The sequence below is a fragment of the Berghia stephanieae genome, chromosome 6 (assembly GCF_034508935.2).
Source record: "Berghia stephanieae isolate SIO BIC M18660-M18661 chromosome 6, UCSD_Bste_1.3, whole genome shotgun sequence".
NCBI lineage: Eukaryota > Metazoa > Mollusca > Gastropoda > Nudibranchia > Aeolidiidae > Berghia > Berghia stephanieae.
This window is the reverse complement of record NC_088365.1, coordinates 18,818,879-18,874,422: the sequence shown is the minus strand read 5'-3', so window position 1 is coordinate 18,874,422 and position 55,544 is coordinate 18,818,879. Positions and strand designations below refer to the sequence as shown.

At 35.2% G+C, this 55,544-nt stretch overlaps 2 protein-coding genes and 1 pseudogene across 4 annotated transcripts; 2 read left to right on the top strand and 1 right to left on the bottom strand.

The window, feature by feature from the left end:
- Positions 1–10,836: 10,836 nt before the first annotated feature.
- Positions 10,837–52,741, bottom strand: LOC144974612 (uncharacterized). Of its 2 annotated transcripts, none has more exons than XM_078917643.1 (13): positions 52,421–52,741; positions 42,898–43,221; positions 39,961–40,061; positions 34,279–34,417; positions 24,435–24,538; positions 23,358–23,414; positions 19,399–19,566; positions 18,086–18,216; positions 17,457–17,596; positions 16,085–16,169; positions 14,855–14,913; positions 13,742–13,840; positions 10,837–12,617 (listed from the first exon to the last, which is right to left on the bottom strand). In XM_078917643.1, the coding sequence occupies exons 2-13, from the start codon at positions 43,195–43,197 to the stop codon at positions 12,537–12,539; spliced, it is 1,464 nt and encodes a 487-aa protein (XP_078773769.1). In that variant the 5' UTR covers positions 43,198–43,221; positions 52,421–52,741; the 3' UTR covers positions 10,837–12,536. The 2 variants fall into 2 exon arrangements, with proteins under 2 accessions (XP_078773769.1, XP_078773770.1); XM_078917644.1 differs by having other exon boundaries at positions 52,234–52,429.
- LOC144975531 (uncharacterized) lies at positions 28,516–32,707 on the top strand (annotated as a pseudogene). Its single transcript, XR_013645941.1, has 2 exons — positions 28,516–28,566; positions 29,383–32,707. The product of XR_013645941.1 is annotated as an uncharacterized LOC144975531 (transcript).
- Positions 45,489–50,141, top strand: LOC144974611 (uncharacterized). The gene is made up of 4 exons (XM_078917642.1): positions 45,489–45,578; positions 46,332–47,825; positions 48,314–48,478; positions 48,934–50,141. Exons 2-4 carry the CDS (start codon positions 46,345–46,347, stop codon positions 50,003–50,005), a joined length of 2,718 nt encoding a protein of 905 aa, XP_078773768.1. The 5' UTR covers positions 45,489–45,578; positions 46,332–46,344; the 3' UTR covers positions 50,006–50,141.
- Positions 52,742–55,544: the final 2,803 nt, after the last annotated feature.

Here is a 55,544-nt window from a genome sequence, read left to right as displayed (position 1 = left end):
AAACGAAAGGTTTCATAATTCTTTTTGGTCAAGATGCCATAAAACATACTTCCATTCCCTAAAAAAAAGTTGAGTTTGGTGCAGAGTATAATTTTGGTCCAACAGAAATAACATCCCTGAAAGTGTCTTTGGGCATCGGTGGACTGGGAGAACACTCCCAGATGTTGAGTCAGCAAGCAGAGTCAAAAAGACTTGACCAGAGCATAAGGGTTGCTCAACACAAAGAGAAAAAAAGACGCAAAATGAAAGCTCAGACCCGTGAAAAAGCCCAGAGGGAGGCAGAAAAAGAACAAGGGGGACCCTCATGCGGTGCTGATATGTTTTGAGCTGGTTGTACCGTTTTGTCTTATTATTTTCATTCATTGTTATCTTTGATCTCGTTTTTCTCAAAATGACATTTTTTAACACTATTTTTTATCTTATTTTGTCATTTATCAATCAATTTGTTTAAAACTTTGCATGTATAGAGCTATAGTGATTATCTAAAATCATACAGAAGGAATTTTAAATATCTTTATTATTTTTTGAAAAATTGACATTTTTATGTCAAAAAACATGATTTTTATCATACCGAAAAAATATAATTTTTAAAAATTTGTAAATAAAAATCTATTTAAAATATTTAAAAAATGCTCTGTATTTTTTTTAATAATATACAAATATACAACCATGCCAAATTTCAAGAAAATTCCATGGAAACTTATTGAGAAAGTAACTTTTTAAAATAGCACCCAGAGAAGAGTAAAATCCAAGATGGCGGCCGTCACCATGGCAACCGGACACGCCCACCGAAATAAATCACATGGTTCGAATCCATTGGTCATAGGCAATGTCCCAATATAAAAATATATTGGATATAATCATTATTCTTGAAAATAGTTTCAGGTGTCGCCCCTCCCCTTAAAGTCAAATTATTTCAAAATCTAGTCCACCCCGAGATGATTTTGGATTGAGAGGTGTGTCCCAAATTCCCATTTAAACTCAATGACTCAATGTACCGTCCGTGGTATCAAGGTTATGACAATGAATTGCTTCTTTTCTTCCTTTGAAATATCCGCACTTATACGTGGACAGCACGTGGACAATGTACAATACGCCAATACGAAACAGAACAATATTCAATGTACCTTTTTCAATCGATATTCTTTGTCTTTTGTCTTTAAGGGTTTTACGGCACTTGCAACACATTAAGGTCATATCAGCGCCAGTAAAAAGGAAGAAAAAAAAAAATAGGCGGTAAGGTGAGAGGAACGAACCATAGGTAATGTCAAAATAATAGTGACATATCGATGTCTTTTATTTTTTAAAAACAACCCCTGCTTCCCATATCGACAGGTTAAGTTGACACCCAACTTGCAAAAATGTCTTAAAACTGAAACGTTTTATGAGAATTCTCAGGTTTCAGATTTTTCAAAAAAATTAAGAGTCATCTTAATGTACCCATAAATATTTAAATTTGAAGTAAATGATTTCTGGTCAAGATGAAAAAGGCGTTTTGTGGCAGCATGTGGGATGGGCATTTAATATCGCCGGAAGACACACACACACACACACACATCCTCTATAATCACTTTGCTGTTTCCTCTTCTTCTTCATATCTAAAATATAAACCGACTTGACTCAGTCAGATTGAGTATACAAAAGAAAAAGAAAAAATCACGATGCCCTAACAGTGTGTAAGAGCTCGATGGTTGGTGTCTAAAATTAAATATCTACATAATGTGTCGAAGGTTAAAGCTTTTCTTTTCAGTTTCGTAGTCTACGAATTTTTTCTACGAAATATCAATTATCCACATTGAGTTCCATTTAACCCCCTTTCATCGTTGACAGTCGTTATTTTACAGGTAACAAATAGAAATGTATAGTATTATAAAAACGTTTCTTAATCAAAGTGTAATAAAAATCTTTATAACGGGGAAGTGTTTTTGTATGGTGGAATTCCTCATGTGACCCCATACAGACAATTATTATTGTGATCCAAATGGTACGCATAATTTTATAAACTATGCGTGTGTGCGGCTATAAGGTCTGGTGGTATGACACTCGCTTTCGGATCGGAAGGTCCTGGGTTCGAGCCTCGCGCTCGGCGCATTGTTGAGTCCTTGGAGAAGACTCTTAACTCACATTCTCTCACCGTACGCGGATGTAAAATGAGTACCTGGCCGTTAACAGCGTTGTCTCTGTCCGAAAAAAAATTGTAATATCGCCTAACAGGCGTCATGTCCCGTCCTATATGTTAAATGTTTCTGTTGGCCAAGGACCCCTTGTAAAGCGTTTTGAGCACGTTTAGTGGATAATGCACTATATAAAAGCTCAATTTTTTTATTAATGCGTGTAAAATGGTGCCCTTCCTTTGTCTAATTTTTGGCGGTAGTTTACACAAGCTGTACCAGCCGCGCCTAGTCTTGTATCTTTTATTATAGATCTATGTTTGTTGGGTTTTTTTGTTTAATTTTTTTTTTTTTTGGTTTAGTTTTTGTTTGTTTTGTTTTGTTTTAAAGGATTTTACGGCGCTTGCGACACATTAAGGTCATATCAGCGCCAGTAAAAAGGAAGAAAATTGGACAGTAAAAACATTCTCGACGTACAATTAAAAGGACAAGATATTCTGGAGTAATACAATCTCAAATGAGGACCTAAGAGCTTGAGCGGAAGTGGAGTCTCTGGAGAGTATCGTTAAAAATGAGAAGAAGGCACTGATCGGGGCATGTCTGTCGTAGACTTGAAGAACCATTGACAAAGAAGGCTCTGCTATGGACACCCTAAGAAAGCAGGAATCGAGGCCGCCCCAAGGAGAAATGGAGACCTATCGTGAAGAGGAACAAAAACATAATACATAACAGAGGAAAAGATACCACCTTCCAAAACTAATACTAAACATTTGACTGTTTCCCTCTCAGCCAAGTCATATCAGCGCCAGTAATAAGGAAGAAAATTGGATAATAAAAACATTCTAGATGTACAATTAAAAGGACTTGAGGAAAAAGTAAGACAAGGAGAAATGATTCAAATAGGGAACAGGTGTAGTTTCAAAGAGCACACTATCAGTGTACTTAGTTTGAGATCGCCTAAAACTAAAAGTCTCAACCAGACACCAGCACAAGTCCCCACTAAGAGGAACACACTCAAATGTTTACATATCATATGTTTAAAATAACAGTACATAAGAGAGATGATTTACAAGGAAAACAATATCATCTTCAAAAACTATAACTATACATTCGACTGCTTCCCTCCCAGCCAAGGACTCCGGCCATGGTCACGACAAAACTAAGTAATCTCATTTCAAGACAAAGACAGAAAGCAATTGGAAAACAGATAACAGGGGGATAGAAGACACAGTAAGGACCTCCCTGCCCACTATGGGAGGTCGGAAACCCCAAAAAGGCAGCGCCTGTAAAAAGGAAGAAAATGAGATAGTCAAATATTCCAGATATACAATTGAAAGAACACGAGAATACGTGAGACATAGGGCAATGGCTCAATTAGGGAACAGATGTAGATTCCAAGAGCTTACCATAAATGTATTTACCTCGTTTGAGATCACCTAAAAGTCTCATCATTAATTAAAGGGTTTGTTGTCCTGTGATATCGACCATATTACGTGGCTAGTCTCAAACCATCTAAAAGTTCCACACTGAACGTTTGTTTGTTTGTTTCTAAGGATTTTACGACGTTTACAACACTTTAAGGTCATATCAGCGCCAGTAAAAAGGAAGAAAATGGGATAGTAAAAAGTTCTAGAATTACAATTAAAGTGGCCAAGAAAAGGGAAGAAAAAAGGGGTGTAGATTCCAAGAGCAAAATATCAAAGTACTTAGTTTGAGATCACCTAAAAGTCTCATCCAGACACAAGCACAGGTCCCGTCTAAGAGGAATACACTCAATTTTTTACAAATCATATATAATAAGTATAAAAAATAATACAGTGCATAAAAGAAAGATGATTTACAAGGGAAAAAAAATATCATCTCCCAAAACTAACTATACATTTGACTGTTTCCCTCTCAGCCAGGGTATCCGGCCAGGACCAGGACAAAACCAAGAAATCTCATTCCAAGACAATGACAGAGATACAGGGTGATAGAAGACACAGTATGTACCTCCCTGCCCGCTATGGACGGTCAGGAACCCCACCCAGCCACACTGAACGAATATACTCCAATGATTACATAAGAAATATATATAAGGACCTACGAGGATTTATAATAAAAATATCTTTATTGTCCGCGAAGGCAATCTATGAAAAATAAATAAAATCATCTCTCACAAAAAAAAAAACCCCCAATAAAATGAAAGCAAAAACAATCTGATTCACTCTCAGTAGAAAAAACTCCAGTCAGGGCCCATATGAAAGCAAATAGTTTCATTTCAGAACAAAAACACAAAACAATATTATGGAAATGACAAACAGGTTAAGCGGGATAAAAGTGATAGAAAGGCGGTGCGCTAGTGAAGAATTCATTGATCCCAGGGAGGGCCTAAGGGGAATACCATATACAGTCCACTCCGGATAATCGCAACTCGGTTAATCGCAACATTTCCCAAGAAATGGAATTAATGCTATATAAAGGTCACTGGTTAATTGCAACAAACTTCGGTTAATCGCAACAAATTTTCGTCCTAAAATAGAGGTAAATTCAATAAATCAATCAAACAAAATATCATGATTAAATTTCATCATGGAAGAAATCGTAATGGGTTGAAAAATCGAGGGTGAGCAGGATTTAATGCTACATTAGTGTTTCACCATTCTAATTGAGACAAAAGAGGGCGTGGCTTTGTAGTATGGGTTTATGATGTCATCTGTGGCCATTAAATAGGAGGCGAGGGGGCTGGGCATAGATTTTACAACAGGTAACAATGAATGACAGTTGTAAAAAGAGACTGAGCGTTATCCTTTGTTTTGGGATTGACTACTGTGCATTGTGACAAACAAGTTTGGTAAGAGCTTATTGTCTCTCATTACCGCTAATCTCTTTGACTCTTAAAAATGTTGAGAGCAAATGAGTGAAAGTTAATCCACTCTGAATAAGATGTCTACTTGCACCAAAGCTTCTTTTGCTTGTCGAAATGAACACAGGAATGCCATATGGTTTTTGTTTCATTCAAATTGCTATGTCTGTGGTGGACAAAGAACTTTGTTTACAACTACTTGTTTAAGTTTAGCATATATATGTGTAAAATGTTGCAATCGCGGACAGGAAACTCAACTTCGGTTAATTCAACTTTGGTTAATCGCAACATTATCGCTGATCCCAAGGTGTTGCGATTATCCGGATTGGACTGTAAATCTATATCATGTCTTCACACGGCTTTGACAGTCGCTGCTTCTATCTATCGATAGACAAGTTATACGTCAATAAGATGAAATTATAGAACATATGTGAACTGTGGATTGGTCCCCATACACAGGGTTACCACAGAACTGATAATGATGATGATGATGACGATGATGATAATGATGATGATGACGATGATGATGACAACTTGATGATTTCCAAACGATAAGGATTCAATGACAAAATCATAAATGTCAATAGTAGTAAGCAGATCGATATGTAAATGTAAACAACAATACAGGCAATATAGAGTGTGGTTCAGAGATGGAATGAGTGAAAATATTAGAAAACTATGTCCATGGTGTTGCCACGGAATTTCTAAGAATATAAGTAAATAGCAAGAGTTTTAGTACCTGACAGGCAACTTGTACTGTATGAAAAAGACACTTTTTTCATATAAGTGAATTAAACAAGGTCAACCATGAATAAGCAACATATATTTCTTTGTTTGTTTTGTTTTTAAGGGTTTTACGGCGCTTGCAACACATTTAGGTCATATCAGCACCAGTAAAAAGGAAGAAAATGGATAGTAAAAAGTTCTAGAATTACAATTAAAGCACCCAAGAAAAGGTAAGACAAAGGGGAACTGGGAACAAATAGGGATCAGATGTAGATTCCAAGAGCATACCACGAATGTACTTAGTTTGAGATCACCTATAAGTCTCATCCGGACACAAGCACAAAATCCAACAGAGAGGAATACACTCAAATGCTTACATTATACACTAAAAATAACAAATATAATAATACATAACAGAGAGATGATTTACAAGGAAAAAAATATCATCTCCCAAAACAATAACTATGCATTTGACTGTTTCCCTCCCAGCCAAGACTCCAACCAGGGCCAGGACAAAATCAAGTAACCTCATTTCAAGACAAAGACAGAAAGCATGTTGGAAAACAGATATAAGGGGATAGAAGACACAGTATGGACCTCCCTGCCCGCTATTAGTGCGGGGCGGTCCTTGGCAAGCTTAAGGACCACGGTCCTACGGTCCCTGGGAAATGAAAACCGCAAGGACCGGTCCTTTTCGACATTGAACATTCCTGAGAGACTGTTGGAAGTTCGAACCGTTTTGACCTTTGGGACCGTGGGATCGTTCATTCTTGAACCGTTAAAGACCGCTACACGATGAAAACCGTGGTCTACAGGAGTAAAACACACGGAGTAGTCACACTCATTTCAAATTGTAACCTAATTAGAGAAGAGGGGTGATGCCTTCTTTATTTGCTCACCGTACTTCATTGTTACTTCGATAATTTAATAAAATTTGAAATTTATCCCCATTAACGGAGATAATGGCATCGCCCAAGGCGTTGATTGAGTTGTTCGTGGCGTTGATACACACACGCAACTCCTACCCCCCCCCCCCCCACACTCACACACACATTAGAGGGCAGCGAGCATTGAAGAGTAAGAGAGAGACGTGAAGTTATAATAAGAGGGGGTGGATGCGGTAATAAGTTAATAAGTAATAAGTGGGGTCCATGGTGACTTTTCGCCAGATCTAACAAACCCAGCTACCCATTCACTGAGTAGACAGGGATTCAGAAAAAACTCGACTGCACCCGGGATCGATCTCTGGCCCTTTGCGTATAAAGAGAGTGCTCTATCAACTGAGCTATCGGGGTCCCCAAATATTCTATTGGACTTTTTTAAAATACAGACGTTATAACTGGGTTTTTTGGAAGGAAGAAACTAATGAAACTCATATTTTAATATTATTGTATTATTTTAAATGACAACAATGCGATAGAAAGGAGTGGTGACAAGAGATCTAGGTTCGACACACACACACACACACACACACACAAACACACACATCTTTAGTAGTCACATGCATTTCAAACAATAACCCATTAGAGAAGAGGGGTCATGCCTTCATCATAGATCATTGTCATTGCGATCATTATGGTGTAGTAAATTTTGAAATTTACCCCGTATAATGGAATCGTCCAAGGCGTGTGCCTCCTGTTCCCCCCATCTCACACACGAAAGGGCGGTTTGCGGAGTGGAGGGAGGTGGTCGTCTGCCTCTATGGTCGTCTGTGTCGTTTAGTGTATGGCAAAGGGGGTGGGTGCGATTAATTAAGTGGGATGGGTGGTGATTGGTGGAAGATAGGCAACCGAGGCAACGAATCGCTGGGGAGGTAGTATGGCGCGAGACCGTTGAAAGGTGATAAGAAGTGAGGACCGCCGCCGGTCTTCCACTATGGGACTGGTCCCCGGTTCACAGCTAAAAGACCGTGGGACCGGTCCAAGGACCGGTCCTCAGCGCGGCACTACCCGCTATGGGAGGTCAGGATCCCCACACAGATATAATTCTTTAATCATGTATTCAGCAGCATGATATAAATATAATGATAAAGCGTCCATGATCAGAGATGGAATATCCAAGAATATACTTTTATCAGATGAAAAAGTTTGACACGGCAAATCAGTGGAAAATTTACGAGAAAATCCTAAAATCCCAAAATTCTGCGGATCCACGGAAGATTATCATCACTGTGAATCACTAGAGAATGCTCAAAATCACTGCAAGTTAGGTAACTCATAGTCAAGACTTCCTCCTTTTAAAAACACTGTTTTGTCTGTTTCAATTTATATGATGCACCAAGATTAAGTGAACATGTGTGTTTTTATGCTTTTATGTTTTTAAGGGTTTTACGGCGCTTGCAACACATTTAAGGTCATATCAGCGCCAGTAAAAAGGAAGAAAATGGGATAGTAAAAAGTTCTAGAATTACAATTAAATCTTAAAAGAAAAGGTGAGACAAAGGGGAATTGGTTCAAATAGGGAACAGATGTAGATTCCAAGAGCATACCGTCAAAGTACTTAGTTTGAGATCACCTAAAAGTCTCTTCCAGACACAAGCACAGGTCCCGACTAAGGAATACACTCAAATGTTTACAAATCATATAGTATAATATGTAAACTAAACATAATACAATGCATAATGGAGAGATGATTTACAAGGAAAAAAATTTCATCTCCCAAAACTCTAACTATACATTTGACTGTCTCCATCCCAGCTAGAGTATCCGGCCAGGGCCTGGACAAAACCAAGTAATCTCATTCCAAGACAAAGGCAGAAAGCAAGTTGGAAAAGAGATATAGGGGGATAGAAGACACAGCAAGTACCTCCCTACCCACTATGGGAATGCACCAAGATTAAGTGGACATGTATAAAGCACCATTTAACTCTGAGGTTTCCAGCATTTTCTAATGTTACAGTAATGCAAACATTGCTGCTTGAAGCTAGAAGAAATAAATTACAATGGAATGGAAGCTTTAATTTAATTAACGAAGACTTAAATTAACGAATATGAATAATGTGAGATTCCATTCCATTCAACTATTGTTATTTAATTTTACACTATAATTAACCATGCTTACTTATAATAATTCTCCCAATTATCAATTGCCCACAAGTCATTTTATATGCAACCATGCATCTCCCATTGATACAATCAGATAACATTATCACTTCATACACTCTCTTCACCAATATGTCAGAAGTTGAATGTGGTTCAATAATAATAATAATAATAATAATAATAATAATAATAATAATAATAATAATAATAATAATAATAATAATACAATAATAATAATAATAATAATAATAATAATAATAATAATAATAATAATAATAATAATAATAATAATAATAATAATAATAATGCTGATGATGATAATAATATTATACAGTTTTTCTTAATAAATCATAAGATTTCAAAAGTATATACAATTAAGAAGAAAATCATTCATCAATTTCCATACAGAAAGATTGAATACGAGATCAAAAAGAAATGTATTGAAATAAGATTTGAATGAGTCTGTGTCGTTAACGTGTCTGATGTATGCAGCATTCTAGAGAAAAGGTGTTTTGTGTTTTTAAGGGTTTTACGGCGCTTGCAACACATTAAGGTCATAGCAGCGCCAGTAAAAAGGAAGAAAATGGGATAGTAAAAAAGTTCTAGAATTACAATTAAAGCACCCAAGAAAAACTAAGACATAGGGGAATTGGGAACAAATAGGGATCAGATGTAGATTCCACGAGCATACCATCAATGTACTTAGTCTGAGATCATCTATAAGTCTCACCCAGACACAAGCACAAGATCCAACAAAGAGGAATACACTCAAATGCTTACATTATACATTCAAAATAACAAATATAATAATACATAACAGAGAGATGATTTACAAGGAAAAAAATATCATCTCCCAAACAATAACTGTGCATTTGACTGTTTCCCTCCCAGCTAGGACTCGGGCCAGGGTCGGGACAAAACCAAGCAATCTCATACCAAGACAAAGACAGAAAGCATGTTGGAAAACAGATATAAGGGGATAGAAGACACGGTAAGTACCTCCCTGCCCACTGTGGAGGTAGGGAACCCCACCCAGGTATATGTATATGTATATGTCCATGTGTATATTTGTGTATGCACATTTGTCCATGTATGTGTATATGTGTATATATATATATATAATATATATATATATATATAAATATATATATATATATATATATATATATATATATATATATATATATATATATATATATATATGTATATATATATATAAATGTACATTTATTAATTTACTTATTATTTTTTATTGCCATTGTGAAGCCCTATTGACCGTTGTAAATGGAAAATGGCGCTATATAAATCTCCCATTACATTACATTACAGTACATAATAGCAGCACCAATTCTGAGACAAAAGTTTACATATTATGCAATCTTTTCTAACAGTGCTGATGGTGACAAAAAGGGAAAAAGGAGGAAAATTATGAATGGTTTTATATATGCCACATGTTTACTTCACTAACCCCCCACTTTTAGAGCCATTGAGATGATAAACTACTCTAGCTATCTTCTGGATAGTAGGGAAGCTGCACCAGTTTTTTCCAACACACATCAAATCTCTCGTAGCCAGAAAATTTGATTGAGGAAAATGTCATTTTTTTTAAAGAAGGAAATTCCTCCTCTGACACAAAAATCGTGGATTTCTGCGGATCCAAGGAAAAGCACCAGCACTGTTCTAATTTACCCAAGCCACTATCCACAAATAGGTTTGAGGTGAGTTTTTAAAAATTAAATTGAGTCTTAAAACATGATTGAGTAAACAAATCAACATAAAGTACATGGTGGAATATTTATCATTACACCCCTCACTTTTGGGAGAAAACAAATTCACACCAAATTGTTTACTTGCCAACATAACACCATAATACATCCTTGTCATCTCCTTGTCTACAGTGTAAACACGATAACTTGCACCTATATTTTAACCAATTTTACGATAATTTTAATCATTGTTTTGATGTAGGGAAAATCCGAAACATTAACAGTAACAGACATTTGTCTAATTTCATCAAATGAAACGGAACATTTCTTCACCTTCATTTTCATCTAGGGGGGAAACCTATTACACAATTTAAAAAAAATAACAAAAAAATTCAACATTCAGTAAATTCAATTCTGTACACAGCTGATTTATTGACTGATAGTAAAAAGAAAAAAAACAAAAAAAACCCAGTGTAAATGAATTAGAGTGCAAAATTAATAATGATGCAAAATAACATTGAGCTCATATAAATTACTTGTAAAATCAAGCAATTAAAACAAGGTAGATGACAAGCGGTATGACAACATTTTCAAAAGGAATTTATTTCGAAATAAATTGAATTATTTAAAGAAATTTTTTAAAAAAGGATTCTTGTATTCCTGAATGCCGAAATCTAAACTAGTTCCTGTAACCCGTTTGGTAGAGCATGGAATTTGTTTTGAATTCTAAATGTAAGCGTGCAAGAAACAATTTATATAGATAAAGTGTAAATCACAAAAGCAGAGATATCAGTGGTTATAAATAAAATGGAAAAGTCTTGGGACACAATCTAAAAGCTGTCACTGACGATGACTATGACTTCGACCAGCCACAATGCTGATGGAAAAAATAAATAATTAGAAAGTGTTGGTCATTACAATAATGAAAAGGAGAAAATAGAGATGGGGTGGGCACAACATTCTCTTAATCTCTAGTTAAGTTAACTTTACAAAAAGAGCTCTATAAAAAAAAAAAAAGGAATGGCTAACCCACAAATGGCACTGTAGATGGTGCTTTTTGAAGCTTGAAAAGTACCCAAAAAAAATAAATAAATAAAAATAAAAACAACAAAATAATGAAAAAACAAAGCCCTAACAATGATGAGCTTGAGGCACGTTCAAGTTTCTGTTTGTTTGTTTGTTGCTTTAGGTCTCTTCCAACACAATTGAGGTGATATGAGAGACCGCTGAAACAAAAAAACAAGCAATCTAACAAGTTTAACCAATGAAGACATAGATATGCAAAACTCTCAAGGCCTATATATTCATTCACCATGTAAATGTGAATCAAAGGGAAGCCAAAAAACGTAAAATCATTTGTCTCTCTGTTTATTCGTGTGAAGCTTAAATTCGATGTTGTTAATGCTTGTCACAAAATTAACAGGACAATGAGTTCAAGACCTCCATTAAGCATTGTATGGAAAGGCACAGAAAATAATTGACCCATCCCAAATATTAATTTATGCAAAAGCTCTTACACAACCAGGAGGGACCAAAAAGATAGAATCAAGTAAGTATAGTGCTATTAAATAAAAAGAATCATTATACATGGGAACCCTTTTATTATTTGTAAAGAAACAAGGTGTGCAATAACCATTCATGTCCACACAGGTTAGGTTTGTATTTAGTCAATTATAATTGAACTACTACGAAAGTTTGGCAATATAAGCTCAATCATGTATGAAAATGAATTTGACTCACAAAGACATTTATTCAACAAAAAATCAAAGCTTTGATCTCTTTTACAGAAAAATAAAAACCTGAAATGACAAAGAAATTCGCCAACAAGACGTTAACAAACTCCATAACTGTAAGGGAGACAAGAAAATGGAATTCCATCAAAAAAAAAAAAAAGGTTAAAAGACAAATTAGATCAATTTTAACAAATGAAATCTGTAGATCATCAAAACCAATAATGAGTTGTCTAAATTTATCAATCTTGATATGATCAATAAAAACAAAGTTTAAGACTGATTCACCAAGAAAACAATTGCATTAGATATGTATTTGATTTAACTTGGTCAAGACTGTTTGGACTGCATTGGATCCTCACAGTGAATGATCTTCATCAGCGAGTGCCAGCACGACTCTGGACTGAATTACGCACCAGCTGAATTGTCTTCCAGGGATCTATATTGACATTTCCAGCCTAATGAACAAATCAAAAGAGAAAATGAAGAAAACGTAAATGTTGAACTCAATAGATGAAATGATCGACAAATATCAATGTTTTGATCAAAATTAGAATAATTTATTAGTGTAATCTTATTAAGCTGAATCAATAAACAAGGACTTAATTCAACGTTAGCACAGGTGTGAGAGCACTCGCTTCACGCATGAAGTGACGGAGATTGATCCCGGGTAAAGTTGAGTTATTCTTCTGTCTACCCAGCAGTGATTGCGTTATATCTGGCGGAATGTACTTTGAAATAGACTAGTGTCCTATCTAAAGGGTAGCAAGCAATTGCTATTGTCCATTTCACACAATGCAAACCAGAATGAACTCCAGTTCCATGAGCTTAATGGCTATGAGGACCTGCTTTTTTTAAAATTCAGGGCTACTTAAAATACAAATCTGATAATTCAGATAATTGAAAGCATATTAACTGCCTTTAAAAAAAAAAAAAAAAAAAATATATCAAATCTGCCTTTGATTTAAGCAATCCATGGCTGGACTGAATTATTTTTTCTTATCAAGAGTTCTCTAATTATCTATCTGATGCAACTGCAGGTCAAACCATCTTCATCAAAAGGGCAGAGGCAGTGATGTGACATAAGCTTTATAAAGACCCAAGTTGAACATCTGTTACTGCTATCTTGGTGAAAAAGATATGATATGATGTCAGGATAGGGTAAAATATAACTCTGCCTTGAAAGATTTAACATCATTAGTTTGTGCTCTTTATCAGTGGATTGACATATTTCATCAAAAATAACATGATCGACAAACAGCTTGAGCTTTTTTGTTTTTAATACACACTGCAATTTCCACTAAACATGCTCAAAGTTTTTTACAATGGGTTCCTAGCCGATGAAATACTTAACGTGTAGAACAAGACAAGACGCCTGTTGGGTGACATATCATTTTTTCCCCGAAAGAGACAATGCTGTTAACAGCCAGGTACTCATTTTACACCTGAGTTAGGTGAGAGAATGTGAGTGAAGAGCCTTTTCCAAGGACTCAACTATGCACCGCTCAAAGCAGGACTCAAACTCTGGACGTTATGAACTGAAGGTGATTGTCATACAACAAGACCACATAGCCACACTTACAGTAAACAATTCCAACGAACTTATATCAGCTCTGTTATCTGTGACAGGGCCCCTGGTAATGATTCGTGCATAGGCTGGTATTTTACCCTCCATCTTGCCCTGTAAAAAAACAAAAAAAACAGAAAAACGTAGAAGTACCTTAATATTGATTTGTCCTAAATGCAAATAGTAAAAAATTGAAAGAAAAATAACAAGTAAGCAATGAATAATGAAAAAAAAAGTATGAATACATTGTTCCCATATTATAAGAAATATTTATAGAGAAGATTTGAATATTCATTTGTAACTATCATAAATTGGGAAATTGCATAAATACATGGGTAGGTGGCATAGTGGTTAACATACCCCCTTCCTAACCTGAGGCACAGAGCTGAGTTCTGCAGATCTATTATTCACCCAACAGTAAATGGGTTGCAACAAAACTGGCAAAACAAGTTAGATAGAAAGGAACTGGTCACCCATTCACATCAAGATGTTGATCCAGGACTTTGCCTTGCCTTGCTACCAAGGCATTCTCCATTATCAATTCAAACATGGGACTCACTTTACTTCACTACTATTTGATACATATTAAGTTTGTGGTTGTAACTGGCCTTGTGGACAAAAAAAAAAAAAAAAATAAATAAATTTAAAACAAAAATAAATTGTATGACAAGTGGATTACCAAGGAAGACAGAAAAACACAAAAGATTAAGATTACAAGACATGGCTGGAATCTTATTTTTCGTCTGAAATTGTGCTGATGGTGAGAAACTGTGAAAAAGGATGAAAATTGGGAAAATCTGATGAAAGTAACGCATACAATTTCTCTAGTTATTTGAACTTCTTAATTTTAATAAGTTTTAGTGTCGGTATGTTATAAAAAGGACCTTTTGTTACAGCCTGACATTCAGATTACAGTGCGCTTATTGATTTCTCCCCAAAGCATAATCACATACAGTGAGTACTGTGACACTGATAAAAAAAAACCAACAAAAAAAAAAAACCAAACCAACAAAAATAAATAAATAAACGTAAAACATTTGTCTATGTTTTGGAGCAACTTCTGAACTTGGTATGTTTTTATTATTTTTTCTCTTTCCAATATTAATATAGAAGTCCATATTAACTCACCAATGCTGGGTATCCCAAGCCCATAGAATAGCAAAACACATGCTCATCGTCAAGGAATGCTGAAATTGACGAAGAAGGAACAAAATATTGTGTTTTCGAAGTACAATAAATGTTATTCTTATAAAGCCTTTTCAAATAAAAAAACGTGCCCCACTCAGCTATTTTCATAAAAACGAAAGAAGAGAAGATAAAAATACTAATCAACACAAAATCAGAAAGGACTGAAAAATATGAATTTATGTAATAACAAAAATAAAGGGATCAACATGAAATGACATTGAAAAGAATTTGGTAACTCGAGGTGGGAAAATGGATTGGGCATTGATTATACTGTAACCAACAGGTCGTGGGTTCAACCTCCACTTCAGGCAATTTCATTATTTTCTCTGAGCAAGATTATAAACCCCCAATTCGATCATTTGGACAACATGGGTGATTATTGTTGACTTGAGACATTTTTTTTATGGATTACTCAAATCCTTTAAATTTATACCCAAAAAAAAATCAAAGATACCAACAATATTATCTGTGCATTCTCTGTTGTTTGACAGCTTATCATGCCGTCACATTTTAAATTGTTTGAATGTGAGGATACCCATCTCTTTTTTAATATGTTCATAGGACTCAATCAATAAACAGCCAAGAAAAAGAGCATAAAATCAAGTTAAATACAGACCAAAAATAAAAATAATAATTACTTTATATGGATGGAATTAAAGACAAATGGATTACCCCATGATTTTCTTACACTTTATTTTTAGAATGTCTAAGTTAAGTTTCATTTGAGCACACAACGGTCTATGTTAAGTTTCATTCAAGCACACGATGCCATTGTTTCATGTTAAACCTTTTATCAACCGCATCATCTCACCCAAAAAAATTTCTATGGAAGAATATAGGTACACCAATTTAGTGTCAAGCATTAAAGAAAAAATTGACACAGTTTCATTTTTAAAATCTGTATCACACTAAAAAGCATAATATCCATCATTCTTTATACATATTTTCTCTTTAAAATGATTCCGAATTGAGGTGGTACAGTTTAATTTTGAAAAAAATATTTCTGAGTGAAATTATCAACTTATTCACATATAATTCTAAAATTTTGATTGACATTTTTTATGTGGAAGTCAAAATTTTGATTTTGGTCAAATTTGGACGCCAAAAATTAAAATTATGCAACATAGCAGTTGTGTAAGTTGTTCAGTAGTTAATAAAAGCAATACTTACCCCTTAGAGTATAAAATAAGAGAGAGAAAAAATCTTTATCTGACTCTTTCGCCATCACCACAACCTCATGGTCTTTTTTGGGAACCTTGAGAAAACAGAAATATATATATATTTTTCTACAAGAAAAGCATGATGCAGTATTCAAAGTGGTAGACTTGTGTGAATTTTATGATTGCCACTAAAAACTAATATAGTTTGACTAGATGTATTCGATTTGCATTTTTATTGTTTTTCTCAAATAGTGTTAATAAACAAAAAAAAAGTCAATTAATTTAAACCTCTAACTAAAATTGACTTAAGTGAAAACAAATCTAAATAGATTAATGATCTTTTTTTTTTTTTTTAAATGCTCTTCTTCTATGTATAAGATACCAGTTGCTTTTTTGTTTTTGTTTTTTGGTTGTTGTTTTTTGGGGGGGGTTTTTGCCAATGATGATACTTTAGTATTTTATACTGAAGTCACGACAACATAAAGTTATTGCTATCTACATTTTGACGTGTTAAAGCAACCATTTTTCGATTTTAATTGTAAGAATCAATACAAAAATCAAATCAACAAAACTTTAATAAGCAAAGAACTTCCAGGTGGTATCCTACCTCTCTCTCTCTACATAGATTTCTTTTAATCATGTTTTCTGACAACAATGTATACCAAAAGATGGGTAAACTTTTTCATTCTACGGGAATATTATACTTATCTTTAATTTTGATTTACTTCATATCATACTGAATAATTCAAAACAGAAAAAATTTGATATCTAACATAAATAAAGCAACTTTCAATGATGTCATAACTTATTCTTTGAGAGAAAACTCTTTCAAGATTGTTACAATGTGATACTGGGGGTAAAAAAAAAAGGGGGGGATTGGGGAGAAATAAGGTGAAAGTAAAATTACACTTGTTAATAAATATAAGAGAGACTATGCTTGAATGTGTCCAAAAAATCTAAAAGTTGCATGAAACAGTGCCAGAAAAAAGCAGAAGGAAAAATACAAGAAAAAATCGTCTGAAAATATCAGCCTGCCTCAACTCCCAAGTAGAGCCAGGTTTATCTTATTTTTAATGTTTTTGTATATTATTGTTATTATTATTATTATTGGTGGTATTACGATTGTTGTATTTTTTGTGTGGTTATTAATGGTATCAGTTTATTTTTTGGTTCCATTTACCATTTTTTCCCACTTTCATGTATGTTGTCATCAAATTGTTGATTTATTGGCGAAAGCCTAAGATTGAATAAACTTTGAAACTTTGTATTTTTTCTTTCTACTTTTGCTGGCACTGTTTTACACACATATTTTTAGATTTTAATCTTACACTCATACCTGCCCTCTAATTTACCACTTTTAATGTTCTCGAAGTAAAACATACCAGATTAGCAAACACAGTGGCATTACCATAGGCCACGGACAGACCTAAAGCACTGTAAATTCCGACAAGATCAGTGTAGTAGTTGGTGCCAAAACTATTGTAGTAGTCTTGAGCTGCCTCTCGCCATGACTCCACTACACCTGCAGATAGTTTAAATCAGTATAAAATAAGAAACGTTTTATCTGTTCATGTACCTTCTTGAATTGGTATTCAATATAAATGTCAACTAAATCTAAGGGAAGAAAAAAAAATTGAACAAAAATCTCTTATTTTCACTTCACCGATAGTCAAAATGAAATACAGTCGCATCTCTAATCAAGAACTCCATAATCCAGATTTTTCCATTATAAGAACAGGTTGCCTGGGGACTGGTTTTTTTCCTCTTTATTTGTACACTTTACGGACTGATTCCACTATCCGGATGTCACTGTAATCCGGACAATATGCTGGGAGCGGAGGTGTTCGGATTGGACAGATGTGACTGTATTATTCATTATATTTAACAATTCTGTCTTTAAGTAAGATAATATCATAGAAACTAATAGCAGAACTCTGAAAAAGAGGTGTTGGGGGAGGGGGGGGGGGGGGGGGAAGAAGTAACCTTTGCTGTGAAAAAATTCTGTCCTTACCATGATAGCGACTGGGATCAAACATAACTTGGACATGAGGGTGAACCTGGCTGGCCCCGCAATGTGGCAGAATGTCCCAGATGAGGGATGGGTACAGGCCAATAGGATGGTGGGTTTTGGCCTTCTTCAGCCTGAAGATGCACGCAAACAAGCTAATAAATCAAAAGGGTGATGGTGTTGATAACAATGACATCTTTACATAGATATAAATCAGTCACCTGAATTCTCTGCTTCATTTGTCATATTGAATGTACGGAACAGAAAAATTTCAAATCCCTCTTGTCTAACAACTTCTGTGATTTCAAAATAATACTTTATATCACAGAATGTGATTTCACATCACTACGTAGGTGACACGTTTAATAAATGAGTATTGTGGCACAGGATAAATAGCTGAGTTGAACAACCAAATATTTAACAGGTTTTAATTATATGTCATATGAATATATATTGAAAAAAAAAACAACTAAATACCATCACTTAAGAACAGAAGAAAAAATAAAATAAAAATATAAAATTGTCCATGGTCTGAATAACATTGAATATGAGCTTTTTAAAAAAATTTTCTTTGATCACATTCACAGTAGGAGATAACTTTTAAGATATTTATCACCAGATGATCTACTAATATTATACGACAGAACTCATTTATCCAACATACTGTCAGGACATGGAATGCACTTGACTTTAATATAAAAATTGCTGAAACAATAAATGCTTTCAAAAATTGAGTTGAAAAAGAACTCCATACTTTGAAGTATGTATACGATGAATGAGATTTTTCTTTTTTTTTTTTCAGAAATATGCTTATGATCAACAGGTCTTAGGTGAGAAATTATTTATGATGCAGACCTGCCAACCCTTCACATTCCAATAGTGGAACCAGAACGCCTAAAAATAGGAATTTGAGACAAAAAATAGGAATTTCACCTCTTTCACCCCCCCCCCCCCCCCCCCCCCCCCCCGCTCATTATCATCACTTTTGTAAATCGGAATTTTAGAGACAATGGCGGAATAGTACAAAATGGAAGTGAAAATAGGAATGATTCCGTCAAAAGCGGATGGGTTGGCAGGTATGGATGATGTACCAACTCGACCTTCTATTTGTATATATGATTTTGTGTATTTATAATGTCCATGCATCAATTTGATCTTTTTTTTTGACTGTTTTCAACTATTATATATTTTTATTTGCAAAAACAACAGGATATTTACAAGTCTTTTGACCTATGTAACCCTTAATGACTATGATGATATAATAAACACAAAAAGCTAGAATTTTCAGTGCAATTCGTATAACGTCTAAAGCTTACCATGCATTGGTCAGCCCCATCAGGTCCATAAACTGGTCATAGTTCCACTTCAGTGGGTGGTGGGTCTTCAAGGCAATCAATGCGTGTAAAGCCTCAATTTTAAACACGTTGGAAGCAGAGAAAGCATACTTGCTTTCAATACGACCAAATAAGTGTTCTGCTGTATTCCTGTGTGATATAGTGAATTTTTTTTAATGGTATAATAATAATGAAGATGATAACAATAGTAGTAGTAATAATAATAATAATAATAGTAATAATAATAATAATAATAATAATAATAATAATAATAATATTAATAATAATAATAATAATCTATTCTTTTAAAAAAGCTAGAGTTGGGGGTCAATAATATTCTGTACAGCCCACTTAAATGTTTGCCAACAAGCACAGAATTACTGGCAAATATAAAAATAATAAAACTATAAAGCTATTTCTTCTATTCTTTTTGTCTTTCACAATTTCATCATGTGTGTGTTAATATCCAAACCAGTCACGGTGGAAAATAGCTTGCATTTTAGTTGTAGAGTACATTGCTCTCACCGACAGTCGGTCACAAGGTCATACTACCTGGTGAGCAGGGGTCAACGAGCTACTGCCAGTACCGTCAAAATTCCATCAAAATGATCAAATGTAATCATTTGTAATTCATTTGCGTTATAATCTTTAACTATTGTTATGTATTATATTATTTCTCTGACACTTCATCTTTATTCTCATATGATTTCTGTTTCTATGGGATAGATGTACGTCATCATACAATGAAAACAAAAGACCTCATATTTCAAATACTCATAAGTACACATATACTAAATTGAATCAAGAAATAACACATTTATACAAACACCACCCCCCTCTAAATCCATACATAATACAGGGATAATACTGAACTTTTCACCCTACAAAAATCTTCAGTGCGATTTTTCTGAAACTCATGCAATTTGGTTTTGATTAACAACTTGTCAGGTCAAATTCCCCACCAACCAGTAGAATAACAAGTCTCTTCACAGTGCTGACCACTGTTATCATACTACAATCTGAGAAAGTCATCAAGTAATCATCACGATACTTCACGCTGTTGGTAACAACACAAATAATACGATGCAGGCAATATTATAGCCATATTTCTGTCAAACTCTGAAAAAAATGCCATTTTAACAAATTTGGCCAGAAAACTTGTCCTTCAAATATTGATCAACTAAAATAACCCTCACGTTGTCAAAAACTCTCAAACCTGAGACTTCCTTGCGGTTTTAAGTTTGAGAGTTTTAGTTAAGATGAAGTCTCAGGTTTTAGAGTTTTTGACAAGATGAGGATCATTTTATTCGATTGATATTCATTGAAGAACGAGTTTTCTGGCCAAAATTTAATTATTTTTCACAGAGTACAGAAGAGTTGAAGAGATGCAAACATTAAGAACATCGTGGGATTGAGATCCATTTATATCGTAATACAGTATGTGTAATCACACAACCAATGACCAGTACAATGTAGTAATGATAATATAATAGTATAGTGCAGTCGAATGCTAGTACAGGGACTATAATAATATTATAGTATTATAATATTATGTGTAGCCAACTTTCATGACCAGCCCAGTTTATACAGACATTTTTCACTCTCTGATTTTAGCCAGTTTTTGTCTTAATGTGAGGATAGCTTTAATGTGGTGGATAGCGACATTTTGGTTGACGGTAGATGGTGCTGGCGGTGGTGATAGCAACAACGTATGTGATGCTGGTGGTTTAGGGACAGTAGCAGTACTGGTGCTGCTGAAAATTATGGTGATGCTGTCGTCGGGGCTAATACTTGTGACCATTATCATCTATTAGAGATGTTAATGCTTGTGACGTAGTCGGAAAAACCCCTGACACGTTTCATTTTTTAAAATTTGGCCAGAAAACTCGTCCTTTAAGTATCGATCATTTAATTAATGACCCTGTTCAATCCAACTCCAGGTTCGAGAGTTTTTGATGTGATGAGAACACGTTTTCTGGCCAAATTTTTAAAAATGTGTGTGTGTTTTTTTAATGTACGGGCTGTGTGATCGTGTTGTTGACGTATGGTGTAGTGTATTGGTTGGAGCGATAGTCACGTCAGTAGTAGTGATAGAGGCACGGGGATTGGGGGTGGTGATGGTGACGATACTAGTTGTACGGGGGATGGTGGTGCTGGTGGTGGTCATGATAAAGACGACAGTGGGCGTCAATAACACAGTGAGGTTAAATGATCGGGAACACCACATTGTGAATTTAAAGTACATTAGAACTAATGTATGTCCTTCAATCTTCATTTGATAATGACTGGTGTCAATGACTTTCTACTATATTAAAACAACTATATTCATGGCATCACCATTTAAAACCTATAATAATCGAAATCTTCAAACTTACTCATAATGAAGTTTATTATTTTTATGTAATCATACCACAATTTTTAAGCAAATAATCTTTGACGAACATTTCGCAGTATTTAAATTAAAAATTACGTATGCCAATCACTGGTACTCAGTCGAGCCACTCTACGAAACGAAACTAAAGTATGTGTTATAATAATCGCATGACCTAGCAATTTTAACAGTTAATGGAGTTGTGGTTAGAATTTACAATTCTTTTTATTCTATATCTGTGGGTATATTAGATGACGTGTAACAATGGAGAGAAAATGAGGGAAAAGAACAATCATAAGTCACTTATTACGTTTGTTCGCCGGCAGTGACTTTAACCTCGCTGACCCCTGGTCTGGCACTGTGCGGCGTGATGAATCACGCAGGTAGCATGAAAACTAAAAGGAACGATATGTGGTAAAACGAACAGCCGTGCAGTAAACACTTATGAGAACTAGATTGTTAACTCTTTCAGCCCTGGGACTGACTGAGCAGTCAGATGCTAGACCCTGGGCTTTCTAGTCTAATTTAAAACAATCATTTTATAAAAAGTATCAAGATATCACTTTCAAAGTTTTTTGGTATAACAATCAATCCTAGTATTAAACGAACTTGGAAATACAAAAAGATACATGTAAGATCAAAAGCATAGGATTATTTTGAAAAGTGTCTCTAAAATGAAGAAAACGGAAAAATTCAGGGAAAGAGATGAAACAGAGGTCTTATTGTAAAATGGCCATGAAGTTTAATATAATATATAAATTTTAAAAAAATAATAATATCATTGTTATTATGTGTAGCTCTATACTATTTGGGACGAGCATTGATCAGGACGATGCTAGGTTGTGAAAGTGAGACACGTGCGGGTAAATAGACGTTCACCATCTTGAAAACCTTACCGTGAGAGTGTGTCAAAAATGACGCATGTTTTCCCAAGCCAGGCTTGTTTGAATGAAACTATTTATAAAACTCATGGAAAACGATTGGTAATTCACTCATGAACGCTAAAATTATAGTCTGTTTCTAGAGGCGAACAGCAGTTAGAGCAGTATAGTGTGTCACAGATATATCTGTGTTCGGGGCTAGTGTGTAGTAGTGGATATCACGGATAAATCCGTGATCAGAGCTGGTTGAGTCAGAGACATTCAGATAGTGGAATCAGTCACCTAAAGAGGCATAATATGGCACATATTACAGTCTGTAGATTCAAATTCCAACCGTAGTAATCTAAGTCTATCATTGCAGCAAACAACAATAGGACTAGACGGGTTTCATAATTGGCCAATGAGTCATTTGTTAAAATCGTTTTTATTTATATATCTTTAACCATTCTTATTTGGGGGAGGGGAGTGATTCTGTAATTTACATGGAGCAGTTTTTCACGGAGCTTTATTACTAAGACAATTATTTCTTTAAAGCATGAATTGTCGTCCATTTTGACATTCTCAGATCAAATTAAATATTTAAGGATAAAATGTACAGGTTTTTCTTGTTTTAATTGTTACTGTGAAAAAAATAAATGTCCCACCTATTTGTGTATGTCATTTTTCAATTATGTTTATGTCATACTCACTCTTTAAATTTGCAGAAATCACATGTTGCTGCCGTCCTGTTTACGATGTCATCAACGCTTAAAGGAAAAGAAACAACAAAACATCTTAATGAATCATGGACAACAGTTTATTGCATGTCTCTTGCTAGTGATGTGAGGATTAAGACATTTTAATGCTATGATGTATTAACCGCAATAAAAAAAAAATTCATATTGACTGAAAAAACACATACAGCGATCTCTTTTATACTGCTGCCTACTCTATCGCCTCACTTATTATTATTATTATATTATTTTATTATTATTATCATCATTATTACCACTAATTTAATTACTTTTTTCGCAAATTACAAGAGCTATAACCTAACAATAATTGCCTATTTGGACAATAAAGATTATTATTATTATTATTACTATTATCTGCTAATTAATGATATACATGAATGAGATGAAATCTCTTTATCATCATCCGAACTCCTAATACTAATATTGTCAGTTTTGCAAAGGTGCAAAATGTGGACTAATCAGGTTTTACTGTAGATATGTAAAAATGGCAAGTTTATGTTTCTCAACATCAAGTAATTTCTCAATCATTGCACTTTTATAACTGCCACAAATGGCATTTTCGTAAACTAAATATTCTATGCTTTTGTAATTCTTATTATTATATATTATTATTATTATTATTATTATTATTATTATTATTATTATTATTATTATCATTATGATTATTATTATTATCATTATTATTATTATTATCATTATGATTATTATTATTATCATTATTATTATTATTATTATTATTATTATTATTATTATTATTATTATTATTATTATTATTATAATTATTATTATTATTATTATTATTATTATTATTATTATTATTATTATTATTATTATTATTATTATTATTATTATTTTATTATTGTTGTTGTTGTTGTTGAGAGTCAATGGAGACTTAACTCCATAAAATTTCTTTCTCAAAATTACTATCCTGAAAGCATGAGAGTTAGAGAATTGTAAAATTACAGTGCAAGCGAAGATGACTACATGCATTATTTACGTCTGTAGTAAAAAGCACAATTATTAACAACTTACTATTTTTGTTCAGGAATTTCTGGAGGTGAAACTGGCCTTTTGTTTCGTAGAGGATTAAATACCGTATGCTCTCTTGTGAACTTGCTGACTATGTGAATGATATCCTGTAGACAGGTACAGTAAAGTGTTTATTTATCATTGTGAAGCGGCTAAGTCAGATTACATTGGCATTGGTTTCAATGTATCTAAAGGCTGCAGAAGTGCTCCTTGCTATTATTCTATAAAATGACACTGCCCGATTTTCCTTTCTAATTACAGTGGTCTCTGTTTATAAGTACTCTTCTTTAATGCTGATCGGAGCTATGCTCGGGGAAACAGAATTTCTAAAATATAAATTTCCCCTTATACTCCACCTAAAGAAATGTCCTCAATATTTAAAGTTAGTTTGTTTTTTAAAAAACTATTTCTGGATTGAGGGGGTTTCTTTTTTTTTTTATTTCTGACTATCCTGACTTGATTGTTTCGCCTGTAAGATCTTATAGAAAGTGCTTTGCGATAAGATAAGCATCTTATATGAAGGGTACCAAGCAATTGATATGTCTGATCAGCAGAAATGGGATGAATTTGACTCCATATAAAAATAACAAATGAAAGAAAATAAGTGATAAAGCGATCTCAAAGCAACACCCTTAATACTTCATTGTTTCTAATTTGCACTCCCTGTGGTAGGTAGTCAATCATGAACTGAAATTGCATGTTTTAAATGCTGCACTCTGTTTAAAACTAAGGCTACAAGAAGGTGTAAAAACGTGGCCCTTATTTGGACAATCTAGAAATCGTTGTTCAGTTGGTGCATATATATATATATATATATTACTAAATACTACGTTAGGTAGCCTTTTGGGACACCTAACTCAGGTTTTCATAAGGTTTGTGCATTAGGTCACCCATTTTTCGGGCGACCTAACTCAAACGCATTAATCTTTCATACTCATGACGCAATGCCTATACATAGCCCTGCATTGCTTTGGTCTGTGTCTTTACTTTCTATATTTCAATTTTAAAAGAATTCCAATCACTTAATAAAGATTTATCAGTGTTTAATCAAGTTCGTAGTTATGTCACCCATTGTGTAAATGTCACTTACGTGACCCAGGCTAAAACACATGATATCTCACATGTCCGGATATATATCAAGGCGATTTCAATGCATGAATTTTTTTTTCAACCCAACTGATTTTTTGGGAAACAAATCCAAGACCAGAAATTTGACGAAGTAAGTTTTCTGGTCTCAACCTCAAGATATACATTTTTTTCATCCAGCTTACGATGGCATCGCGATTTTCTATTTTACGACAATTGACCGAATCTTTTATTTTACGACAATCTAAGACCCAAAACGAAAGCACTACGGGGAAAGAAGGAAAATGAAAGTAGCACAGAATTTGCGGTATTCGACATGGAATTCTCCATTCTTGTCACCAGTAGACTGTCTGTCAGTCCGTTTGTTGACTAGTCATTTATCTGTTTAATTCCATCATTTAGTAATTTCGACATGGCGGCATTGACTAGAAGCAAACGTTTGGTTGAACTTGGCATTCAACGAATGTTAATGTTGGAGTTCAGACAAAAAGGTAAGTAAGAGAAGAGTAAGACTAAGATACTCATGCCTCATGCTTTTTCTCTAGAACTTAATTATAAGATCTAGATTTATCTAGACGAATGATAATGTAGACCAATTCTCAGTCACTGTACTCTAGTCTCAAAGGTTAGAGGAGAAGGCAATGTTGTTGTTTTTTCTTTGCCAGTTTTGTTTGTCACAGATAACATGAGAGACAAAGTGTCACAAAGTCAAAAGACAGCAAACAAAAATAATAATAATAGATGACTCAAGACTAAAGATTTTTATTTGTATATTCTATACTCTAGGCTAGTAGTAGGCTCTATGATGACTATGCACATTTACTCATTCTCATACTTTTATTATGACATGTACGTTATTCATCATCGTCCACATAGATGAAAGCTTGGAATAACTTGGACTTGGAAACAAAAAACAACTTTAAAGTTTTGTGCATGTCAATTAAGATGAACATAAGTTAGAGGGATGCGTTTTGATTCTTAATTTTGTACTTAATTAATTAATCCTAAACGTTTATTCTCTTCCACAAAAGATGCTGAGCAAGAAATGCCCTCCAGTTCTTCATCTCCCGTTCCCTCTGCTGATAGAGATATTGACCCAGATGTAAGATTGAAGAAAAACATTGTTTCTTTTTTGAAGTAGATTCTAGGCCTACTGTTTTAAGATAAAATGTATTTTTTATGTTTGTTTTAAAGCTTCTCAAATACTTTTATACTTGAGTATTTAATATTTATTCATTTATCATTGTTTGATGCTGTCTGTGTATGTTAATGTTAGATATTCCATGCCTCAACCCCATTAAAAAAAACAACTTATTTTCTCACACATGAAATGCTATAATAATGCAATGCTTATTACTTATAAAGCCAGTGCTATTGAACATGATATGCTACTCAGTCTTACGATTAGAATTATAAGTTACACATTTTGACAATAATTATTTTTAAAATAAAAGTTGTTACGATTAGTGACTGTCCTAGTTCTTTACAGAAACTCAGGTGAGGCTTCTCCCTATTCTCTCACTTTAATGGTGCATCATTTCCTAGGTCTAATGCTATGTCACATTGAGACCTATTTTCTAATCAAATCTAACCGTATTTAAATAGAGCATTACCTGTAATATCAGATCACTCGGCAGGCACCATTACATTTCCATTTCTACATTTGAATCAATCAAAAACTTAATTTCTTTTATATCAACAGTTTGTTCCAGCACCACCCTCACAAACAAGTAGTGAGGATGAGGGGGAAGAAATGCTTTCCAAATTGCCAGCTTTGAGGTTCAAAGAAAAGATCCTATATTGGAATCAGGTACCTAATAAAACATCATTAATTGAAAAGCATATCTTCATCTCTCTGCCCTCTTCTTTAACATGACATTTGTTCTGGGTAGAGTTAGAGAGACATCCAAAAACTTTTTGATGGAGAATAGCGGTTAAATACTGCTTTAAACATGTCAAATCTTAATAAGTCGTGTAAGCAAATTTCTATGAAAAATCTGTCTGATGTGAACAATCTTTATTTTGCATTCTCAGGATCCAATGCTGATTGACAATGCTGAAAGTAATCATTGCGAATCTGAAATTGTTGAATTGTTGATGGATTGGTCGACAATATAAGTAAGGTAGGAAAAACCACTATGAGATACATGATCCTATTTACATAAATGATAATTATAAGCAGTCATTTATCGCTGTCTCCCCTAAGATCTATAGACACGAACAATCTGTATATCATTTCTTAAAGTCACATAAAATACAGTTTTACAGTATACAAAGCACATATAATAAGGTTGAGAACAGGGTGGAATATAAAAAATGCTGTCTAAAATGATTGATTTATTTCTTTAAAATGATAATTTTTAAAGTCAAACTCTGGTATATGTTAGTGTCCTCTGTTAAAAGATTCCATGTTTAATAATAATAATAGGATATAACTCTTGATTTTTATCTTGATCATGATTGGAGCAACTAGGTATCTACTTATGCTATATAATCTATTTTTTATGAATTATATTTATTACTGATTACTACTATTTTACATCAAATTTCTAATAAAAAGAATATGTTTTTAGGCCTGATGAAAAGTTACCAAATCCACAAGAAGTCCGTCTTGAACCATCCCGACTGAATGAAAATAGGAATGAAAGCAGTAATAAGGTTAGTCTTATTACTTTATTTGACGAATTGACTTTAACGGAAGGATAAACGTCTGTTTTGATTATGCAACATCAGAGGAACAATTTGAGTAAATCGGGTCTATATCTCCAATTTTTTAAATATCTGCTTGGCAAGGTACATTTATGGTGCATTGCAATACTAGCAGCATAACTGTCAGGTGTACAAGGTGTTAATGAGTGTGGATTAGGAGGTTAGAGTTGTGATTTTATTAAGAGTCATTAACTGGAATTTGTATCAAGAAGACTGTCAGCCGGTCCAGCCAAACTGTATAGATACATTAAATGCAAGTCTTTGGAGATGTTCTGTATTTAAACATAGAATGTCTCCTGCCACCAGTCTTTGTCTAATGGTTTTAGGGATCGGGTTAAATGTAATGTAATGCATGTTCTGAACGCAGGCTCTTCCATGGCACTATATTCAGTAACATCAATGTCAATCACTTAAATTTACACAAATTGTCTCAAATGTCTCTTCATTGTTAATGGTTTTAAGTTAAAATAACTATACCGTAATATAGTACACAGTGTTGATTGAAATAATTGTCCAGTGTGATGAAAGCCCATGTAGTATAAAAGATGGATCAGATTTGAATTATAGTCCCCTAGTTGTAAAATTATAGTGGCCGAGTGGTTAAGGCATTGCACTGTGTCCCGGAAGGACCTGGGTTCGAGCCCCGCTTCAGGCACTTTCGTTTTTTTTCCTTGAGCAAGTTTATTAACCCCCAATTTGCTCACTTGGACAACATAGGTGATCGTTGTTCACATCAGACATCTTGTTTGATGAGTTATCTATATTCCTTTGTGGAATGCTTAGGCGACGATATCTTATGATGTGGCGAAAAAGGCATAATTTTTTTTTTAAATAATTAATAACACAAATTTAATTAGAAATTAGTGTGCAATTGTAAGAGGATTGAGATTCTGGGAGTCGAGAGTTTAGAAAGTGGCCATTATAAATTTTGGTCGTTATTGGGAAGATGGTTAGATTTCATTAAGTATGTTTTTCGTGTTTTTAAGCCTACCTTCATAAATATCTGAACATCAACACTCCTCTATCTAATTTATTTAGTAGACATTATTTTTAAAAGGTGATTTGTCCTCAAGGATATTTTTTTCAAGCATTTATGAAATCACTGCTTATGGCATTATCATCTGGGCAATGAACTTTTCTTTGATTTACATTTCAGAAACCAAAACGAATGTGTAAGTTTTGTGATGAATTTCCAACCCATCTCACTCGTCATATAAAAAGAAAACACGGTACAGAGGAGGAGGTGATTTCTGCTTTGAAACTACTGAGCAAAGAGCAAAACAGAATGTTTGATACCATGAAAAAAAGCGGCATTTTTAAAGCAAATGCAGAAATTCATCGCAAAGATAAGCAAGCAACTTTAATAAGGGAGAGACGCCAAGGCAATGCTGCTACAGTAATGTGTTCTGGCTGCTTAGGCTTTTTTGATGGCAAAAATATATTTCGTCACAAAGAAAAGTGTTCTCGAGTGATGTCTTTGCAAGCTGGCACAATTAAAATGACTTCTTTGTCAGACTGTACAAAAGAAATAGGTGTTGATGTTGAGTTTAAGACCAATGTCATTGATAGGTTTAGAAAAGATGATGTTGGAGACATTTGCAGAACAGATTTAGTTGTATTGTTGCTTGGAAAAAACAATGGGCAAGATCAGTAAAAAAGGAAAGATCCGTTATAATGGGTGAGATGAGACTGTTTGCCAACTTAATTTATTTATTACGAGCAGAGTCCGAAAACAAAAATGCCTCGGGACCAGATGTGTTGGACTACAAACAATTCAATGTACTTGAAAAGGTTGTCATCAAATTTTGTGACAAAGATGATGGCCAAAAGGCCGGTTTGAAAGTGAGAATCGGATTTGTTCTAAAGAAGGCAGTCAACGTCATGAAAGGGTACTTTGTTATGAAAGGTGTATTTGAAAAAGAGCAAGATTTGAGCAGATTTATAGATGTCCTCAATCTGAATTGGAGATTTATCTTTTATTCAGCTCAAGTAGAATGTGAATTAAAACGGGTGGTCTTCGTAAACCAGCAGCCATGCCATTGGAAGAAGATATTTCAACTTTCAGAAAATACTTGTTGCAGGAAATGGTAAATGGGATGGCTCAATTTGGTATCTGGATAAACAGACTTTTATTTTCATGAGGAATATAATTTTGTCAAGGATAACCATGTTTAATGCTCGAAGAGGTGGTGAGCTAAGTAGGCTTACTTTAGCTGAGTAGAGAGATGCCATCACAGGTGCTTGGATCGATCCAAATTTAATTATGAATGTTGACGATCCAATGTAAAAATATTTGATCGATAATCTGAAACTGGCCTACCAAGCTGGCAAAGGTAATAGAAAACTTGTTCCTGTTTTGTTCCCAATGGACACAATAGAGCCTATAACAAAACTTCTAAGTGAGAGGATAAATTGTAATGTTTCTATTGAAAATACATATTTGTTTCCCAACACTGGTCAATCAACTGACCATGCCAGTGGATACCATTGCCTTCAGTCTGTTGGAAAACGTTGTCTTGGACTGAAGCAGCCTCACCTCCTGATTGCTGATAAGTTTAGACATAGAGTTTCCACCATGTTTGCTCAATTAGACATTCCAGAAGAACAAAGGACCATTTTTTATCGTCACATGGGACACTCTGAATCTTTCAATAGAAATGTGTACCAGTGTCCATTGGCAGTGACAGAAATCACAAAAGTGGGGAATTTCTTGTTGAACTCAGTAGATGATACACCACAGCCTCAAAGAGTTTTACATGAAGAAGGGGAAATCAGCAACTCAGATATTTGTTCTACAACATTACCTCAACAACATGAACTGTCCAGCTATCTTCTGAGCAAGCAACAGTAAATGAACAAAATGTACAGCTTGCTGGAAACAGAAGCAAAAAATCACCAGACGTTACTCAACGTCAATATACAAAATGGTCTGATCACGAGTCCGATATTGTAAACTCTTACTTGAAGAAATATATCACAGATACCTCAAATAAAGGATGTCTTCCCAGCAAAAGAGATGTACTTGAATTTTTATCAAAATACAAAGTTCTTGAAGGTTATGAAAATAAGGCAACTTTGGTAAGAAACAAAGTCTTCAACGAGAAAAAGAAGTTCAGAAGTTTCTGTTCATAGCATAGATATGATACAAGACATAAGATGGGTGACAGGTGTATTAATTCTTGTCTTTGATGCTCATACATATATAATATACAAGCTTGGATCACCCTTCCCCTGTTGGATGTAACAGTGTAAACATTTTCTGTAAATTGTAAGTGTGTTGATATTTGTCTTTTTTCTTTAAATTGCTGGTCTTGAATTAAATTTCTAGGTCTTGAATTTTAAAATTGTTTTTAGTGATAACCTGTAATCATCTAAAAGTTGACAGGATATCTAGTCAAATGTAAAATATTTCGCTTTGTCTTTCACAAAATTAAGAGTGGAAAACTGTTCAATATTTATAATGTTTGTTACAAGAATGATTGCATTGAAAATATTGAAAGTAACCACCATCTGGTAGGTATCGACTGCCTCATTATACTGTAAGACATACGTGCAGTCAACATGCTAAAGATGATGGCATCTGTGTTTTTGAGTGGATTTGATGAACAAATTCACCTTTTTAAAAAATAAAATAAAATCATCCAGATGTTTTATCAAAACAAAAATTCATACAAAGCACATTTATTTTATGTCGATTGTAAACACCATGCAATGTTGGTGATGATTGGTTCAATGGTTTGGGAGCCTTTTATGTATGATAAGGAAAAGTCAGATTTTCCAAATACATGGCAGATATCAAGTAACATTGCAAATCGTGTATTTTTGATGTATAATTCCATGAAGTGTTTATGGTACAAATATGTATTAAGTGACCCAATGGGTGACATAAATCATTTATTTTTAGTGGATAATTTCATCAACTCTTGTTTATGGTACAAATATGCATTAAGTGACCCAATGGGTGACATAAATCATTTATTTTTAGTGCATAATTTCATCAACTCTTGTTTATGTTACAAATGTGTATTAAGTGACCCATTGGGTGACATAAATCATGTATTTTTGGTGTATAATTTCATTAAATGTTTATGTTACAAATGTGTATTAAGTGACCCATTGGGTGACATAAATCATGTATTTTTGGTGTATAATTTCATTAAATGTTTATGTTACAAATGTGTATTAAGTGACCCATTGGGTGACATAAATCATGTATTTTTGGTGTTTAATTTCATTAAATGTTTATGTTACAAATGTGTATTAAGTGACCCAATGGGTGACATAAATCATGTATTTTTGGTGTATAATTTCATTAAATGTTTATGTTACAAATATGCATTAAGTGACCCATTGGGTGACATAAATCATGTATTTTTGGTGTATAATTTCATCAAACTCTTGTTCATGGGTAACATCACGTATTTTTAAAATATATGTTTATCTCATATTGGTTTTTAATAAATTTTTATTTTAAAATCAAAGTCGTTACCGTCATCATTTGTTTAATAAATGTGCTTATCTCTGTCCGTTTATACTTCTACTTCTATCGTTTGTGTTGGGTACTTGTCTGGATAGAATTTTTTTATGCTTACACATGTAGGTACATTCAATTTTCTATCAACCTAAGACAAGTGTGTTATTTACTGCTCGAATGTAATTGGTTGGTGCTTTAAACGATCATACTGGGATGGGTTCCCGACCTCCCATAGTGAGCAGGGAGGTACTTACTGTGTCTTCTACCCCCCTATATCTGTTTTCCAATTGCTTTCTGTTTTTGTCTTGGAATGAGATGCTTAGTTTTGTCCTGACCCTGGCCGGAGCTCTTGGCTGGGAGGGAAACCGTCGATTGTATAGTCAAAGTTTTGGGAGATGATATTTTTTTCCTTGTATATCTTCTCTCTTTTGTACTGTTATTTTTTTTTAAATCTTTAACATATGATTTGTAAACATTTGAGTGTATCCCTCTTTGTGGGATCTTGTACGGGTGTCTGGATAAGACTTAGGTATCTCAATCTAAGTACACTGATAGAATGTTCTTGGAATCTACATTTATTGTTCTCTATTTGAACCATTCCCATTTGCCCTATTTTTTTCCTTAAGTCCTTTTAATTGTACATCTAGAATGTTTTTACTATCCAATTTTCTTCCTTTTTACTGGCGCTGATATATAACCTAAATGTGTTGCAAGCGCCGTAAAACCCTTAAAAACAAGCAAAGACATAAACAATCCAAAAACACCAAATATTGTCATGGGTAACCTAACTCACATTTTTATTGGAGTTCCTAACGTAGGAAATATACCATTGCAATTTGTGGGCTGCCTAAGTAAGTGAAAACAGTTAGTAAAAGTTAGGTCATCCAGTTAATTTTGTATCTCTTTTACTTTGTATAATTTTTACGCACATTTTTGTGGAATTATTCATTGTTTCATTTTAACATGTTTAGTGCCCCTGTGTGGCCGAACTTGTCTTTAATAAGAGATATATAGCTGGGTGACCTAAGTGATGTTTATACAATGGGCTACCAAATGTAGTAAATAGAATTATATATATATATATATATATATATAATATATATATATATATATATATATATATATATATATATATATATATATATATATATATATATATATATATATATATATATGTGTGTGTGTGTGTGTGTGTTACATGTTACATGTAACAAAACGAGGTGAGAATAAATAAATAATTCTCTCCAAGAAACTGTCGAGCACTCTACGTTGTTCCAACTAACTCCCATCAACCATATATATATATATATTTTTTTTTTTTTTTCAAAGCAAAAAGGAACATTATCTATGGGCCTTGATAACCAGGTTCACTCATATAGGTTGTATTATGACATCATAGTTAATAATTAAAATATCTTAACACTAAATAAACATTACAAAAAAACTGAAACATGTTAAATTCGAAAGGCAGTTGAAACTGTTCAAAAAAGGTATTTAGATATTTTGGATTTGACACTGTGAGAGAAGCAACTTAATCATTATGAACACTTAACACATCAATACATGTCCACAACATACCTGATCATATAACTCTTGCATTAAAGCCTGCTTATTACCAAGCCAGCGGCTAACTTTAGGTTTAAAAGGCTGGGGAATCTTTAAATGGGCTTTCCTTGCTTCAACATTGAAGATGGCATCAAAAGTTTTGTGTAAAGTCCTGAGGATATAATAGGTTTGGATTTAAAACTAAGTGTGATGGTTAATTTTTCTTCTTCTTCTTCAAGTACCAAGTCTGTGCCAGACATTGGTGATCATGGTACGCCATTCATCTCTCTGATCAGATAACCTCAGAAAACTAATATTACTCTTTTCTTTCTTTGTCACCCAGCTGTTCAAAAGATTCAAAAATGTTTTTCTTGGTCTACCTTTACTCTTTATACCTTCTATCTTTCCTGTGAGAGCAAGATGTTCAATACCTCAGGGGTGTTAATGACTGGTCACTAAAAAGGAGGAAATTTTTCAGCGCTTAGATCAAGAACCATCCATGAAAAAATAACCTATAAATTTAAATTTCATTAAAAGTTATTGTGATGCAATCCAAAATGTGTCTCCCAGCAATTTCTGACATCACTCGGAGGAATTTCAAAAACTGAAAGTGTAATTATAACATGGTGGTTGTAGTAATGGTAGTGGTAGGGATAATGATGTGGTGGTGGTTGTAGTAGTTGTGGTAAGGATGATGATGTGATGATGGTTGTAGTAGTAGTGGTAGTCGCCACAAACATCTCCCGTATTCACAGATTCACTAATGCCCACATCCCATTGTTTCAAGTTGACCAGAGACGCCAGCTTAAAATTTGTCTCACGTAAATGTCAGAAACAATTCCGATCAATTTCAATGCTTAAACAGGAATTTCTGCAAACAAAATATAATCTATTGAGATCTATAATCATCCTCATACCCCTTGTTTCAAATCAAGTAAAGTTCCAAAACCAATTTATGACGTATAAAATATTAAAATGAATGGTAGGTGTGGTGGTAATAATGATATGATGGTGGCTGTTGTAGTGGTGGCAGTAATGATAATGTATGTGGTTGTGGTGGTTGCAGAATTGGTGGTGGTGATATTGTTGTGTTGAAGGAGGTTGTAGTAGTGGTGGTAAAGATGTTGTTTTAATAGTGATAGTGTTGTGATGACGTCGTAGTGGTAGTGGCAATGATGATGATGATGTGGTGGAGGTGGTTGTAGTAATGGTGGTGCTTCATGAAATGATGGTGTGGCGATGGTGGTGGTTGTAGTAGTAGTGGCAGTGATGATGATGATGATGATGATGATGATCATGATGATGAAGATGATGATGATGATGATGATGATGATGATGATGATGATGATGATGATGATGGTGATGATGATAGTGGTGGTGGTGGTGATAAGGTGTGTACTTGAACGTGAAAAGAGAGAATGATTGCTGATGTGAAAAGGATATGATCCATTTTATAGATTTAGGTTTGTCTGACAGAAGGAAAGATATTGTGTGTTTGTGTGTGTGTGTGTTTTGGTTGTTTGTTTTTAAGGGTTTACAGCGCTTGCAACACATTAAGGTCATAGCAGCTCCAGTAAAAGGGAAGAAAATGGGATAGTAAAAAGTTCTAGAATTACAATTAAAGCACCCAAGAAAAAGTAAGACACAGGGGAACGGAACAAAAAGGGATCAGATGTAGATTCCAAGAGCATACAACCAATGTACTTAGTTTGAGATCACCTATAAGTCTCATCCAGGCACAAAGAGGAATACACTCAAATGCTTACATTATACATTCAAAATAACAACTATAATAATACATAACAGAGAGATGATTTACAAGGAAAAAAATATCATCTCCCAAAACAATAACTGTGCATTTGACTGTTTCCCTTCCAGTTAGGACTCTGGCCAGGGCCAGGAAAAAACCAAGTAATCTCATTCCAAGACAAAGACAGAAAGCATGTTGGAAAACAGATATAAGGGGATAGAAGACATAGTATGTACCCCCTTGCCCACTATGGGAGGTCAGGAACCCCACCCAGGTGTGTGTGTCTGTGTGTGTGTGTGTGTGAGAGAGAGAGAGAGAGAGAGAGAGAGAGAGAGAGAGACAGAGAGTGAGAGAGAGAGAGGGAGGGAGGGAGGGAGAGAGAGAGACAGACTGCTCAAAGTGAATATGGTGATAGGTACAGAGAGATTAAAGTGCAAAACTAACCGAGGTTAAAAGTACTGAGTGAACTTTATTGTTAGGTGTGTATTTGCTTTATTTGTTAATCATAAATATTAAGTTAACGTATGTTTCATGTTGGAAATTGCCAGGAAATTAACATTTTAATTGAATCCTCTGTGTGTGTGTGTGTGTGTGTGTGTGTGTGTGTGTGTGTGTGTGGGTGTGTGTGTGTGTGTATCATTGTTAAGTACATGAAGATGAAAATTGAAAACTTATTGAGGCTGAAGAACTGGGTGCACTTTACTGATTTGTGTGTGTGTGTGTGTGTGTGTGTGTGTGTGTGTGTGTGTGCATCATTGTTAAGTACATGACGATGAAAAGTGAAAACTTATCGGGGCTAAAGAACTGGGTGCACTTTACTGATTTGTGTGAGAGAGAGAGAGAGAGAGAGAGAGAGAGAGAGAGAGAGAGAGAGAGAGAGAGAGAGAGAGAGAGAGAAAGAAAGGGAGAGAAAGAGAAAGAAAGAGAGAGCAAGAGAGAGAGAGAGAGAGAGAGAGAGAGAAAGAAAGAGAGAGAGAGAGAGAGAGAGAGAGACAGAGAGAGAGAGAGAGAGAGAGAGAGATCTCAAAGTGAATGTAGTGATGAGTACAGATAAATGAAAGTGAAAAATTAACGGACTTAAGAACTGAGGGAACTTTATTGATTTTTGTGTGCACGTGTATATGTTTGTAGGTCATTTCAGCGGCACTTAAAATATATATGAGGCTGTTAAAGAATATAGATTTAAGTAAGATCAAAAGCACCGGAGAAAAAGTGACTGGTTCAAAGAAGGCTCACAAACGGACGCCAAGATCAAACTATCAATGTAGTTAGTTTGAGGTCACCTAAAAGTCTCACCAAGACACAAGCACAGAATCCTTATGAGAGAAATACAAAATTTAGAACAACAAATCTAACGTCACACAAAATAGAGATGATATAGGAGGACAAACATATCATATCCCAAAAACGACTTTACATTCAATTGTTTCCCTCCGTGCCAATGAATCTGGCCAGGAAAAGGATCAAGCCAAGACAAAGGCAGAAAGCAACTCTGATCCATGCAAGTCAAAAGACCCCACCAGGAAGATGATGTGATAGTGGTGCTTGCACTAGAGGTGGTACTGATTACAATGAGGGCAGTGATGATGTGGTTATGGAGATGGTGTTACTGATGATGATGTGATAGTTGCTGTCGTAGTGGTGGTAGTTGTGGTAGAGATGGTGATGATGTCATGATGGCTTAGGGGTGAGAATGACTGGTCACAAAAATGGAGTTCAAGACCTATCTATGCGACGATAACGTATATATTTGAATTTCATAAAAAATTTACTGAGATGCAATCAAAAATGTGTCTCGCAATAATTTCTGACACCACTTGGAGAAATTTCAAAAGTTGAGAGTGTAATTACAACATATTTTAGTAGTAGTAAGAAAAGATGGCGGTAGGGATGATGATGTGATGGTGGTTGTAGTAGGGTCATGATAGGGATGATGATATGGTGGTTGTAGCTGTAGAGGTGTTGGGAATGATGGTGTGGTGGTGGTTGTAATAGTTGTGGTAGGGATGATGTGGGGTGGTTGTAGTAGTGATAGTTTGGATGATGTGGTGGTGGAGGATGTATTTGTATTGGTAGTAGGAATGATGATGTGGTGGTGGTTGTTGTAGTAGTGGTGGTAAGGATGATGATGTGATGGTAGTTGTAGTAGTAGTGGTTGTAGCTGTAGTGGTGGTGGTGGTTGTAGGTGGTAGCGGAGGGGATGATGATGTGGTGGTGGTGGTGGTAGGGATGACGATGTGGTGGTGGTTGTAGTAGTAATGGTGATAGGAATGATGATGTGATGGTTGTTGTAGTACAGGTGGTGGTTGTAAAAGTAGTGGTGATAGGGATGTTGATGTAGTGGTTGTGGTGAGCCTTTTTAATAGGCGGAATAGTGATGGTGATGGGCGGAGATAAACCACCATTTCGGCGGAAATCCGCCTTTAGGCGGAAGATTCTCAGCCCTGATACCTTTATGTCGATATAGGTGCCCTAAAAATTGCATTTGTCTTTTTCTTATTGTACGAATTAATAACCTTTTAGTTTCAGCTTGCTCTAATACTTCTACATTGGTTTTCTTCTCTGTCCATGAGATTTTTAACATCCTTCTAAGAAACCACATTTCTGCTACCTCCAGTTTCTTTCTAATGTCTTCTGTAATTGTCCAGCTTTGACAGCCATATAATAATACTGACCATACATAGGCCTTCAATACCCTATGTTTTGTTGTCATTGAGATATTGTGGTTTTTAAAAATTAAACTCATTTTATTAAAACTATCTTTAGCTATTGCAATTCTTCGTTTTTCTTCGGTGCCACATCTGCCATCTGAAGTTATTATTATTATTATGTATCCAAGATATTTAAATTACATCTTAATTGAAAGTATCAGCTCTTAAAATATGAAATAAGCAGAGCTGTATAATATGTGGGTATTCTGGAAAACTGAATACCCGGGACTTTTTCTTCCACCCCAAGTAATCACTCAAATAAGTAATTATGGAGTATGTTGTTTGTTTTTAAGGGTTTTACGGCGCTTGCAACACATTTAGGTTATATCAGCGCCAGCAAAAAGGAAAAAATGGGATAGTAAAAAGTTCCAGAATTACAATTAAAGCACCCAAGAAAAAGTAAGACATAGGGGAACTGAGAACAAATAGGGATCAGATGTAGATTCCAAGAGCATACCACCAATGTACTTAGTTTGAGATCACCTATAAGTCTCATCCGGACACAAGCACAAATTCCAACAAAGAGGAATACACTCAAATGCTTACATTATACATTCAAAATAACAAATATAATAATACATAACAGAGAGATGATTTACAAGGTAAAAAATATAATCTCCCAAAATAATAACTATGCATTTGGCTGTTTCCCTCCCAGCTAGGACTCCGGCCAGGGCCAGGACAAAACCAAGTACTCTCATTCCAAGACAAAGACAGAAAGCTTGTTGGAAAACAGATATAAGGGGATAGAAGACACAGTATGTACCTCCCTGCCCACTACGGGAAGTAATGGAGTATATGTGGAAAAACTAACAATTTGGGTGATAAGAGCAACCATGCTAACAAGGTAAGGGAGAAGGAAGTGGGACTGAGGGGGGAGGGGGGGGGGGGATGAAAGGATTGAGGGAAGCAAGGAGGAAAGAAAGAAAGTCGCCATTTATGTGGAAACTTAAAAGGCTACAGAAATAAGAAAAACCTGTCATAACAATCTGTCTTGCTATTCAGGTCCACATGCAGGAGGCGATAATAATCAATTATTAATCCACTTGTATTTCCATTTCCTTTTTTATGACAAACTCTGGCTTTCTGCGTTCAGCATATTATGGTCATGATTATCGATCATATTACCAAATTTTGGACTCTAAAGCATATTAAAATATGAGAAACCAATTCCAGTTGGCAAGTATTTTCTTTTAATCCTATATGCTTTCTCTTAAAAAGAAACAAAGTCACAGGTTAAAACAACAAGCTTACTGGCAGGAAGTGTCGGCTGATGACTCCCATTCCTTCACCATTCTAGGCAGACCAGTGATACTAAAATCTGCATTTTTGACACAATGAGTTCTGAAATGTTCCTGTTTTGAGATATATAAAAAGAAAAACAAAAAAAAACAATATGAATAAATATGAATGTATATCTCCCTTTCTTTTCAGACTTGAAAATATGGTAAATTTTGTCAATTGAAACTACATTAATCTTTATCTACACTGCTGTGATTGATTCATAATATTTTTTTTCTTTTCTTGATCTGTAAGATTATTCTCATTTTAACAAAGTAAATTAAATAATAATAATTTATTAAAATTTCATCTTAATCCTCTAAAAATTAGAGGATACCGGTTTGGTGCTGTTTACTATCCCCCCCCCCCCCCCCCCCCCCCCACACACACACACACAGATATTATAAATTCAAGAAGAAACAGTATCACTCTTTTTTTTTAATCTTCTGATGAAAAACATTGTCCCAATACAGTGGGTAAAAACAGTTGAGAAATAAATTTCTCTTTAATAAGCACCACATCAAGGAACAGGATTGCAGATTGAAGAAAAAAAGGTGGGGGAGGGGAGAGAAGAAGGAGACAACGAAGAAGAAGAAGAAGAAGAAGAAGAAGAAGAAGAAGAAGAAGAAGAAGAAGAAGAAGAAGAAGAAGAAGAAGAAGAAGAAGAAGAAGAAGAAGAAGAAGAAGAAGAAGAAGAAGAAGAAGAAGAAGAAGAAGAAGAAGAAGAAAGAAAGAAAGAAAGAAAAAAAGGCTTTACAATGAAAACTTTGTGATCCAAGTCTCATTTTCTATACTTTTTTTTAAGGACCTTGTCTATCCTCTGAGATTTTCAATGGCCACAATTGACAGAATGGAGGCTTTCCCCAAAACATAACATTAAAAAGAAAAGATCTTAGAAAAAAAGAAAAATTAATGCAGACTTCCATTATCATGAAAGTGACACAATATGTGTATTTTAAAGGTCAATGCAGGGGGTGGGGGAGATAACTTTTGTGATTGATAACGATCTACTGGAAGTTTGATTTTGATAAAATCCTATGACAAATTCTCAACTACTCCTAACAATATTGATTGCATCAAACCAGTTTTTTTAAAAACAAAAACAACTACAACAAATCCTTTCTTAAAAAAATATAGCATTGTGGAGAACATTGTGCTTATTTGAGTCAATAAAAAAATTGTTACGGCGCACAACTCTACTGAAAGATTTGAAAATTAGAAATGTATTTTTTACAGATAGATAAACAGATAACTTGATTTCCTTTTATAATTTAAAGTCAGTTTGAAAGTTCGTTGAGTCAAACAGATATCATAAAATATGTACCAACGACGACACTTGACTCCCAAAATCAACTAATTTTGACATTGTAAAAAGTTGTCAATTTGCGTCATCTATTTATGACATCAAGTATTATTATAACTTCCGTTGTGTTGTTGATTTAGCGGTGATCAGTATTGTTATGTATGTTCTAATTGCGTGTATGTTTGTGTGTGTGTGTGTGCATGTGTGTTTGTGTTTATGTGTGTGGTGTATACATGTGTGTGTGGGTGTTGGCATTTTTCAGCAAATCGTGGCATTCATAGTGATATTATTCACTTGATCACATGAAGGTATTTCAGTCGCCATTTTGATTCTTTTTTTACTATTAGGGTTAGCTCGAGATCGAGGATATTTCTTTTTCTATTAAGGTTAGTCATAAGTCTTAGTAAGTTAAGTAAAGGGGAAACATTCCGAAAGCTCCTACATCCCCAGTATTCTTTAAATTTGTATTTTCACCGTTGATATTTTGTCAGGCATTTATTTATTCAATTTGTCATTATATCTAGAAGTATTTTAAAAACTCTAGAACAAACCTAGATAGATTTGTGAAAGTTTAAAATTTCTTAATTTGACCATTGTTTTGATTTTCAGCCACTATTTTGATTTGTTAAATATTGAAAGGTAGTGCAAAGCAGTCCGAGAGTTGTTTTTTTTTTTCTATTAGGGTTAGCTCGAGAGGTTAGTCATAAGTCTTATTAAAGGTGCTAGGAAGTTTGTTTTTCCATAAGTTAAGTAAAGGGGAGACATTCCGAAAGCTCCTACATCCCCAGTATTCTTTAAATTTGTATTTTCACCTTTGATCTTTTGTCAGGCGTTTATTTATTCAATTTGTCATGATTTTTTCTATTAGGGTTAGCTCGAGATCGGATGATTTTTTTTTCCTATTAGGGTTAGTCATAAGTATTATTAAAGTGCTAGGGTGTTTGTTTTTCCTATTGGGGTTAATTAAAGGTACGGGTTTAATTTTTTCCTGGGGTTAGTTGAGGGAATATATTATTAAATATATTATTGGGCCACACAGAAAAATCAACCGAAGATATACCAAATTACACAGACAACATTGTTTACCAATCTGCCCTCATTAAATGATGGTGATTACAGTATCGAATAAAAATAGTTCTTTCCCCGCGAAATTGCGGGCTTTTTACTAGTGATAAAAATAAAATTAATAAAAAAACAAAAGTTTGAAATAATGAAAAAAAAAAAAAAGAAGAAAATAATATCCTAGCTGCCAACTTTTCAAAGAGCTCAAAAGGGACACCCTAATGCACAACACTGTCATGGTCCATACACAGCACTATGTGTGGGATTTTTATATAATATAATCTAAATGTAGAGCTTCCTCTGTTCCATCATAATCCTGGGACATGCAAAGATCATTTCCATACACATAAACAGATCCAATTGTGTTTTCATTAAATGTTTCTCAGATGACCAAATCGGAACAATCCCGAAATTTTATTAGGACAGTTGGCAGCCATGTAGAAGTTGTAGAAGTCAAACTTAATTATCTTTCAAATGTTTATATATATATTTATTTTTTTTATTTTATTTTTTATTTTTTTAAAATAATAAAGCAAAAAACTCACATTCGCTATACTAGGTTTGTGTGAGAATTCTGGCCAAACAGTATAACCTTTAACCCAAAACCAGTTGACATGTGGAGAAAAATGACCCTGGCCTTTGGGCTGAAAAATATTGAAATTCTTGACCCCACTCTTTGAGGACATGGAAGCCAGATAAAATATCAACAGCACGAAAATAAGCCCAGCTAATGCCAGTAGCCAGCCTTTTTTCCACCTAATCCCATTTGCCATGTTGCTGTTTATCAAAGTTGTCCAAGTGTTGTCGACAGATGTGCCTTTTTCAGAAGCATCTAATGATATCATCTTGGGGGGTAACTTTGAAATACACTGTGATGGAGAGGAGGAGAGGGGGAGAGAAAGATTATAAAACATGTGCAAAACTAAATATAATACGTTGCAATAAACCATTATATCTTTCTTTCATGATAAAATCAATGTTATTAAACATGACATGGCGGAGTATGGATAATAAGTTGGTAATAAAAGATCTAACTCTACACTGCTAGGCAATTAGTACAGTGGAACCTATGTTTAAGGGACCTGGTTATAACAAGGTTTTTTTAAAATCCCCATTTGTTTGTTTTTCTCCCTCTTTGTCTTTAGTAAAATTTATCAGTTACAGAAGAACCTCTAATTAGACATAACAGGGACATGACAAATTGCATAAAGAGCTATGCCAATTGTACATCATCATCATGGAAACCGACTCAATACCTCCAAATGCAGTGCATTTGTCATTAGCCCACATTATGCTCCGGTAAGCCTAAAGCAAAGGGAAACCAAGAGCGAGATTAGGCCTAGTTCTTGAATACCCTCTCTTTCACTTTCTTTGTGTGCATGAGCGTGTGTAAATGTAGAGAGACTTTATCATATTTGTGTGCACATTCACGTTGTCTATGAGTCTATGGATAAAATAATCCTGCACTGTCATGTGATGAGATTGGCAGAAGAGTTTGAGACTGTCCTCAGTTGTGGTGATGAATTTAAAGACTGGCTGGACATTTCCTGCATGGTTGTGTAACCTGAGAGAAACTTGCTTTGTGTTCTGGAGACTAGGTTACCACCTTGGCTGATCTTCCCAAAAAGAGAAGAATGAGGGGAGAAGGGGGAGGGAATGAAGAGGAGAGAGAAGAGGAGTGGGAGAGGAGGAGAGAGAGAGAGAGAGAGAGAGAGAGAGAGAGAGAGAGAGAGAGAGAGAGAGAGAGAGAGAGAGAGAGAGGTGTCAGAATCGTTCAAAGTTTGAATCAGCCAACACAAGTACAAGGGTTGAGTAACATTTTAAAAATCGTATCATTTATTATAATGGCTTAAATGATAATAATAATATATGTGATTTCATTTTGTGTGTTGGAATGTTCTCCGGTTAAAAGTAGCTTGTGAAAAATGCGAGAAAGTTAAAGTAGGAGAAAGGACTTTCTGCTGAAACAAATTCTAAAAGAGGTAAAGAATAGCAGATGAGATTAAATAAAGGTAATTGAATTTTATAACAATGATGAATATCCACGGATGTGTCCTGTAAAGAACGACTGTTTCAGTCACAATTGATGGGGAATAAATAAAAGTGCAAAAGCGTTTGATACTTATTAACTTGAATGAATGCACGTTGAATTTTTTAAAATATAATATTGGGATTGGGTTATCAAAATTCTGTGAACTTAAGACTTAGTTGTTGAATTAGTAAGCATTCAGTTTGTGGTTTGAAATACATCAAAATTCAAAACTAATCATATTAGCTGTTCATGGGGATAAATTTCCCTTCTGAATCATTAAGTAAAATAGTGTTTATTATTGAAAATCCAGAATGATCAGAATGTGTGCTTCATCATCATCGTCATCGTTTGAAATTGTGAAAGTGACCAAAGTGGCAATTTGGACTCGAGTCTGAATAGTCTCCCGTCAAACGTGCGTGCACAGTGAAACACAGTGCGGCAGTGGGCAGAATTGATAAAGAAACAGAAGAAGAGTTCAGAAGAAATTCTGTTTTGCTCATGTCAATACGACTCTTGACTCTCATGACCCCTGCTTCAGACTGTAGAAGTAGAAGGATTGTTGCCTGTTAGAATATTAAAATATGTTAATTTAAAAAAAAAATTGTCCTGATTTTGTTTGGACATCGCGTTGTGTTGTTAACAAAGTTTTTCCTTTCGACCGCAGTTACTTTAACTGACGTTTATTACTTTTGATCAATGACTGTCTTTCTTAATAAAGTTATTATTATAATTATAATTGTTATTTTGATTAACATCAATTCTATTTAATTATCAATATTTCCACCAAAAAAAACAACAACTGTTGATTGCACATGCGCATTGGAATTGGAGTCCGAATAGCCACGGGAGACTATTCAGACTCGAGTCCGAATAGCCGCAGCCAGTGAAAAAAATGTCCTGGAATCCTGGTCCTGGAACTGGAACAGAGTCTGTTACTGTTACAGATACTAGGTAGTCGCATCGCCCGTGGCTGAGCCGCTGATCGAGCCCCGATATCGATGTTACGGCTCTGGAGTGAAAATTGTGTTAACCGGTGAACATAGTTTTACTTCCATTGCCGTGGAATCGCTTCCTGTGCACTAATTTCGTCACTTCCGGTCTCATTTTAAAGAGGAGAAGCCAGCGCGTCAGGCGGCGTTTTCAGATTTTTAATCCGTTCATTCTTTGTTCTGATGCCAGCTGTTTGAAAATTTGGTAAGTTTTAACTTCATTTTAAATACATTTTTCATTATATTACCTATTTTTAATTAATGTTATATTATTCGCCAACCATTTTTCTCTATTTGTGTGAATTTTGGTGGTGATTGATGCTGGCGAAAGCGTCTTTTAGTGACTTTAAATACGACGCGTGTTCATGAAGTTGGCGACGGCCAACCAGGATTGCCTCTCGATGTATCCCCGAGTCTCCTGTGTACAGTGCAGTCTGTAAACTATCGACTGCGTTTGCTTTTGTGACTTGTATAAATAATTTCAAGCTGAATAATTGCTGTAAAAAGACTGAAAATAGTCCCATCCATAATTTTAGTTTTATTTTATGAATGAATGTTGAAACTGAAATGACTTTTTAACTGGGATGATACCGGACAACTAAAAATTATGATGTTCCATTGATATTATTTTTTATCTTTTATTTTTGTTTGTTCTGCAGGTTAAGTGTTGGTTTAATTTAATGTGGTTAATTTCAATACAAATAATACAGAATAGCATGATAGAGTCAATTCAAGTGAAAGTATATTTCATTCATTACTTTACTCTTTACTACCACAACAAAAATTATTATATAACTTTTAATTTTGTTGATTTAATCATAATCGAAGTACTTTTTTTGTTTTCAGAGTCAGACGTTCATTATGACACCACATTTTCACGTTTCATTTCCTTTTTCTAGGATATTGTTGTAATTATTATTTTTTTGTCTCTTCCACCCCTTTTTTTTTTAACTGACAGATCATACTCCAGAATGTCTACTCCAAGAAACATCAATGAGCTCAATAGCTTTATATTTCAAAACTTTTGCTCATTCAACAGTACATCACTGAAGAATGGGCATTTACTATATGCTTTCCAGAAGAATGGGAAAAGCATACCCAAGACAATTTCTTTTTTTCTGGAAATGGAGGCAGCCCTAAACAAAGCTGCTCTCCAAGTTCATCTAGGGAAATTGCTGAACACAATGAAAAATTGTGTAAAAAGTCTTAAGTATGAGAGAGTCTGGAGGAAGGCAGAGGATTTGATGCAGACACCTTATGTGCTGCCGACTACTTCTACGACTACTTCTACCACTACTACTACTACTACTACAACATCAGTCTGCCATTCAATAAATCTACGAAAGGACTGTGACCGCTGTAGACAGAAGAGAGTTGAGTTGGAGGAGGCATTGTCTAAATGTCGACGCTTGAGAGCTGAGGTTCGACGGGCACGGACATTTTCCCTGAAAAACAAACGTCTTTCTCAGGCGCTTGCCAGAAAGTGCAGCACTGAGAAAGTCCTGAGGAGAGAGCGGCGTTTTTTAAAACGAAAAATTAGATCATTGGAGGCCAGACCCTCAACTACTGAGCTGGAGAAAGAAAACCGTAGGTTGAGGCGGGCATTGGATGGGAAACAACAAACAGTTGGAGAGTTGGATGACCAATTGAATGCTGTGAACAAGGAGCTGACAAACCTAAGTCAGGAGGTAAAGAACTTACAGATAGCAAATGACTATCTTGTAAGTTCAACTGAGGAAGCTGAGGAGGTGGATGATTTTGAGCCTGTAGGAGGGAGGCATTATTCTTCTAAAATGAGGAAGGTGATATATAAAACTTTGATTTCTCAGGTTCCTGTAGCTCATTCTGGAGGCGTTGTGAGTTATGTTTTACAGGAGCTTGGGAATTCAAATGAGGTGAAGGTGCCTCATAAGTCTACTGTTGCCAGGATGGCTTATGAATTATCTGCTCTGTCACATCTTCAGGTTGCTGAGGCTGTACTTAAATGTGAATGTGCCACTCTTTGTTGGGATGCAACAACCTATGCAGCTCAGCATGCCAATCAAATTCACATCTCAACAGAGAGTGCAACTTTTACTTTATCGATAGCCGAGTTGGCTAGTGGATCAGCAAAGGATTACACTCGTCACATCATCTCGGTTATCGATGAGATAGCCACAAGCTATTCCATCTACAGTGGACAGGACTTCATTTCAATAAAGAATGATTTCCTGTCTAAGATTTCCAGCACAGTGAGTGATCGTGCTCCAGTCAACCACTGTGTTGTGGAACAGTTGAAAGAGGAGTTGGAGGTGGACATTATGGAGCTGAATTGTAATGTTCATCCCCTGGATGGCTTTGCTTCCCACACACGTTCAGCTCTGGGCAATCTGGACAAGGAAGACGGGCTTCCAAGCAATGGTCGAGGTGACTGCTGTGCTGCCAACTTCATCTATGCCATTTCTAAGATCAGGTAGGCATGATTTTTTTCCCCTAGTTTCATTGTCAGATTTAATGCACTTGTTTTGTACAAATATTATCTCTTCTATTACTTCTAGGCTTTAGGTCTAAGTGGCAAGACACTTGCCTTTGGATCAAAAGGTTCAAATTTGAATCATTGCATTGTTTTAAATAACGAAGGGCCATATCTGATCATAAATCGGCTGATGACAGTTTTCATTGTTGATTTCATCGTTGCTCCTATTTTTAAAGTGAATTTCCAATGCACATATTCTTGATGAGGAAACAAGGAAATAGTGTTACAGTTTATGAAGTGAGGTGTTAAAGAGAATTTAATATATTTGAGGGGAAAAAATATATACAATTTAATGGCTCTTTACATTTGAACTTGCTTGCGAAATTTATTTACCATCCTTTTTTTCAGGACACTATCACTTGTTTGTCACCTTGGTTCTTTAACAAATCATATTTATTTTTACATTCATTTTTGATCCTCTACAGATACAAGCAGACTGGGGATCCGTCTGGGTTCAAGTCTTTCATGGCAAGAAAGGACATCCCCTCGGATGTATTTGTCCGTTATGTGGGCAACAGACTGCATGTAATGTTCAGAATGGCTGGCAGCATAGTAGCGTACAAATCAGAACTACTTGAATACCTTGAGAGGTACTTTACTCTTTTTATCTTGTATTTCATTTTTTTTTAAGCCTATGTCCATTACAAACTTTTTTCTCTCTCTGTAATGATTCACATTCATTTTAATAATAGTAAGATCCCAGATAAATCAAATTATACTATTTGTACGGCTTCGTGGTCTTATGGTAGCTCGCTGGCCTTCCGACGGTATATCCCTGTTTTGAGTACCACTGTGGATGACAAAGTTTAGTCCGTGCAAAAGGCTCTTGACTCACATTTTCTCACCACATTTTTTAAATTTATAATTTATAGTGCTTTGAAGAAGCCTAAATAGTTTTTGTCTTTTAAAAGCTGTTTCGCTTCAATTCTTTATTTTTTCTAATAGACCTATTGTTTGTGTGTTTGAGTTAATTATCTTATCTGCCTTTGTGGTGATTGATAACCAATTGACAAACAAGTTTACCTTTACCCATTTTTGTCAACAGATTTTGTCGACTTGAAGCCCGTCGGACCTTGCTCAGGGATTTGAATGACAATCGAATGGTTGCCCAGTTCCAAGCTCTTGGACTGTGTGGGAAGTTGATAACAGGCCCTTGGATGACCCTCTTTTATGGGAATAGCCATAGACTGAGCAATCTGGAGATGGGTGAGTATATCAGGCTCTTTGATAAGAACTTGACAGCCTTCATTGAGCAACCTCTAAATATGCTCACCTCATCTTCGGATGTATTTGATAATGCTGTTCCTGCGAGTAATGTATTGACATCCCTGCGAAACACAGAGGACCCAGCTTTGTTGCAGAAATATCTAACTGCCATTCTTGCAGCATTTAAGAAGGTGACCTGCAATCAGCTGGGAAAATACATTACTGGCATATTATCGATGCCATCAGATGCTGACCTTCAGTCAACGAAGTCTGCTTCACCAAATAATATTTGGGCAGAGAGGAGTTTGGGGATGACAGATGCTTTATGGAGGCGTGCCCCAAATGCTTCATTAGGGTTCCTGGATGCAAAAGTCAAGGCAAGAACCAACAGGACCCTTCCTTGGCTTGACACTCATGACAGCAACACACAGGAACGACTAATAAAGTATGCTGTCAAGAGGGGCTCTTATTTAAGGGCAGCTCATTCTAGGTGGTCCAAAAACATTGGTGCTGCTAAGCAGGAGAGGCAGTTGTTGGTGGGGCAGGCACGAGACAAGAAGATGAGGCGGGCACTGGAGAAAGAAGTCAAGGAGTCCCTCATAAAGCAGGATCCTACAAATTCAATATATGAGGGACTCAGCTTGACACAGAAGGGCTTTATAAATAAAATAATTCACCGCGAGGATGTTCTCGGCTCCCTTTTTCAACATACTTGGGAATCGGAAGAGGGAGTTGATGTAACTTACTGGGGGAGGATTCGTGCAGTCATTCCTGCTACCAAGTCTCGACCATCAAAGTTCACGTTAGGTTATTGGGACTTGGATGCTGCCGAGTCCTCTTCTGAGGACTATGACATGGACGTGAGTGCTGTACTGGCTGACATGGTCACAGCTGACCTTTCATTTTTTTGATTGGATATGTTTATTGATTCCTTTTTATTTGATGTTTTCAAGTTTGGTATTGTACTCACCTTGTGAATTTGTTCGTCTGTCTTGTATTTTTAAATATGAGATTGAAATAACAACATGAATTTTATCGTCTGCCACTTCCAACTCCAGTCGTCTGCCGACTCGATATCCAGTCGTTTGAAATGTATTTTTAACTATGAAATTGAAATAACAGCATGAATTTGATCGTCTGCCACCTCCAACTCCAGTCGTCTGCCGCCTCGAACTCCAGTCGTCTGTCTTGTATTTTTAAATATGAGATTGAAATAACAACATGAATTTGATTGTCTGCCACCTTCAACTCCCGTCATCTGCCTCCTCCAGCTCCAATAATCTATCTTGTATTTTTAAATATGAAATTGAATTAACAACATGAATTTGATTGTCTGCCACCTCCAACTCCAGTCGTCTGCCGCCTCGAACTCCAGTCGTCTGTCTTGTATTCTTAAATATGAAATTGAAATAACAACATGAATTTGATTGTCTGCCACCTCCAACTCCCGTCGTCTGCCTCCTCCAGCTCCAATAATCTGCCTTGTATTTTTAAATATGAAATTGAAATAACAACATGAATTTGATTGTCTGCCACCTCCAGCTCCAGTCGTCTGTCTTGTATTTTTAAATATGAGATTGAAATAACAACATGAATTTGATTGTCTGCCACCTCCAGCTCCAATAATCTATCTTGTATTTTTAAATATGAAATTGAAGTAACAACATGAATTTGATCGTCAGTCTCCCCCAACTACTTCTGTATCATTGCTTGGACTTCGATGTATTTATTCAGTATCATTACCTGGATATTGCCTGTGTCTACATTCCATGCAGCCAACAACCCAGAGTGCCTAGATTTTGTTGTCTTCTGTCTTTTGCCACATCTCAGCCATCTTATGGATTTAAGCGAGTCAGTACGTGAGTACCCTTTAATTATCTGTTCTCTTAGTGATGTTGAATGCAAAGCAATTATCATATTTTCTAAAGTTCATTTCAATTTTAATGTAGTTTAATAGTTAGTCATATGATACATCTCTTCGAGATGTTCAGTTTGATATATGACATGCCTATGTTGCAGAAAGTTTGCAAAGTGTCGGTATTTATCGGCTTATTGTTTGTTATTATGTAATATGTTACGTAATATTCAATTTTGCATTTTCAGGTTAAGTTTTCTCTACCACTCTTATGTAGTTCTTGTTTTTAATTTTGCATTTTTATCACTGACCATGTTTGCATATATAAAGCGGCAAGCTTGTTGTTTCTCCCGAGTACTGTTGGTGCCCAAATGTCTTGTCCAAGGATGCAAAAAACATTGGGCAGTAAATTTGCAAGTTGCATTTACTGACACTTGTTCAACTTTATTTCTAGCCCTGTTCATTGTTTTTTGTTTTTTTTCTTCTCTCCGAATACCAGTCATCTTTCGTCTGTTGCTCATTTGCCAATGCCAAATATTAAGTGCCTTCCCCAAGGACACAACTTTAGTGTCTAAATTCATACGTTTACGCTCCTTTCCTCTTGTTTTAACAAATTTTGTGTTCAAAATTAATCATAGCCATAGTATTGTAAGCATGCTCTGGAAGAAGACCACCCTCAAATCTGTTTTTAAAGTTATTATCCGTTCCTCGCGCCTTTTTTTTCATTTTCTAGGGTTATGTAATTGCATGACGTTGCATAATATTGCATAATAATCATTTAATTTTTAAAAAATTTGCTTCGTCTTTCCTTTGCGATCATTTTGATATATGGTTTTATATGTATTCCACCCCAAATAACCATGATTTTCCATTTCCCCCGCTTTTCGGTTGCTCTCTGGTCACAGTTTTAGTTTCTTTTTTCCTCTTAAATTATATTAAGTATTTTGGTCCACTTTTGCGGACTAATAATCCCGTAACTTTGGTTCTAATTGTCACATTGTCATAATTTTGGTACCATTGAAAAGTGTATTTCTTGCAGAATAGCATGAGACTGTTTTGAAAACAATTGCTGCAATCTCAAATTTTCATGCAACTACCTATCTGAGACAACATGGAATGGCCCGAATGTTTTTTTGTTAAAGAAAACAAATGCATCTTCAAATCTGAACTGCTTTTGATGGGAGGAGTTAATTTTTTTTTCTATTTAAATTCATAGTGGACAACTTAAAGTAAGGGTGCTAAATGTTGGTTCCACCGATCCTTCTCTCTGTCTCTATACTTTACTTTGCATTTGCATCATCGAATCTGCCGGTCGGTTGGAAACGAAAAGATATCGAGGTGACTTAGAGACTCCAAAGCCATTCTCCTTAAATATCAATGGCATTAAATGAAGTTAATCGGTCAAAAACATTAAAATTTAGCATTAACGTCAATTCATTTTCATTCTCTCGACTTGCTAGCCCACACTTACTGTGATATCATCATTGTTTCCCTTGCCTCAGTTCTAAGTCTTAGCATGTCATGCCAGATGGCCAAGTTTCTCATTTTGACTTCCAAAGTATCCAAATTATCTTGGTTCACATTATCATTAGCAAATAAGAATATACGTGGCAAACATTACTAACACTTTGAATCCATTGAAAAACACATCGGTTTTGACTAACAAAATTAGACTAGTCAAGAACTGTTATTGAAAATAGACACTGCTTTTTAAAAATTATAGTACAGTTTTCGGTATGACCAATTTATGCAAAATTGGCCACTCATGCGGCCATCTGGCAGTCCTGATTCTCTGTTGACAACACATCGGTAATACCATCGAAATGGGGTAAATATCGTATAATTTCCGGTAAAACAGTCATACTCGTTGCTATATGAATTCGTCAATCTTTATGAAAATTTCATGAAATTAATAAATTGCCTCAAAACGGTAGTTTATCTGGGTGATTTGTCATAGAAATGAAAATAGAGTTTATTTGTTTTTAAAAGACATGGAGTACATTTTAGGATTTGTTGAGGACAACTGATATAACTTTTTTGTAATGGAAACTAACTTATCACTCTTGTGATAATCGCTGGAAGTTCGAATACTTTCGAAGATCATCTTTTTCGTTCTCTTCTCTCCCCCCCCCCCCCTCTCTCTCTCTCTCTCTCTCTCTCTCTCTCTCTCTCTCTCTCTCTCTCTCTCTCTCTCTCTCTCTCTCTCTCTCTACTCTTATTTTGTCTATTCTCTATTGATATCTATTATATATCCAATGATCTGTCTGATCATCTCCATCAGCCTTAGATTAAATATTTAATTTTAGTCAAGGAATTTACCCAATGGAAACCGTACGGTGCTCTTATTGGCTAACCAACCAGCGGCCTCGATGAGAAAAATATCCGCCATTTTGCTGTTGGCTGGGAATCGCGTTACTATAGTAAACAAGCGCTGATCGGCCGTTCATGAAAACAAGTTGCTGCTCGCTCGTTTAACTCAAAATTATTCAAAACGATCTCTCTAAAATGATATAAATGTGACTTCTTAAGGTTTTCTTCACGGTCAAAACCACACAACATTCTATTAATGATTACGTCCGAGGCAAAAAGGAATATTGACAGGTCGACCGAGAGTTGAACTCGTGAGACGACAAACATCAATGCGAAGTGTAGCGAGAGTCAAGCTATTGTTTGTCTTATCCTATTCTATATAGAGAAAAGGATAAATAGTATAGCCTCGTGTGTGAGTGGTTGCGTGTCATAGTCTTGTTTTTAAATTGTTTCTGTTGTTTATGTGTGTAGTGATGACTCTCTCACACTCAATTTCAATGCCGAAAGAGGAATTCCCGCACACAAGAAAGGGGAATTGGGGTGGTATTTGGCATACATATTGTATAGTATCTAGTTCTAAATAGATAACTGATTAGAATTATATTATGATATATAAACACAATGCCAAATACAATTCCGAAGTTTCCTTATTTCAAATGAAGTAAAGCTCCAAAACCTAATGGTAGTGATTGTAGTACTGAGTGTTAGTGAGGTGATGTGGTGTTGTTGGTGGTTGTAGTTGTAGTAGTAATAGTGATGATGATGTTGTTGTGGTGATGATTGTAGTTGTAGTAGTAGTGGTAGTGATGATGATGTGGTGGTGGTTGTAGTAGTAGTGGTAATGGTAATGATATGGTGGTGGTGGTGGTTGTAGTAGTAGTGGTCGTGATGATGATGTGGTGGTGGTGTTTGTAGTAGTAGTGGTAATGATGCGGCTATGTGGTCTAGTAGTATGACACTCGCTTCCGGATCGGAAGGTCCTGGGTTCGAGCCTCGCGCTCGGCGCATAGTTGAGTCCTTGGAAAAGGCTCTTTACTCACATTCTCTCACCGTACTCAGGTGTAAAATGAGTACCTGGCCGTTAACAGAGTTGTCTTTGTCCGAAAAATTGTAATATCGCCTAACAGGCGTCATGTCCCGTCCTACATGTTAAATGTTGACCAGGGACCCCTTGTAAAGCGCTTTGAGCACATTTAGTAGATATTGCACTATATAAAGCTCAATTTAAAAAAAAAAATATTTCAATGATGATGATATGGTGGTGGTGGTTGCAGTAGTAGTAGTGGTAGTGATGATAATGTGGTGGTGGTTGTAGTTGTAGTAGTAGTGATAGTGATGATGATGTGGTGGTGGTTGTAGTAGTAGTGGTAGTGATGATGATGTGGTTGTAGTAGTAGTTGTAATGGTGATGATATGGTGGTAGTGGTGGTTGCAGTAGTAGTGGTAGTGATGACGATGTGGTTGTGGTGGTTGTAGTAGTAGTGGTAATGGTAATGATATGGTGGTAGTGGTGGTTGTAGTAGTAGTGGTAATGGTAATGATATGGTGGTGGTTGTAGTAGTGGTGGTCGTGATGACGATGTGGTTGTGGTGGTTGTAGTAGTAGTGGTAGTGATGCTATTGTGGTGGTGGTTGTAGTAGTTGAGGTAGTGATGTGGTGGTGGTTGTAGTAGTAGTGGTGGTGGTGGTTGTGGTAGTAGTGGTAATGATGATGATATGGTGGTGGTGGTTGCAGTAGTAGTGGTAGTGATGACGGTGTGGTTGTGGTGATTGTAGTAGTGGTAGTGATGATGATGTGCTGGTGGTGGTGTAGTAGTAGTGGTAGTGATAATGATGTGGGGCTGGTGGTTGTAGTAGTAGTGTTAGTGATGATATTGTGGTGGTGGTTGTAGTAGTAGATGATGTGGTGGTTGGAAAACACATTACAGGTTATTATAATACATGATTACACACATTCTCTAACTTCATTTTTTGACAGCTTCGTTGTGCCATAAATATACGCAACAGTTCTGAAACATTTTATTGTGGATTTTGATATTGTTTGTTGTTTTTCTTGTGTCGTTATGTTGACATAGATACCGAATGAATGGTAATTACTACATTCTCAGCCAACAACAAAATGGCGCTGAATGCTTTCATTGGTGGACACTTTTTAGGCTTCGTACGTATTCTCATTCGTTTAATTCTATGATTTTAGTACAACTTTCTAAACAAAAGAGTGAAATGGGTATAATGGGAGCATGCTAACATTTCGTAATAATAAGTGCGGTTTTTGTTTTTTTTGCG

What these genes read in the sequence shown, in the direction of transcription:
- LOC144974612 (XM_078917643.1), bottom strand. Translation starts at nt 43,197, where the DNA reads ATGATATCATTAGATGCTTCTGAAAAAGGCACATCTGTCGACAACACT. An exon ending in TCAGCCGACACTTCCTGCCA is followed by an intron (nt 34,418 to 39,960) that starts GTAAGCTTGTTG and finishes TTATATCCTCAG; the next exon opens with GACTTTACACAAAACTTTTG. An exon ending in GAAATTCCTGAACAAAAATA is followed by an intron (nt 23,415 to 24,434) that starts GTAAGTTGTTAA and finishes TTTTCCTTTAAG; the next exon opens with CGTTGATGACATCGTAAACA.
- LOC144974611 (XM_078917642.1), top strand. Translation starts at nt 46,345, where the DNA reads ATGTCTACTCCAAGAAACATCAATGAGCTCAATAGCTTTATATTTCAA. An exon ending in TATGCCATTTCTAAGATCAG is followed by an intron (nt 47,826 to 48,313) that starts GTAGGCATGATT and finishes GATCCTCTACAG; the next exon opens with ATACAAGCAGACTGGGGATC. An exon ending in CTACTTGAATACCTTGAGAG is followed by an intron (nt 48,479 to 48,933) that starts GTACTTTACTCT and finishes TTTTGTCAACAG; the next exon opens with ATTTTGTCGACTTGAAGCCC.